This window comes from Coptis chinensis, chromosome 7 (genome assembly GCF_015680905.1).
Source record: "Coptis chinensis isolate HL-2020 chromosome 7, ASM1568090v1, whole genome shotgun sequence".
In the NCBI taxonomy this organism is placed as follows: domain Eukaryota; kingdom Viridiplantae; phylum Streptophyta; class Magnoliopsida; order Ranunculales; family Ranunculaceae; genus Coptis; species Coptis chinensis.
Genome location: NC_141462.1, coordinates 73,328,319 through 73,395,906, shown reverse-complemented (window position 1 = coordinate 73,395,906; position 67,588 = coordinate 73,328,319). Strand labels below are relative to the sequence as shown.

The 67,588-nt window shown below is 39.7% G+C and overlaps 2 protein-coding genes and 1 long non-coding RNA gene across 43 annotated transcripts; 2 read left to right on the top strand and 1 right to left on the bottom strand.

Annotated features, from left to right (window-relative positions):
- The first annotated feature begins 8,328 nt into the window (after positions 1–8,328).
- LOC147488775 (serine carboxypeptidase 1-like) lies at positions 8,329–28,760 on the top strand. 41 transcript variants are annotated; one of them, XM_086571496.1, is made up of 12 exons: positions 8,545–8,951; positions 15,018–15,544; positions 17,023–17,078; positions 17,793–17,850; positions 19,064–19,123; positions 19,231–19,279; positions 20,954–21,169; positions 21,272–21,336; positions 21,905–21,952; positions 27,645–27,679; positions 27,854–27,959; positions 28,060–28,760. In XM_086571496.1, exons 2-7 carry the CDS (start codon positions 15,457–15,459, stop codon positions 20,994–20,996), a joined length of 354 nt encoding a protein of 117 aa, XP_086427622.1. In that variant the 5' UTR covers positions 8,545–8,951; positions 15,018–15,456; the 3' UTR covers positions 20,997–21,169; positions 21,272–21,336; positions 21,905–21,952; positions 27,645–27,679; positions 27,854–27,959; positions 28,060–28,760. The 41 variants fall into 41 exon arrangements, 36 of the variants coding, with proteins under 36 accessions (XP_086427610.1, XP_086427609.1, XP_086427613.1 ...); XM_086571494.1 differs by having other exon boundaries at positions 21,771–21,952; XM_086571505.1 differs by adding an exon at positions 20,531–20,638 and having other exon boundaries at positions 8,548–8,951; positions 19,231–19,342; positions 21,771–21,952; positions 27,645–27,959.
- A 5,019-nt stretch (positions 28,761–33,779) lies between these two features.
- LOC147488774 (uncharacterized) lies at positions 33,780–34,194 on the bottom strand. Its single transcript, XR_015201615.1, has 3 exons — positions 34,063–34,194; positions 33,930–33,982; positions 33,780–33,841 (listed from the first exon to the last, which is right to left on the bottom strand). It is a non-coding gene; the product is annotated as an uncharacterized LOC147488774 (long non-coding RNA).
- An 8,790-nt stretch (positions 34,195–42,984) lies between these two features.
- On the top strand, positions 42,985–44,116 carry LOC147488773 (uncharacterized). Its single transcript, XM_086574483.1, has 5 exons — positions 42,985–43,078; positions 43,208–43,227; positions 43,320–43,479; positions 43,695–43,904; positions 43,995–44,116. The coding sequence occupies exons 1-5, from the start codon at positions 42,985–42,987 to the stop codon at positions 44,114–44,116; spliced, it is 606 nt and encodes a 201-aa protein (XP_086430609.1).
- Positions 44,117–67,588: the final 23,472 nt, after the last annotated feature.

Here is a 67,588-nt window from a genome sequence, read left to right as displayed (position 1 = left end):
AATACACCTCTCAGAACAGCTAACATTCTTACCATTCACTCAGTTTGCAGGAACGGTTTCTGGAATCTCGACGTTGCAAAGAACCATGTCAGTATAGAAACCGAAGAAGTTTGTTCCGCTGACAACATCTTCACTGAAAATGCATTAGGCAATGTATTTAATCCTATGGAAGGCCTTTGTTTAATTCAACAAGGACTGATGACATTATACAAACGTCAAAACATTATCATCACCAGTCTCCTTGAATTTCATGACCTGCGGACAATGCAGGAAGAGGAACAAGCACAATTCTTGCACAGTCACAACCTGTTCTCGGCAAATCACACTCTCATAATGGAGAACCACGCCAAGATTTACCAGACATAGAGTGAAATTATACAACGAGCTGTTGCCAGAATTGACGGCATCGAACATCTTATAAATGGATTCCTTTCACAAAAGGATCCTCGCCGTTACTTGGGCCCATGACACAATTTAAATGTTGCAATTTTATGTTTTTTGTCATTTTTTTTAGTTTTTTTTTTTTAAATATAGTGCAATTTCCCTATGGTAATTTGTTTTTTTTTTAAATTATTCTCATCATATTCTAATATTTGTTTATCTTTGTCTAACAGGTAGCATCTTTCTTCACACATCTTCTACAATGGAAGCTCCAAAGATGATTCCAGGACAATCTTTCCATTCATTGTTGAATTCTCCTACTTATGGACATCTTTTCAGAGACTACATCACTCGAGTCGGTTGGAACTCTCTTATTCTACACCCGGAGTAGACATACTCCCCAGGTTTGGCAACTTATTTTTACGATCATATGGAAGATCTACCTGCTATACAGGGTTTCCCTTTGAATGGATTTACAATCTGTATTGGTAACACCCGACACTCTTTTTACGAGCCAACAGTTGCTATGGCTCTAGACCTTCCTCCTTTTCAGCCAGACATCCCCATCCAATACATGGTAGAAAACAACTTTAACGACTATTCTTGGGAAAAATTTGCCCGTTATGGCGATGGCCTTGCCCAGGTTAGGGAACGTGTCGTAGCTGGCCGATGGCCAGACTTTACTATTCCACTTGCCAGTATGACCATGAATGTTGGAACTGCCATGTTATTTATTCTTCTAAACATCATGGGGGATTGGCATTTTTCCACTGCATCAAAGTCAGCTTGTAAGACGTTCCATGCACTAGCCCAGCAACATACCGCCTTCGACATCACAAACCTAGTAATTGAGAACCTAAAGAAGGCTCGGTCTTTTCGGCAGCACTATATCACCTTGCCAGTCACATCATACAGGATAGTGAGGGCATACTTCCCACAGTTTGCGGCCACCTTTCAGGACTGGGTAAAGGTCGACTCTATGTGTCCAACTAACAAGATCATTCGTTCCTTGCGATTTTGGACACGGCGACGCCCTGCAAGGTATCTAAAGAAAGTACGTTCCTTCCCTAATGATGATAAAATGATAGCTCATCTAGACACCGCAAAAGAAGCGAAGTGTTTTAAGTCCGGAAAGCTATGATAGATTGGCGTGATGCAAAGGAATGACATTTCTACAGGGACGAGGCAAGGATGGACTATCCCCCAGTTCAAGGTTGGGGCAATGTGAGTTGATGCATGTACATATTTGTTTTATGTTTTGATGTGAGATAAATAAATAACCTAATAGTGTGCCAATCTAACAGTGTGCTTTCACTTTTATGATGTATAATATATAGTGTGTTACAATAAATTTCTGTAGAAGATGTCAGCTATATTTTTGCTCAAGCCTCTCAGGTATACTCTTTCTTCCTCTTAACACTGAGAAAACAGTTTCCAACTGTTTGGGGGTGGTGAGAACCTTTCGCAAAAATTAAGCATGCATAGTTGTATATAGTTTACTTTATGTCTAAATAAACGTATTTAGTGACAAATTCTCGTTTCCTTTTCTATGATGAAAAATATTTAGAAATCTCACCCTAGCATCAGAACTAGGACTTGTTCTTAGAAACTTAATTTACTACGTATGCAATAGTTTTTACATCTTTTCATGAGCATTCATGCACTGACTATCATTAAATGTACACAGCAGTAAGTTTCTAGGACCTACGGTTAGACAACTTAGTTTCCATATCCTGTAAGAATCTAACTAAAAAGTCTCAAAATGTGTGATATGTGAGTAATGACACAGAGGAGTAGTTCTTCTGAATAGAGAAGTTCACATGTCTACTTACTTGATCACTACCCAAATCCTAGGTGAAAATTTAGGCCTTCTTTGGATCGATATAGCCAAAAATTCACACCTGTAAAAAAATTTACCGCTAGTCGCCCACTGAACCTTTCATTAACCCTTTCTATTTCACCAAAAATTCATTACCCATCTATTAACCATAAATAAATAAGCCTACCTAGATGATGAGTATGAGAAATAGGATGAAGTGCAGGAAAATGAAGAGAAAAATCTTGTCACAAATCAAAATCAGTTACCTGTTTCAGAAAAAAAAGAAAAAGAAAAAGAAAAATAGAAATATGTTTCCAAAAATCAAAAGAAATATCAAATTTAGAATTCCCCCCAAAATCAAATCAAAAGGGAATACAAAAGCTTGAAAAAGCAAAGTATGGAAACCAATGTTAGAAGCAGGAAAGAAAAAGAATTCTATAGTATAAATATCTCAAAGACCTTATTCTCCCATACTTATCAATTGTTTTGAATTTTCTATTCTATTTTCTTCTACACTACCTCCTAAGCCCCATAACACCTAATAAAGACCTCTAGTTCAATTAGGAGTAAGATAGTGTGATAATAAATAGTAGTTGTGACTGCTCGACCTCGGCTCCTCTGATTGTCATTGAGTATGTGAGGAAACGTGTGCCCACTGCACACTGGAGATAGCAAAACTTGAGTGAAAAAATAAGAGAGAAATTGTATTTCGACACATACCTGTGAGAACCTACTTAAGGATGCTATCCAAAGGATCCAAAAATGGCCCTACTCATATATTTCATTATAAGATCACTGCATGCATGCTCATACGTAGATGTTTTGATTATTGTATGTATATTAACTTGAATTTCGAAAGAATTAAATCCTTGTTTTCCCCGCTAGTGAGATGTCTAGATACCTGAGATTGATTAAGGAAACAGGCCCTTGTTACTAAGTCGTTGTAGTATAAATGAAGTTTGTGAGTATCTTCTCAGGAAAACTCTCATGAGGCTATAACTCGTCCACTAGGGAATTCCTAGTGGTTCAAGGTCTTGTTGCATACGGTCAATGCAACCGCACTCTGCGAAATGAGATTTAGCTTAGGACAACACATTTTTGACCATTTATCATTTTAATATCTCTTCTTTGCTTGAGGACAAGCAAAATGCTGTTTGGGGGTGGTGTGATAAGCACTCAAAACTGTAATATTAAACCCCGAGAGACATAGCATTTTGATCAATTATGTGTTTAATAATCATGTAATAATTATAATTTCGTACTTTTGCAGGTTTCCGCAGTTAACATGAATAAAATGATAAAACATGCATCGAAGTACGAGAATATCAGAATATTTGAAGTTTCCTACTCAACCCCAGTGAAGCCCAACAAAGCCTGACTAGAGCCGAAGTTTCCAAAAGAACAAAACTAGTGCAGAACGGGTCCACATATAAAGAAGCAGCAAACTTTCGACGCTCACATCTGATAAATCTAAATGCCGACGTTGGCTAGTGAACTGCCAGAGCGACCAGGGCAACGAGCCCTACGCAAAGACAGAAAATTGTAAAACCGCCAAAATCAACGCCGCCATTGGACACACTAAGTAGACCCACTCGGCGGGCCCAAAAGGCATGACGAGTCAGCATAGGCAGGTGGCAAGAGATGGTCACAAATTTGTGCCACCTTGCAATGTGAGAAGACACGTACTTGTTCAAAGATTGAAATGGAATTGAGCAAAGGGACAAAAACAAAACATAAAAGGACGAAACATTAAATGAAGTTTTGTTTCGTAAACAAAACTTTGGATAAAAGGAATTCACATGCAGACTTTTGAACGTCTCAATTTGAGAAACGGCCAAAACTCAATTAATCCTTCTCCATCCATCCAGCCTATATATATGAGGGGGTCTTCGATATCTTCCTTCAGCATTTTCATGCTTTAGCCTCCACTTAGCAGTTAGTTAGTTTTCATTTCAGCACTTAAATTCTATCCCTTTTATTCCAGTAGCTTAATACTGTAAGTCATTTTTCTTCTTAATAAAAGTCATTTCTTTTCAATTTTAATTCCTGTCCTGCATTTATTTATTTAATGTGTACAACAAGTTTAATTATTCCTTCAATGACCATGAGCTAATCCCCATCCTCAGGGGGAGGGTTATGCTGCTCGTGTGAGAATCCGGATTGACTCTTAAATATTCTAGAATCACTACTTAGGAATTAGGTGTAGATTAGACATCTGGTCCCAAAATGACTGAGACTATACAAATTTGGAGTGCTGATGCTCCAAAACAGTTTCGCGAGAGACCTAAAATGTCTCGCGCGCGACTCTCTGGTGTCAGACAGCTCTCCAATTTGTCCAGCTGATGTAGAATCGAGCCAAGAGCTGAAATGATATTCCAGAGATGAAATATTAGTTCAACTTCTTATGCTACGATCAGAGATGTGCGCATTTTGCTAGGGATCAATACTCGACGTCGTCTCGGGTTTGTCTATGAACTTGAGACGACTTAGAGTTATAGTGATGTGGCAATATAAACTATTAAAAAATGATTCTTGCATGAGTATGATTAATCATCTCCCTGTTTCTCTATCTTTGTTTATTCACATCGAAATCATCGTTAGTAATTTACATTATTTACATTACAGTTAATTTAATTAAACCAACTAAAAAACCTAAAATTCTACTCACTAAAAGTTGTAATTCCAGTTGTGAACCTTGCCGAGCCTGAAGGTTTGGACAATCCCTTACTTGACCTATCCTACCAAACCCACGTGAGTAAGGTAACTTGACTAAACGAACGACTATACGGACTTTGGACTTTAGTCTTCGGACTGTGGACTTTGGACTTAAGAATAAAACCCAAAGAAACATATAAATTTAACGTTTTATCAACTATCACTTAATACTTCAAAGATAGAGGTTCAGCATTGGGTTGCTGAGTGTAAGCGGGTGCAGGACGTTGCTAAACAAGCTCAGATAGAGTATAACGACCTGGTCGACTTGGTGGAGAGTGGTGATGTCTACGTTCTGGTGGATGATTTCATGGAGATGGAACGTAAGTACAAGACCCTCAAGAGATCGGTAGAAAATGGAGCTGCAACAGTAACTGTTGAAAGTACTGTTGCAGTTACTGTTGCAAATGCTAGTAGATGATCTGATCTACCAACCGATCTGGATGATGCTCCTGCTGCTTAGCCAACTGAAGATGCTGCCACAGAAGTGGGGAATGCAAGTGGTAATCCAGTTAGTGGCCTTGTTGGTGAAGAGGGTTGTCCACTGGATCCCTTGAATGTGGATAATCTTCCCCGTGTCAACTGATTTTTGGTCCTCTTGTAATTTGTTGAACTATATTTCCTTTTTCTGTTACTACTGATACATTTATTTTTGATGGAGATGCTGAGGTTGTTTTCTCAGGATAACCTGGGGGCCTCTAGCATCTAACCAAGTTTGTAAGAATTAAAAATATTTAAATTACTTACTTGATTTTGATTTGATTTTATCTTTGAATTTTGTATGAATGTAATTGCTTCCATTGATGATTGCTTTGTTATTTGACGACCTGTGCTGCACAGTAGTAGATGCTTGTAGGTCGTCTGATTTTTGTAAGATCGTCTGATGCTTGTAGGTCGTAAGTGTTTTTGTACAACCTGGTAGATGCGCGTAGTTGGCACCTAGGTTTCCTTGTGCCCTTAGGTATGTGTATTGGTTGAGTTGTTCCTTTTTAGGGAAACTCCTTATTGACTTTTGACAGATAATTAGCCTTTGAGTGGCAATTATAGTTGAGCTAAACTTAACCCTTTCAGAGGCCTTAAGTTGACTTAGGGTCTTTTTAGGGGTCCCTAGGTTGTATTTGACTGATAATTGACCTTTGAGTGGCAATTACAGTTGAATCAAGCTTAACCCTGGTGTTGGTGTTAAGTTGATTTGTGGTCTTTTTGGGGGACCGTAGATTGAATTTGACTGATAATTAATCTCTGCGTGGTAATTATAGTTGAGTTGTGCTCTACCCTAGCATTAGTGTAGGTCGACTTATTTTGATACCCCAGATCGGGCAGCGCGTGCAAGATGCTTGGTATCCATATAATACAAAGATAACATGTATACGCGAAATGCTGATGAAATTTTATTCAATTGGTTGATACAACTGGAGACATATTATAGGTAGAAACGCTTGAGTAAAGCTGTATTCCAAGGTCGTGGAAGCATATCACTGAGCTGGGTTTTGATCTAGTAAGCTCCATTTCCAATGACTTTGTGAACTATGTATGATCCCTCCCAAGTTGGATCAAGCTTGGCTGGTGCTAAGATTCTTTTGAGGACTAGGTCACCAGCTTGGAAAGATCCTGGAACGACCTTCTTGTTGTAAGATCATTTGATCATTTGGTAGTACCGAGCTAGGGATATTACAGTTGTTTCCCTTCGCTTCTCTAGGAGATTGACTTCTTTGGCTAAGATATTATCATTTTCCCCTGATTCGACAATGTCAGATCGTGTGGTTGTGATTGTAAGTTCTGATGGTATGAGTGCTTCTGTTCTGAAGCAAAGTGTGAAAGGAGACTCGTTGGTACTAGCTCTGCTGTTATTCTGTATGCCCACAAAATGTTCTCGAGTTGTTCTGGCCATTGGCTTTTCTTGCTTTCCAACTTCTTTTGGAGATTTTCCTTGATTGATTTGTTTGTGGCCTCTGCTTGGCCATTGCTTTATGCATATCTAGGTGTATAAAATGCTTGAGTGATGCGCCACTTTTGTAGGAATGCCTTGACTTGTGTGCTAGGAAATTGGGTTTCATTGTCCATGACCAGGGTGTGGGGTAGACCAAATCTTTTGATGATATTGGTCCATATAAAGTTGATGACATGGACCTCCTTGACTTGGACAAGTGAGATTGCTTCAACCTATTTGATGAAGTAATCTGTGGCTGCTAGGACGTATTTGAGTCATTTTTTTCTTTTGCGGGATGAATGGTCCCATGATGTCTAGCCCCCACATATGGAAAAGCCATGGGCTGGCTATGTTGATCAACTCCCGTTCTGGACTTAGGTGGTTGTGGCAAAATGTTTGACATTGGTGGCATTTGAGAACATACCTCTTTGCCTCGATGTGCATACCTAGCCAATAATACCCTTGGGCGATTACTTTAGGAACCAGCGATCTTGCTCCTACATGGTTGCCACACTTACCTTTGTGAATTTCGTCAAAGATGAGCTGGCCTTTATGTGGAGTTATGCATCTTAGGTGAGGTCCTCCTGCGGATTTACAAAACAATCGTCCATTGATCACGGTGTATCTGGGAGCTCGAAATTGTATGGCACAAGCACTCTTTGCCTCTGCTGGAAGCTCCCCATGGAAGATAAATTTCATAAATGGGCCTATCAAAGATTGAGTGATCTCTTCTTTGGATGAGGGCTGGAAGTCTGTGAGGCTGTTGACATTTTTTTGCTGGTAGGCTGGCCTATCCAGGATGTCAATGTAGACTGTACTGGGGCATGCCTCTTGTATTTTCGAGGCTAAGAAAGCCAAGCTGTCTGCATGTCTGTATCCTCCCGAGGAATGTGCTCCAAGGAGAATGTTTTAAATGAGCTGATGAGGTCATTGACGACCTAAGTGTACTTGGCAAGGTTTGCTCAATTTGTGACATACTCTTTGGTGATCTGCTTGACGATCAGTTATGAGTCACTATGAGCTTTGAGCTTTTGGACTTGTAGTTGTTGTGCCATGCGGAGGCCTGTGATCAATGCTTCATATTCCGCTTTGTTGTTAGATGTTGCAAAATCAATCTTGATTGACTTTTGTAGCTAGGTTCCTTCTGGTGAAGTTAACACAGCCCCCACTCCACTACCGTTGTTGTTGCAAGCACCATCTACGTAGAGGTGCCATATGTATGGGGTGGTTGGCTGATGTAGTGAAGTAATGGGCTCGGGTTCCCAGTTGACATCTTCGACAGGGAAGTCAATAAGGAAATCAGCAACGACCAGACCTTTGTGAGACGTTCTGGGAACAAATTCGATGTGATGTTCTCCGAGTTCTTCAGCCCATTTGGTCATGCGGGCTGTTTTGTTGTTGGAACTTAGGACCTGCTTAATAGGTACATTTGTTATGACTTTGATGCTATGAGCTTGGAAGTAAGGTCAAAACTTTCGAGCGGAGTACAACAAAGACAACATTGTTTTCTCTATTGCAGAGTAATACTTTTCTGCTTCTGCCAATGTCTTGCTGGTGAAGTAGACTGACTTTTTTATTCCCTCACTTTCTTGAAAGAGGACCGAGCTGATGGCAAAGTCGGTAGTTGCAAGGTAAATCCCAGTGTCTCTCATTCATTTGGTTTGGACAGGATGGGCTGAGTTGATAGGTAAGCTTTTAGGTCGTTAAAAGCTTTGTGGCATTCGTCTGTCCATGTGAATGTTGCGCCTTTCTTGAGTATTTGCAAGAATGGTCTGCACTTGTCAAGTGCACGTGAGATGAATCTGTTGAGGGTTGAAACCATGCCAAATAACTTGTGGATTTGTTATATAGATTATATACGTCATTTCTTTTTAGTATAATTATATAGAAGATGTGTGTGGTGGTTGATTTTATTTTTCATTTTTGTAAATTGGTTGTATTATGCCTTTATGGATCTCATGACTTTTTGGAATGGTGTGTCATGTTTAGCGATATGGATGCAGAGATGCAGTCATTAACATTCCAGCGACTAGCTCAAGATATTTAATCGGTGCACTGAACCTGACTACAAGAAGTGATTGGCAGCCTTGGTTTGATGATACAGAACAGGTAATTTCTACTGAAGTAAAAGGTTGGAATTTGTAGAGTTTTATTCATGCTCAAGTTATATACCGTTTGAAATAGCGAAAATGTTGGTGCTTTTATCCATATCTTTTCCAATTGTTATCCCTTCTCACTTGACACCTCTGCTCCTCTTTTCTTTCTTCCTCAAAGATTGAACTGATATATCTCCCTTGTAAGAGTACGTCACTAAGGCTCATAGTATAGGAGGCAATGGTCTGGAGTTCTACAATCAAATTATTCATGTTCCGGGAACATACTCCTTCCACTGCACCATGTGGACTACTGCGTCAAGCACCATGTAGAAATATATAATTACTTGAGTAAACTAGTTCAGCTTGCCAGATGATGAAGTTTCATTAATAACTACCCAGATTAAAATGCCCATATGCGGGGAACTGTTTGATATTGCTGAATGTACCTTAGCTGTTGTGGTGTGGTCATAGACCCTTTAAAAACCGTGTCCTAGGAATCCCATGGTCTGTTGTGAATTTCCCATGTAGGAACTTAAATCCTTCCTTCCGGTTGGTTTACTAGGGGAATCTGAAATGCGTAGGCAAGAATTTTTTGTATTCGTTGGATGTTTGAGAGCATGGATGGTGACTGGTGATTGGTGAAGTTACTGAAGTCATGTTACACAATTTTAGGGAGCATGAACTTGTTGGGTTACACATAGCAATTATACAGTTGCAAGCCAAATATACTGCAGTAAACTGAGAAGGACCCTTTTAGTGCATAATCTAGAATATTCAGTTCCTAATCATGATTTTTAACGTCAGGGCTAACCAGTGGCGACACATGATTTTTCGCCTGAGGGTGCAAACTGGCAAAGTAAGTATGAGTATGACGCAATTGATTTTACGCACGCTTCATTACATACTGTAATAATGATTCTTTTCCCGAGATTAAATAACATTTTCATTTTTGGGTAATGAGGGTCCTAATAAGATGGAAGAAGTAGTTTCCCAAGAAATGAAAAATAAAGAAAAATGAAGAGGAAAAGGTAAAAAGTGTATAACAAGACAACATATGAAATGTGTTTTGAAAGAAGTCCTGGAAATAATAACCTCAAAGAGTCAATCTATTTGGGATGTAAAATGGGTTATGGGCCTGCTACTCAACTGGATTATACAAGTAGCATTCATCTCATGCACAATTTGGTGTGTTGGGGAAAAAACGAGGGGAGGGGGATATGCATTTGATGATTGGGGGATTGTTTAATGAATTAACAGACTTCATGCAGAAGGGATACCTGATAAGTGATAAAGTGTTGGAAATAGCGCCAGGGCTTCCTTTCTCCATACGTGATACATTTATCTATATGAGTGGCGATGATTACTTTTGCGGGACTTTCCATAGTTTTCTTAATTTTCATCTGAATAAACTTGACAGTAAGTTTTTTGCATACTTTTTTCTTTTATGGATAGTCACTCTTCGACTATAAATTAAGTGTTTTGGATTTTTTTTTTTTTTGATCAAGCAGAAATTGAGGTTGTAATAACTCGTGCGATTTTAGGGTCTCCGTATATATAGCTTATCCAGGCTTAAAAAGTTAGCTTTTATATTCTTATCCTGTAGTTGGGATAGAAGTTTAGAAAGTCCCAGAAGCCAATATACTTCAAGAGTTGAAACTAAACAGTCTGATGCAAAAATGTGATGACATTAGTTTATTATTTGTTAATGCTTTTATTTATTTTAGTAGTTGGTCCACATGTCAGTCCATTGGTTTGCTTTGTTGTCATGCAAACCTTAGGTTATAAAAAAAGGGATTGTAATAGATTAGAGGTAGGTTGTTTTCAGATTAATGAAAAGTGTTAACGCTGAGGCTTTTAGGGTTTTATCCCTGGTTTCCTTATTTGTAATTTAGGGTTTTATCTATTCTGTCGATTAGATCACATCACAGTCTCTTGACAGAGGAGGATGCATGCCTTTATTCAGACGTAGTCCAGTTAATAACTTGGATTTTGTGTTAGCTGTCGTTTCATGTTTGGCATAGAAAGAAAGAGAAGAATGTCAAGGGGAGGAGTCCTTCATCCTTTGTTCAGTATTATTCTGTTCTGTCCATTATTGCCCTAAAAGCCAATTACATGATTATGTGACCTAAATCTGGACTCTGCATTTCATAGGTTTTTAGTTATTATCTTGGTCAAGCAGTAAGAAATGGAGGCTCTAGTAACACCCTATACAACAGTGAATTAAACATCTCGGATGATAGCCTCCCAAGAAAATGCAAAGGACCAGAAGAGTATCTCCTTGAACTCCTTCCACCGCTTACACCAAAGGAAAATCAATCCTTTGGTGTCATTGTTCCAGTGATAGATGCATCTGCAAAAGAGAAAGTAGAGTATTGTACTTGCTAAGCATGTTCATCTTCACCTAGTCCAAGTTAGTTTGACCATCTACATTTCTATGCTTCGGCTTCCTTGGATTATAGAAGTAACTCCACCTTTGATACACTGATACCCAAAAATGCCGGTGCTGTTCCACTCAAAGATTACAGACCTATTAGGTTGGTGGGAGGTATTTATAAGGTAATCACAAAGGTTCTGGTGTCTAGGCTACGAGCTGTCATACCGTCAAGTGTATCTTGCCATGAAAGTGCTTTTGTAAGACGGAGGCAGATTTTAGATGGTCTGCTTATCACCAATAAATGTTTGGATACTGGTTAAAGTTGAAGCAAAATGGTATGCTATGTACAGTTGATATTACAAAGGCTTACAATCATGTTAATTGGTTTTTTTGGACTACTTGCTCAAAAGGATGGTATTTGGTAAGAAATTTAGAGTTTGGATTACCACCTGTATTACCAGAGCATCTTCCTTTGTCATATGGTCAACAGTTCGCCTGTGGGTTTCTTCAGGAGCGAACACGGTTTAAGGCAAGGATACCCCATTTGTCCTTTTTAGTTCAACATTATTACAGAAGCCTTAACTAGGATGGTGTCCAAGGTGATGGATTTGGAGTTCGTAAGAGGATTTAGACCTTCTCCAAGCGGGTCAGAAGTCCAATTCTGTAGTTTGCCCGATGATACTATCAGTATCACCAGAGCGCCTTTCTCTATCATATGGTTGGCGGTTCACCTGTGGGTTTCTTCAGGAGCGAACACGGTTTAAGGCAAGGAGACCCCATTTTTCCATTTTTGTTCAACATTTATTATGGAAGCCTTAACTAGGATGGTGTCCAAGGTAATGGATTTGGAGTTCGTTAGGAGATTTAGACCTTCTCCAAGCGGGTCTGAAGTCGTAATTCTGTAGTTTGCCCAATGATACAATATTTGTTTTGGATCCATCTATTTCACATATGATGGTGATCAAGTCATTGCTCCTTATTTTCAAGGCATGTTTAGGGCTCAAAGCCAACATGTCTAAGACCTCCATCTTCGAAGTCGGCATGGTTGAGAATATGACTTCTTTGGCACAAGTTATGGGATGTGTGATTGAAAAGTTACCTTGAAGGCACTTGGGTTTACCGCTCGAATCTTCCTACAAGAATAAGAAAGTCTGAGATCCAGTGATTGAAACAGTCGAAACGAGGTTGGAGGAGGAAACTTCCCTTGAAAGGTGCTAGGCTAATTCACACCCAAAGTGTCTTGACCAACCCACCTATTTACTACATGTCTCTCCTAACCATCCCGATTAGCGTCGCTCAGAGGATTGAGCAGAAATTAAGGAACATCCTATAGGTTTGAACCAAGGCCTAATATTTTGCTATCGGACGATATATCGATATATCAGTGAATATATATCCTTTTGTTGATTGATCAAAATCTTGTTTGTATGTCGATATATCAGAAAATATCACTGATATTTACTGATATAATAGGACATATCAGTCAAAGATTAGTCAAAGTCAACAAAGTCGACGATCTATATCGGATCCAAGTTGTGTCAATATATCCATCCGATATATATCCATATCGGATACCTTAAAAACCGTTATATATTACCGATATCGGTCGATATTTTCGGCCCTGGGTTGAACAAACGAGAAAAGGAAGTATCATCTTGTTGGTTGGGAAAGGGTGTGCAAACCAAAGGACGAAAGTGGTTTGGCTATACTAGAGTTGGTCACCTTGAACATGACCATGAACAAGGCTATCCTAGATTGTTGGTTATGGAGATATGACCATGAGGAAGATGCTTTGTGGAGGAGGGTGATTGACTCAAAGTACGGTACTGCCGAGTATGGTTGGTGGCTGAATCAGGTTGTTCAAGCGCATGGAGTTAGTCTTTAGAAAGGCATTTCTGCAGTTGTCTCGAATCTCAAGGAGGGTTATTGCTCTCCAGCTTGGTAATGGTGCCTCTATATGGTTCTGGTTAGACACTTGGTTAGGGGATATGCCTCTATGTGATCAATTTCCTCTTGTATATCGAGCTACAACAATGAGATATGCCCAGGTCTGTGAACTAGTTAGTAGAGATCAGAATGGGTTGTCCACTTGTCCTGGAACTTGCAAATTCAGAGGGCATGTAATGACTGGGAGATACAACAATATTCCAGTCTGTCCAATCTCCTCCTTAGCGTATCGCTTACGGATCACAAAGATACTTGGTGATAGAAATTTACCAAGGACGGTTTATTTTCAGTTAAAACATTTTACAGGTCTCTGGTGGTGCACAACAGAGATGAACATTATGCTGTGCAAGAGTTTCCCGCAAAGCTCTTTTGGAAAGTCCCAATTTCTCTCAATGTAAGCTTCTTCTGGTCAGTGTTGCTTGGGGGCACTCTCACAGCAGATGTTCTTATTCATAGAGTGATGTACGTTTTGCCAACTTGCTCTATGTGTGGTTATCTCGAGGAGACCTTAGCCCATTTAACTCGTCACTGCATTTTTGCTTTGGAAGTATGTCCATTCAAATGTGACCTGTGGGACCCTCTCTTTCCAAGACTTGCACAGGTTGATGCTGTCGAACAATGGCATATAAGGTGACCAAAAAAGAATGGTGATACGTTCAGTGGAATGTTGTGGAGACTTGTTGCGTGTGCGACTATTTGGGTGTTGTAGAGATTAATGAATGATTGGATTTTTCGTCATAAGGAAATTCTACCTGTTCGGGATGTCTTGGAGGTGAAATCATTCCTTTGGTATTGGTTCGCCATCTATTCAGAGAGAAAGGATTATAGGTTTAGGGATTTGGTACTCCATTGGGAGATTCTTATAACGAGGGATTAACTAGTTCTTGTGCCCTTTCTTGAGGCTGCACTGTTTCTTGTTATGTTGTGTTGTTATAGGTGAGGCTGTCACTCACTGTATAACATTTTTGTACTGTCTAGTCTTAACATATTTCAATAAAATACACTTGTAAAAAAAAAAAGAGAAAAAGAAAGAAAGTCCTTAGTGTTGGTTAGGAATTTAGGACTGCACATTTTTATGAATTTTTTACTATTTCCACTGACTGCAGAGTATGTTGTAGGAGCCGCATATATGTCATATTGGAGCAGTGTCCTTGCTAAGGACAAATTAGTTCACCTAGTCCAAGTCAGTTTTGCATCTATAGAAAGTCCTTGGGGCTTCTGCAGTACTAATGAGTGTTGACTGTATCATCTTTACCTCTTTGTTGAGCTTCTCTATATAGGGTTTGATTGCTGCATTCTTGGTTTGGAAGATTAAAATGTAATTTTCTTTATCCTTGCTACTTGTTTTCCAAGTAAGACTGCTTTTGCAAGAACTGCAAGTGACCTAAACATTATGCTTGAGACTGTCCAAATGTTGCTTCCTGGGTGAGTTGAACTTCCTCTGGATTTTCAAAAATTATTCGTATTTGTCCAACTATAAACTTTTATACAACAATAAGTTCTTTACCATGGGCAGTATTAAGTTGTTTTGTTTTGAGGGCCATCTTTGCTTCCACTAGTAGAGAAGAAATAACATTGTGATGGTTAGTTCAGCTCCTGGGGCTGGTTTGGGTTATGCGGCGTTGTTACTTCTCACCAATTTCAGAATCATTATGTAATACGTATTTATAAACCTGTATTCTATAATCTATCATTGTTGAATCTTTGAGGACTGTAACATCTTTTAGTGTTCCTAACAATTGTAAATTTTCTTGGCAGGCACATAGCTGCTGAGTGCAATGCAAAAACTATGTGTTGGATATGTTAGGAATCTGGGCACATTGCAAGCCAATGCAAAAATGAACCTATAGGTGGCAAGATAGGGCTGAGCTCGGTCTGCCACTCCACAATTCAAGACTCTGCAACAACTGCTGTTAGCCAGGTCACACTGCTGTTAAGTGCACCAATGAGAAAGCGTGCAACAGCTGTAGGAAAGCTGGCCATCTTATGCACATGCCCTAATGAACCTGTATCCATATCCATATGGCACAACAATGGCCCAAGTCTAGCATTGCATCAAAAACAGCTGCTGGTCCCTTCATATCCTTTGTTGTAGTTGTGGTTAGCCAGGGCACATCAGTCGTGATTGTTGCGGCATTGTCATCTGCCACAACTGTGTGGGAGGGGCTATCAAGCTTACGAGTGTCCGTAAGGACGGATGTTGGACCGTGGCCTTGATTTTGATAGTGGCTTTGGTTTGACCGTGGACTTGACTGTGGATTTAGGTTTGATCGTGGTCTCCAAAGGTATTAAATGATTACAGTTTGCTTATGATAATGGGAGCCCTATCATTTATTGAGTTGTGCATATTATCTGGGCTTATTGCTCTCTACGAAAGAGATTATTTGCTTTTAGATTGAGACTGGTTGGGTTTGCTGGATAGGAACTTATCTTTCTAGGCCCTTAAAAAGGTTGTTTTGTTATGCTTTATATGTTTACTACGCTTGCTTGTGAAAGAAAGCAGACGCAACAACCCCGTTTCAAGTTTTACCGGTTTATGACTGGGTTACTTTCATGTATGCTAAAGCCTATGAAAATGGAATTTAAGAAATGGATGACTAATGCACTGATTGCGGAGTTAGTGCCAACTGATCTCAGGATAGCAGAACAATTCTCTGCGATGAGAACTTCATTTCATAGGAGTTTGATTTACGAGGTCATTTTAGACTTCTGAGTTTTGTCAGTGGGCTTGACGTTTAGTACCTATCAAATATCAGTTTGCATTATAGTTTCACATGGGTGGGCCACCAGATTGGTAATGATCAGCTCAATCCTAGCCTAGATTCTGTGTTTGTCGCTACAAGACAGCAAAACAACAAAAGACCTTATCCAACAACTAAAGTCCAACATAATCATCATTCCACTTCCTCCTATATCAACTCAACATTCGTGATCGAACCACTTCATTCTTCTTCTTCTTTGTCAATGTCGAATGATTCCTTTAGAAGAAGCCCATCTTCTAACAGTAAGTATTGTTGAAGCTGAACTTAATTAGAGTGTAGCTTAGTTTTCAACCATAGCATGTGAACTTAATTAGAGTGTATTATTTGTTGGTTCTGCCCCACTATTTATTTCTACTGCTCATCATATTTTTATCATGCAAACTTTTTCTAAGGTTGTTGTGTTTATACAAGAAGAGATTGTTATGCACTTTACACTTTTGATTTGTAGTTCAATTATACTAACTTTGCAGTTACAAGATCTTTAGTTTGGTGACTTTGGTCTAATGAAGATTTTGCATGTTGGAAAAAGTGGTCTTGATAAATTGTGAATTTAGTGAACATGGATGGGTTATTTGTCAAAAAATAAAAATAGAATAAAAATAAACTGAAAATAAACTAAAGATGAAATTGTGATGGCGTGGTTGACGAGTTGGGTACTTTAAGTTTTTTCCATAAAAAAAATGAATGTGGCTTTTTTCTAAACCAAGGAAGAGATGATGTTGTTTTGAATGATTCACAATGTTGGTTAGAAGGATATAAACGGGTCTAGTTTTGGTATTGATTGTGAATTTTCACATATGTGTCTTCCTGCTTTCATGGACCAGTAATATACATAAACACTTTTCAACCTGATTGCAAAACTCAAAATCACAGATTTGTTCTGAGGAAGAACTATTTACACATCTTTGTTTAAGTAATAATATGCTTTTTTCCCCCTTCTGTTATTGAGTTGATGATATTTCAGTTTTTCTCTCCGATAAATTAATTAATTTTTTTTGTAGGTACGATTAGTTATAATGATCTATCCTCTGACACTGGAGTTCTTCTTTCTTGTGAGGTTTGAAACGAAACTATCTTTGTTGTGTTTCAGCTTTGTCTCTCAAAAGATGTTACTTTACAGCTAAATAAACACCTGTGTCTGTGTTTTCAACAATATTTCCTACTAACGAGGCATTGCTAAATGAATTTATTCCTATTATCACACAATAAGAATTAATCAATATAAAATGGAGCAATCATTTTCATGCATTACAGAACATTGTGTAGTCCTTTTCTAAGTGTTAAGTAACTGGAACTAAATTGAGCTGACAAGATGGAATTCATGACGTTGCCTTAGCAGACAATTAAGAACACTCTTTTAGTGCGACCGATGTGAGTTTTCCACGACACCCACGGTCTGCAGCAGGTTTATTTATCTGCATATGGCGCTACCTGAGGAAGTTCTTACAGTGATCTCAGTTGGTACCAATTTCCCAAACAAAAAGGATTTAGCTTGGATGGTTGTCTCAGTTCTAGAATAGTACTTCTTGCATTTTCTGTCATAATAGAATCTCCAGGTTTTATGCCCCTTTGTTTCTCCAAGTTTTACTGTGTTGTTATAAGTAAGTTTGTGTGTTGGACTGTTAATGAACTCTTGTGCTGCTTATTAAGCATGAGAGCAACATGTTTGACTTATTGTTTAAGTCATATTCATCTTATACTGGCTTGCTTGGTATTCTGCATATAGTACCTATCTGTACCTGAGCTTGTACATGCTCTATTTCTGATATAGGAGTGTCGGGTAGTTGGATATTCAAGTGGCGTACCTGGTGTGGCGAGATCCCCTTCAGGTTTGTCTTTACCAGTAATACTGTAGGTGCAAGCTAATATGAATGTATTTGTCTTTTAATGCCTTTCTTTCTGAAAAAAAAAATGTTTATTTATGTATGCACAGAAACAATATTATCTTTTAGGATTCTACATTTCAACAAAAATGCCAACACTATTTGGTTTGTTATAGCTTGGTGGACCATTTGATTAGCATCTGTTTTCTAATACACTTTTCTTATATGTTCTCAATGGTATGAGTCCTTGCCAATAAATACTCCTAGTTTTGAGCACAGAGTTTATTAAGTGTACTCTACCTGCATAGGGTAGAAACTTGGAATTTCATACCTGTATTTTAGCAGATACATTTTCTATAAGAGGTTGGCAATGAACAAGAAATATTCTAGTAGCTAACAGAGGCAGACCCGAAGGCTCGACAATAGGTATTCCCAAGATAGCAGTGAATTCACCATTTAATCATCTGCAAAGCAAAGCAGAGATGAGTCACTACTCAGTAGTGGAAAGGGACACTTTTGGATTAACATACGACATATTTCTTAAGTAGTAAGCAACCAAAAACCTCCATCACCATCACAATTTATAGGGGTACCTATCTCAACCCCTTGATATATTTGAAGTTATCATCAGAGTATATACCACCAACTCACATCACCCGTTTCAGACGAAATGAATGGCAATTGTAATTTTGTGGATATTGTGTCTAAATCTTGTTCACTTGTTATTACTTAAAATTAGAGTTATTCAGGTCAGTGCGTAGTCAGAACTGAGAATTTACCAGAATATTTTAAGAATAATACTGGAAATTCTGGATCTAAGTTGATCAATGATCATCTTTTAGGGATAGAAGAGTGTTCATATTAGAAATTAGATCGAATTCCTACTTTGTGAGCATCTAAATTCGAAATCGGGTAGATTGAATAGACTCTCTATGTATGGATGTAAATGGTGGAGATGGGTGTGATCTCGGTATAATTGTTTTTTGACTTTTTTCTATTTTCTTATTACACTTTATTATCAAAAAAGTATAAACTGAATAACTGACCTTCAAAATAGCATATCTGAGAAAGACTATATGATCTGTCTCTGGAGAAGAATATGTACATATATATCAAGCAAAGTATGCGGTCTTTTGGTTTTAACAATTCTTTTGGCATTTGCTTTTTTGGTTTTGTAGTGGCATATAGGATTTTTTTAATTTCTTAGAATATCCTGCAGGGTGGTTTTCCTACTCAAACACCACTGCTGACTATTTTTTAACTGGGAACTTAAGGACAGGTGGGTTCAACCTTTCACTTTCACTTTCACTTGCACTTGACAATATGTTATGCATGTCCCATATGCAATTTTATTTATTATTGTTTTCATGCTTTACAAATTTGCAGCTCAGGACTCACATACTTTCTTAATCAAGTGGTTCCAAAGGTTTTCGCAGTAAGCTATTGCCTCACCAACTAGCTAATCAGACGCGGGATATTTATATTGCATGTAATTTTTGTAAGTTTTTTTTTTGCATGAAGCAATGTGGGTTACATGAACCCCTATCACTTATTATTATTTTTTGGAAATTATGTTCTGTTGTACAAAGTCCCACTAGCATCCTCAAGGATATTCAATATTCTTGGGAGAGGGTTACAGATTACCATACACGTATTAGAATAACGTCCTTTAGTTATGTGCAACAACCACTAGATTTGATGTGTGTGTGCACATAAATCTGTTGCATATCAATGGAAAGGAGAGATCCAAGTGAGCCAGTGAGACTTATCTTTTACGTACTGATCTGTCTCTCGCAGTGTCCAAAAGTTAGTTAGTAGTGCACTAGTCTCTATGATGTTTATCTGACGTGTGTATGGAGAAATTATAACCCATTTCATCAACATGAACAGTGAGCCAACTAACGAAAGAGTACCTCTGACTTTGTTATTTGCTCCACATTAACTTAGTCCACCCTTTCTTCTCATTTCTGGAATTCTGGTCTGCCTTACAGCATAAGCTAAATTTGAGGACCAACTCTTTATTAGGGTGAGGAGTCTATACAACTGCATCATCCTCTTCCAAATTGGTAATATTAGTTTTTTTTTTCACCTGTTCAAACATCGCCATTACTTGAGGGTTCTTCGTTCAAAGGCAGCTCCATTGATACCATCTCTTCACTAAAGACTTTCTCGTCTAGAATACCCCTTCATCCCATCTGTCATGCAAAAAGTTTGTTTCCCTTCCATCTCCAACAATATGTGTTGTGAAGCCCTTGGCCATTTCCCTTGTGCTTAGTATCTCTTTCTGCACCCAAGAGCAACCAGGTAGGATATCTGTAGACCAAAATAAGCTCCTCGCCATTAAGTGTCTGCCTACCCTGTCAATCCAAAGAGTTTTGTAGAATGTTCCTCCGAAGTCAATTACCTTAGCTGACCCTTGCTCTTAGTCATATATACTCACTCCATGCAATTTACTAACTAATTGATAGCAGCACTGTGGATGAACAGAGAAGGAACCTTCTACATGTTTCAGATAAGGGGATTCCCTTTCTCACCCCATTAATCCCCTTGAAGAACCTTTTGGAGAAACATTAATTAATGTGGTGTGGTGTTTGCTTTCTTATAATTTGTAATATGATCAAATTATAAATGTGTGGTGTTTATTTATGGGTCTCATTGTTTTTACGAATGGGTACGTCATGTTTAGTGGTGACGTGGACACAGTCATCCTGTAACTAGCACACGATAATCAATTAACGCACTGAACCTGACTATAAGGAGTGATTGTCAGCCTTGGTTTGATGACATGCAACAGGTTAGTTCTAAGGAATTAAATGGCTCCAATTTATAATTTTTTTATCTTCAACTTATGCTGTTTGAAACAGCCAAAATGTTGGGACTTTTATGTTTATATCTCCCTCCTTTATTTGTCCCTCCTCGACCAGACCTCTCTTTAGTATCATCCCAAGATTCCCAAGTATCTAGGTAATTGATCTAGTTTTAAGGAATGATCCCCTTCACAAGAGTACGTCTTTAAGGCACTCATAGTGTAAGACGCAATGTTATTATTGAATTCTACAACCATAGTTCATGCCTGTTCCTGAAATACTCCTTCCATCGCACCATGTAGGTTCTTGCTTCAAATGCCATATGGAATTACTGGACTAAGCTAGTTCAGACTGCTTTCCCATGGACCAGTAATCCGTATAAACACTTTCCAACCTGGTTTGAAAACTCAAATTGACAGATTCATCATGATGAAGAACGATTCATACATCTATCATAGTTCTAGTGGTATATATTTCTTAATAATCGTCGGCTAACACTGCTGCAAGATAGTTGCCAAGTAATGTTATGCTTATTAACTCTGTTATTAAGTTGATGATATTTGATTTAGTTTTTCTCTCTGATTAATTCAGTACACCCTTTTATTGCTTTTGTTTTACAGGAACGGTTGGTTATAACGATCTATCCTCTCACACTGAGGTTTTACTTTCTTGTGAGTTTAGAAAGGTAATTATCTTTACTCTCTCTCCGTCTCTTATGGAGATGTTACTTTAATACTCAATAAACGTATGTGTCCCTGATCAACATAATTTCGTACTATGAAGGTGTTGTTAAACTAATTCATGCATAATGCCACACAAATTAAAAAGAATTGAAAAATGAACAATTGAGCAATCAAGTTCATCCATTAGAAGCATTGTGTAATCTTTTTATGTTAGTGTTAACTAGCCTGATCATAATTGAAGCTGGCTAAAAGGAATTCAAACATCTCCTTAGCTTACGTTTGAGGACAGCCTTCTACTGCTAGTTATATAAAAGAGTGTCTCTTATGTAAGACCTTATATATTTCCGATTGGTTTACTAGGGGAATCTGAAGTCCCTCTCTAGATGTTTCGGAACATGAATGGTGATAGAGTGAATTCATGTTTTGGATTTTTCAGGGATCATCGACCTGTCGGATTTCATATAACAATTCGACGCCTGCAGGTTGAATATCCTATGGTAACCTGATAGGGACCCATTTGATGCATAATCTAGAACATTCAGATCCTCATCATGATAGTTGTAATGTCAGGGCTTACTAATGTTGGAGCCAAGATTTTTGACGGGGCAATCCGGAAAAGTACGTACCAAGGAATCATTGTCACCAACTCTTTATTACATGCTGTAAAAGTTTATTTTTCTCGAGATTATATGTTTGTCATTAATAACATTTCTTTTTTGGGTCATGAAAGTCCTAATAAGATATTAAGGTGGCAAGAGTTCTCCTCCCCCCCACCCACCCAACACACCCACCACCACACGAAACCAAAAAATAAATAAAAATAAAAATTGTATAACAAGACTAGATATGAAATGGGTTTTGTGGCTATGGAAACTGTAGAAAGAGAGACAGTAAAAGTTAGGTCTCAAAGGGAGACCCATCCTCTATTTATAATAACAGAGTTACAGTGTACATAGGTTGGGCCCAAGTATAGGCCCAATAGGACTAATATTACAATACTCCCCCTCAAGCTGGTGCGAAGATATCCAATAGACCTAGCTTGCCAATGGAAGAGCGAAGATCAGCAGGTCCCACTAGTTTGGTAAGAGTATCAGCAATCTGTGCCTTAGTCCTAACAAAGGACGGGGAGACAATCCCAGCACGAACTTTCTCTCGCAGAAAATGCACATCAATCTCTATGTGCTTAGTCCGCCATGTAGATCTGAACCGGTTAAATGGATGGCGGCTTGATTGTCACAAATGAAAGACGGATGATCCGTGATCAGGCAAAACCAAGCTCTCCCAAAATAGATCGCAACCACATAATCTCACAAGTGCCGAAGCAAAGCTGCGATACGATATCGCCTTCCAGATGATCCGGAGACAACAGATCGCTTCCGGCTTTTCCATGAGATAAGTTGATTCCCACGAAAAAGTAACATGTAGTGGAACGATCGTCAATAGAACCTCCATAATCGAATCGATTGTAAGATTCTAAGGGACCCCTGTGGCCGGTGCATAGAAGAGACCTAAAGCGGGGCAAGACTTTTGTATGCTCGTAATATGCTCCATCGCATCCATATGAGATTGACGTGGATCATGCATGAACCGACTAACTCGCTCACAAAGATAGGCAATGTCCGGTCTAGTATTAACTAGATAAATAAGGCGCCCAACAAAGTACCGATAAAAGGTGATGGATCCGACAATAATGGTCCATCGCCTACAACTAACCGGCCGTTAGGCACCATAGAGTAGAAACCGGTCGACAACCCAAAGATCCCCTATCGGTCGGAAGATCTAGAACATACTTTCGTTGAGATAAAGAGATTCCCTGGGACTACGGCAATCTCAATGCCAAGAAAGTAACGTAGAGGACCCAAGTTTTAACCTCAAAAGACTTCCCGCGGATTCCTTAATTTGTACAATGCGATCGATGATCGTCTCGTAATAATAATGTCGCCCACATATACAAGCGGATAAGTGCGGCCCCGAGTTCCGCCGAACAAACAATGTATGGTCCGAAGTGGCACGGTAAATTCATATCAGAAGCACAACCTTGACCCATCGACCCGGGCTCGTGGTGACCGCTTAAGCCCATATAAGGACTTCTTACTGAGTCGACAAACTTTCCTAGCATACTCCCCTCACCACGAAAAGCCCGGTGGGGATCCATGTAAATCGTCTCGGCCCGGATCTCCGCGGAAGGAAGGCATTCTTCACATCAGTGATGAAGAGGCCAATCATAAGAGGCGACCCGAGGGAAATAAGAAGTCGAACAGATTTTAACTTGGCTACACGGAGCAAAGCGTCGCACCAAAGTCATGTCCAGTGCACATTATGTAAATCCCTTTAGCAACCAAACGGGCCTTATATCGTTCAACCGTACCATCCGCCAAGTACTTCATCTGTAAAACCCATTTGCATCCAACCGTATGGTAGTCTTGGGAGGTAAAGCAACCATTTCCCAAGTCCGATTCTCGCTTCTTTGGTGGCTCGCATCATCTCCGGATAATGGCGGCTACCCAATAATGGATCCGACAGAGCCTCGAACCGATCGCGGTATCCGAATGGAGGAAACCCAAGTCGATATGTCCGATAGGAAGCGATATACCCCGATAAGAGACAAACCGCTAATAGGATGGTTAGTGGGAAAACCGTATTTGTCCGGGGATGCCCGGGTCCTGGAAGGAAATCGAGGGGGCTCAACAACAGGAGAATCAACAGGAGCAATCATAGGGGAGTCAACAGTAGGAGCAATCACAGTAGGTAGATCACTAGAAGGTGAAGGAATGTTACCCCGAGGCGGTACCGGGGCATGAGCATGAAGCGTAAGGAGAAGTGCGACGAGTATACACCTGTAAAGGTTTAGTAGGAGGGACCACCAGAGGAGTATTAAAGATAGGAATAGGATAAACAGCGGAAGATGCCTCCTTTGGGGAAGACAAAGGTTCCTGCACAGATGTATAAGGACCAAAATATGCACTATGCTCGACAAATGTGACATCCAAGGTATGATTGAGGCGACGACTAGGTGGATGATAACAACGATACCTCTTGGACATAGGGGAATACCCTAGAAAGACACACCGAATGGATTTATCATCCAATTTGGTTCGCGTAGGACTTTTATCATGAACATAGCAAACACAGCCAAACACCCGGGGAATAATGGGAAACAGAACACGACTGGGGTATACAACTTGAAGAGGGGCCTTACCATTAAGAACTCTACTGGGTGTGCGGTTTTGAAGGTAAGTAAGAACCGCGATAATGCGATAGGATCGAGGAACATGCATACCTTGCAACAAACACCAAACTACATCCATAAGACTCGATTTTTCGCGTTCAAGAAGAACACCATTTTGCTCGGTGTATAAGGACAGTCGATTCTTTGAAGGATACCCTATTGGTTAAGACGGGCGACAAATTCGTTGGAAACATACTCCTTCGCATTATCAGACCGAAGTCCGCGAACCACGATATTAAACTGAGTTTTAATGAGTTGGAGAAACTGAGTGAAAACAGGGAGAACTTCAGATTTCTTGCGAAGTAAATAGATCCAAGTACACCGAGTATGGTCATCTATAAAAGGTCACGTAGTACCTATGGCCAGAGAGGGTAGTCACAGGAGAAGGGCCCCAAACATCCGTATGAATCACATCAAACATACAAGGAGATCTAGAAATGCGAGGAATATAAGAATTACGCACATGTTTAGACAAAGAACAAGTATCACAATGAAAAAGAGTATTTTTGCATGCTTTTATTAATTCAGGAAATAAAGTACATAGATACTTGAAGTTGACATGGCCCAACCGAGCATGCCAACTTTCAAAAGACTCGTGAGAAAACAAATAACGGCCGACACAGGAGCAACACACTAGCATGCAAACTCGATATTGGTGGAACAGGTACTGGGACAAGGGGGGATCTCCAAAGTAGTATAGTCAAGATGCTTTCATAGCCCCCGCCAAAAATCTGCCTCGCACTCGGGTTCCAAGTTAACAAGAATGGGGTAAGAAAACAACGTAAGCGATTGATAATCTTTAGCAAGACGACTAACGGATAACGGGCTAAGTGCTAAGTGAGGAACATGTAAGACCGACTCTAAAGAGATAGCGGGGATAATCGAACAAGACTTTACGGGTAATAGTGGTGTATGAGCCATCCGCAGCGCGGACATGATGTGAAAAGGGTGTGTGCTATCGACAATAATCTAGACTCACGGTCATATGATCATTTGCCCGGAATCAAAGACCCAACCGGATGGAGGCGGGAACGAATATGGAACGCAAGGTGTACCGTGGCGTGAGCCATGGCAAAAGTACTAGATGTCCCCCACGTAGACATAGCATGCATAAGCCGATCAATCAACTGTCTTTGGGTAAAAGTCCCTTAATCCCTAAACTCCCCCGAATGATGACTACCGGAAATATCGGCCAATAGCCGCAATACGAGGCTTGTCGCCTCCTAAGCCCCCTCGACCCCCTCTTGGGACGAAGCTCACGGATGCAACCGATAGCAACTATCAATAAGGTGGCCACGCCTTGCAATGATCACAAAAGCGCCCACGAAAGTGTTCCCGAATGGAACAAGAAACGAAAGCCACCGTAAGACCCCGGGTCGAAGTAAGTAGCAACAAACGCCATCCGATCGGTGAAGACGGTGCATCGAAACCACCGGAGAATAAGTAATCCGAACACGATTTCATGTTTCTCAATAATGGCATACGCTCACCAAGAGATGGAAGAGGTGCGATTGAGAACTTGAGTCGCGAATGGCTTCAAAATCGAGTGAAGACCACCAAAGGAACCGATGAACTCTGTTTCTCCTCACGCTCAAGAGCGGCCATAATAGTAGGTGTCATATCGCGAATTTGGATAGGGAAGTGTAAGTAGAAAGCTCCTCCCGACTTCTTCAAGTACCCAAAGTAAGCTAAGACAGAAAAAGAGCCCCCCCGTGTAGCGACCAAACTCACGGTAGAGCTCATAAATTGAACCTCATTGTTCGTAGTAGCATACATTTCGAGAGAGCAGCCCACAAACCATCAACGGTTTCATAAAAGGTAAACATCTCATAGATATCGGGCTCCATAGAGTTGAACAACCAACTTAGAATCACACAGTTGGTTATGGACCAACTATTGTAGGTAGGGTCTATATTAATTGGACAAATCATCTTGTTGGGAACAAGCCAATCCATCTTCCCTTTGGCCCCCAAAAATAAGTTTAACGTAACAAGCCCAAGAGTGGAAATTCCGCCCATTAAGAAAGCAAAGAGTAATTTTCTTCAAGAAGAGAAATTATTCAACAAAGGAGACACCATCCGTACCTTTAGAGTCGTTATCCGTCATGATAAGAGATATAGTGCAAAGAATAGTACCTTGATGTGAGAAAAAAAGTTAGAATCGCCGGAAACCTGCCGGAAAAATGTGATAAACGCTGGAAACCTACCGAAAACTGTGATAAACGCCGGAAACCTACGGAAAACAAGTGGGAGGCAAAGACAAGATAATTTCGGATGGATGAGCAGCTCAATGGCATGTGTCGCCCAATATCGTCGCTACCGAGCCGAGGGAAGAAGGAAGGGGGTGGCGGCTAGGGTGGTGGCTAAGGGTGGTGACTAGGGTTTGATCTCCTTACTTCTCTCTTCCTGTTTGCTCTGATACCATGTAGAAAGAGAGACAGTAAAAGTTAGGTCTCAAAGAGAGACCCATCCTCTATTTATAATAACAGAGTTACAGTGTACATAGGTTGGGCTAATATTACAATAGAAACCAACCCCCCCACACACACACACACACACACCCACCACCACCACCACACGAAACCAAAAAATAAATAAAAATAAAAATTGTATAACAAGACTAGATATGAAATGGGTTTTGTGGCTATGGAAATAATTACCTCAGAGATTAATTTCATTTTGGATGTAAAATGGGTTGACTTATGAGCCAGCTACTCACTCTTGAGTATACAATAGGATATTCATCTTATGTATGATTCGGTGTCAGATGTAGCAAAGGTCACTCTCACTCCCTATGCCAGTGGGTCTAACCATCTAAGTTAGAGAACCTGAATGCATCTCTGCACAAGTGTACAATTCCCTGATTTTCTTGTTATACTTGACAACCAACTTCCCTGGTCTTGTATGTGATACCTGTCAGTGCTGTCATCTTGCTCCTGTACTTCTCATGACATTTCTGTTTGCTCCTCCATCTCATATTACTAATTGATTCTACCCTTATGTTTCATCAAACTAGATGTTGTTTAAGAATGATGCATTTTACTCATAGGAATTGTATGTTTGCTCACATATCTATTTGCAGGGTGTCCAATTGGCATGCTCGAATTTCTGAAGAAGGTGAATGTAGACTGCAAATGTCGTCTCTGGATGACATCTAGTGCTGGCGAGTCCTTGAAAAGTGCTGCAGATTTTTTGCATTCTTACTTTTCCAGTAGCAATTGGTACACAAAAACTGTTGCTACAAGGAAATTCTGGAACTTGTACTTTTTTCTAATATTTTGTTTGTTGCAGGATAATTACTACAATAAAAGAAGAAAGGGTAGAAGTTCTGAATAAAAAAATCAATTAAGTTTTGATGGTATGGTAGGAAGGGAAGATGAAGGGGCTAATACTATAGGTGTGTAACGAGCAGTCCTCTTTAAATGCACTCTCCCTTCCCCCATAAGTGTAATATAATGCACTTTTAGCTATGGCATGTTGACAAACAATTTGGGCAGGAACTGGTTCAAGTATTTACCTATACATCTTGAAGAAAAGACTAAAGAGAAGTGCAACTTGTTAAGGTGGTGATGAGATGGGGCCGAGAAAGTTGGTCTCCTTCCTTAGTGCCCAAGGAAATTGAGTCTGCAAGAAGTCACAAGAGACAGGGAAGGAGATGGAGCATATGAACCTTAAAACTGGAAATTATGTATTTTGCAGGCTCACAGTGGAAGCAGAATCTTGGTGACATGGGCAAACTACAACCAGATGGTACTGAACGCCCTGAAGAATGAAGACAAGAAGGTGGTCATTGGCCACTGAATCCAACCAACCAAGGGAAGGCTGTTGTGGCGGTGAGGTCCAGTATGTAGCTTCGTTTTACATTCGCAAAATAAGTGCCCTATCCTGGTCTGTTTCATCTACAAGTCAATGAGAAACTGCAAGTGTTTGGATAGACATGTCCTGAGATCGCAAGATAAATAAATTAGATAGTTATGAAAGACCTGTGTAAGTTGAGGTTAAAAATTCTGTCCCTTGTTTTCATTGTAGAATGAATTTTAGTTGGGTTTGTATCTCAACAGAAAAAAAGGCATGTTTAGCTGGATCTAAGCTGCTGTGTACTTACTCGTGCACTATGCACTATTAACGATGTTGGTATTATGTCTTGGAAAACAAAAGAGTTATGAGAAGTTGAAGTTATTAATTGTTTCAGTAGCTACATAGTTTGGCCTGTTGTCCTGGTGACGTAAAGGATGGAATGGGAACTTCTGTCACTAGCGCATCTGTGTATGGGAGGAGAAACTTCTCTCCCTGGATGATGTATATGGTCGTATGGACCCTGCTTCGAGTGGCATATTGGCATATTGCTTTGGTAACATCCTTGCTTTGAATTATTACTGCCTGACTTAGCTACTTGCCCATCACAAAGCAACTATGATTACCAATTTTCAGCAAGGATAAAATTTGCATGCTGCAGTAGTGCAGTCTTTCACCCTGTTTCAGCTGTTGAAACTTGGACTGCCACAAAGAAACTCCTGCATTCTCCAATCATTGCTCAAGTTCTCCCCACTTATAGCTTTCTTCTCATCCTTCCTTGTATTTGTTCTATTATTCATGCACAAATAGGTTTATTTAGTTTATAGTTTTGAAATCTGAACAAGTGAAATGGTATCCGTGTATTGGTGAGTTATAATGGTATATTGGATTTCCAATTTTGTGTGTGCACTCGTCCAAGCCTTTCAAGAGTGCGCGTGCACATACGAATGTGAAAAATCATTCGTGTTTGTTAAGTGTTGGACGGAGGATAACTCATTGCCCAAAGCTTAGCCGAAGAAAATAATTCATCAGGGCCTTGTTGGAAACTAAGCAAAGCCCAGGGCCAAATATGACGGGCCATGCCAGACAAGTGGGCTGCCTCTCACATTCCAAATTTTGAACAAGAAGCTCTTGTTGACTTTGGACGACCGCTCAATTGAGGGACGTGATTGGCTCAGTGCCGGCTGGCTCTGAGTTTCTAGTGGCCCGAAACAAACTCTTAAAATGTGGCCCTATATATATATAAGTATATATAAGCTCGCACATGATATCTCTCCTCAACACATGCTTTTGTTTTCTTAACCTGACATTCTCATAGTCTCCTAAAAAAACGCACATTCCATATATTAGTTAGACCTCCCTAGATTTGTCACTTTCTCCTTCGTGTATTTTGTATTTATTTGGGCCTCCTCAAATATCAAAACAAACATATAAACAAATTTCTAAAAAAACCCTTCCACCCTTTCATACGAATCGTAATAAAACAAAATTCCTAAAACCTACAAAACCAAAAACTCCACTTCTTCTATCAAACTCACTCTCAAACCTAGCAAACAAACTTTCTTAAAATACGAGCATACTTTTTATGAGGCCTTCTTAGTTCTCGAAAAACTTGAAAAGAATCGTGAAGTAGAATACAAGCAACCAAAAAACCAACAAAGGTTTTGACAATCCCTTTCTCCAACTACTTCATCTCTAGATAGTAGGCGTGCTTTATTCGCCGGATCATACAACCAAGCAGGCTGAACTAGCCCAGCTTAGGTAGTCAATGCCAGCAATTCCAGATCAAAGTAGCCGACCTTACCCGGTACAGCAGCCGTAGATCAAGCATTGATAGCTACAAGTCGTAGTAGCTTGAAGTAGCTTACAGTGAGAGGGCAAAAAGTTCAGTGCTTATAGTTCCAGTCGTAATGTGTGTACAAGAGTGGTGAATGCAATTCAGAATCTCCTATTTGAAAGCAAGGTGCGGTGCCTGAAGTTTTGTATTAAGGAAGAGCTGATAGGCCTTAGTGCCTTATAGCGATTGCCTCTCCGAATCTTTACTTAGGGCTTGCCTCCACTCCAATCGTAGTGCACCGGAGAAATCAGCCTAATTAGTGTTACCTGCGCTAATCTAAGACCAACCTTGCACAGTAGGCTTAATAATAATAAGATAAGTAGGCCAGGCCAACCTTTCGCGTAGTGTGTCAACCGCCCTCAATGCTGGATCAAGGAATATTTAGTAAAGGGCGGACAACTCCTAGCCCGATTCACCAATCCCAGCTCTCACTTTAAAAGAAAGCCACCTATCGAATCAAACTTAAGGCGGAACAGGTACTAGAGATAAAAGAGCCACTAAACGATTACTACCATAAGTTTGAACCTTGACTCCGAGCTAACAGAGAAGCTTTTGCCCTTACGTACCTAAGCGGGTGATGCCTTCTTTTGCTTTCGAGCGAGTGGTTGCACTTTCCACGTATTCCTCTTCCCTGCGCTAACCATGGAAGGAAATTAGGTTGAACCAAGTGGCGCATCGGATGCTGCCTCCATCGAACCCACGGGGAAGCCCCTTGCAAGCTACGACTAACAGACAGAAGAAAAGAAACAAGAAATCTCCCACTAAGCCCCGTATTCAATCCCTATCGAATTAGATTCCTCGCCTACTAGTTGATTAATTGACTAAGGGAATTCACAAGTCTGCTCGCTGACTTAATTCAATAGTTCGACCAACCAACTTTAGGTAGGCTATAGAAGAAAGGGCTGACCATTGAGATGCTTGACATCATGGAAACATATAATGTACTGATGATTGCTAAAAACAGGAAGGAAATGAAATGTCGATGATTTGTAGCACCCGCACAATTTCCAATCTGAAGAGTGTAAGAACCGTTATTTTTAGAACGAATATTTCTACAAACCGCGAGAACCACGCGCAGCGGAATTAATGGGTTCTCACAATTTTGGATTAGAGAACATACTTTTTAGAATCAGCTAAAATGTAATCTCTGAGAATCAAAACTTTATCAAATCCAAAATTAACCCCTTGATCTTCTGTTGTATTCTTTTAGAACAGATTGGACGTTGTGTGGGCAACGATCTACCAATCCCCTTATTTCTCACAAAGCACGCTAGATCTAATTTTTGGATCTATCTTTCCTTACCTCTTTTTCTAATACAGTGAATAGTGAATTTCGGCTAGAGAGAGAGTATTCTATTTATAGGCTACAATAGGGACCGTGAGGAGAAATTAGGGTTGGGCCTCCTGATGGGCTTGGGCTTCCCATGTTCGCCTAGAACACACGACCCAAGTCCGTCAACAAATGACTTATTCCACTAAAGGCCATTGTTGCACTACCGCCCTAATCCCAAATTACGTGTCAGCGTTTATAGGCTCCATATTATATGCTCGTTGATCTCCCGTGTTTAAAATATCGAATGTCCGTTGATTAAGTCAAGTTACTGACAACTACATTAATTAACTTCTTATGTCCTTGAGTAGTACCACTCAACCTCATTATCATGTCGGAATAAATCCACCTGCAGGGTTTACATGACAATCTTTTTGAGCTCCTCAAGGGGACATCATCAACCCGACTTCTTGCGGGACACGAATTCCTTCTATAATCAACAGCACACCTTACATAAAATGTCATTACCCAATCCATCGAGTTTGTTGATTCACAAATAAATCTCACTCATTGATGATTTAAAGTAATGTATAATGCACGTAAGTGCCCGTTATTATATCCGGATTAGGAGGACAAACATCCATAATAACAGAGGTGTTTGTTCTCTTACATAGTCAGTATAAAGAGAAACAACTTCAATTGGTCCTGCTCAATACACACAAAATGTACTAGTGTAATCCTATAGTCAAGATAGACTAATACCAGATTATACTACAACCGTACTAATGGTTTGTCCAAATCCATCTAGGTTGTGAACGATTACTTATACTTTATAAGGTACTGATAATATAATTTTCTGTGTGTTCACACCATATCATCTACAACATAAAGTATTAGACACATGCATATAACTAATAACATATATAATATGCATAACATTTGCCTATATGATTCTCATTCAAAATATAAAGAATTAAAGTTAATACAAAAGTAATGCTTTTAGTATATAACCCTATCAAAGAGAAATTAAAATTATTTTAAAATAAATTTAAATAAAATGGAATAGGCAAACTGTAGGCGTGCATAAAAGTTCATTTTTTTTCACTAAATCGTGCATAAAAGTTCATGAAAGCATTAAGTTTACTTGCCAACCATCTATCTTAGGCCCTTGGAAGCTAATGAACAAGATGTGCAAAGTTTTATCTGCCTGAGACTTCTCTTGATGTAGTAACTTGGCTGCGGCCTAAGCAAATCTAAAAATGACCTTTTGAACAGATAACTAAAGTAAAGTTGGGAGCATTTGCAGCAAGGTCAAAACTTCTGATTTCATGAGTTGTCAGGTTAAGTACGTTTCAGAACTTGACATAAATAGTCAACAGGAACATACTTATGTGGCAGTCATACGGTATAACAGAAGGTCTAGTTGATACACAAGAATCACGAGTCTGATAAATAATGACTTGCTAAGTGTAGTTTCTAGAATCCCTATGCTATGGCACAACAAAGTAAGTAATATTCCCATCTTTACTAAATGAAACTTTACAGTTGCGCAAAAGAAGAATGCTCTCATGCAAATAATGCATAGTTGGTCAGGGTGAGGGTGTACTAATTTAATACATCCATGAAATTAGTATTGTATTAGAACGATTTTCACAAAAAATTATTAATGATTAGATCCACTCAAATATCAAAACATTTGTTTTCTTAACCGGGCATTCTCATAGGCTCCAAAAAAAACGCCCATTCCATATAGTAGTTAGACCTCCCTAGATTTGTTACTTTCTCCTTCGTGTATTTTGTATTTATTTGGGCCTCCTCAAATATCAAAACACACGTGCAAACAAATTTCTAAAAAAACCCTTTCATGCTTTCATACGAATCCTAATAAAACAAAATTCCTAAAACCTACTAAACCAAAAACTCGACTTCTTATATCAAACTCACTCTCAAACCTAGCAAACAAACTTTCTTAAAACTCTCAAACCTAGCAGCCGAGTTAGATTTTGAAAGCTATCAGCATTCAGAAAAATAATTTATCAGCCACCATCCTATTCATGTAAGTTTTTCTTTAACACATTGTCAAGCTAGGTAATAGGGAATACACTTTGGTAATATATTGATAGCTACTTTTCAGTCTCTCATACCACTAATTAATTGATGTTATGCCATATAGCAATTTTAATATGCACATATATATTATAGTTGTATTATGAGGCCGTGAGGACACTAAACTACGAATAATGAAATCCTTTTCATTCAAATTTGGTGGTGATTTTATAGATGTACAATACAAAACAAGACAAATTCAAAGCATACCAGGGTCTCCAGAATGAGGCCTCCTTATAGGAAGGGTAGCAGGATAGTAACTGTAGTAATCCTGCAGTGGCATCAGGGGGAAAAAATGGAGTAAGAGACAACTGTCTTGGCAGTTCCATAAAACAAATCCCAGAAGACGGTATACCCACCCATGGCTCAGCATAATCTTTCTTTTTCTTCTCATGTAATAAATACCGACCATCTCGAGAGGGGGAACACCAAAGTTATATTCACTAACTTTATCTGATTAGATGGAATACAGTGAAAATAAAATTTGTCTACCATCAGAAACAAGACCTTCAATGTTGGATGCACTACTGCTGCTGCCCCTACCAAATGTCCTTATTGCCATTGATTCACCTGCCTGACCAAATGCCACTTGCACTGTTTCTGCTGCAAGTATAAAGAAAGCAAAATTGGAATTTTACAAATCAGGATGTGTATAACCATCTGACATAGTCTTCAAATATCAAAACACACATCCAAACAAATTTCTAATAGTGAGTTACCTTTTGTTCTAATTAAATACACTCACGTTTATTTACAAGAGCTACCTTTGTTCTAATTAAATCAGATTCTGAAAGCTTCATGTGTATTAAGATCTTCTACAAGTTTGATACATCTGTAGATTAAGATTCTTTAGCTTTTTGCACCCATTCCTAATGACAAGTGTTGCAAACAACTTTTGGCCCAATTTGTTGATGAAAACCATCTATAAAAAACGTATTACAGTATTATGATGTGTCAAATCCAAGAGAAGACTTCTTTGATAGAACAAAGATATCAACATAGTATCTAACTACTACTGACGTATTAACTAATTGCTTTGCTTTCATTACTGTATAGCTTCAATGGTATCAAAGGGAACATCAAAGCGTGCTTTAACCAGTGGTAGAGCATAATAAAATAGAGCAAAACCTAGAGCAGCAAGAAGGACAAGAATAAAATCAAAGGAAAATATATGTATTGATTCAATCTTAATACCTATATTCACTCTGTGGGGAACAATATGCAGTGTAAGGTATTTCAAGCACAAACATGCCTAGAATTTAACATGTTGTTGTCCCTTGCGTCTGTGAAAAACCTTGAAGTGCTGGATAAGCACATTGGATTAATCTTTAGGTATAGCTGTAATGCCAACATGCAGTCCAGCCCTGATTCCATAATTGAGGAATTTGTGTGGAACTTAATAAAACTGAGCTACATCCACAGATAGTACACTATGAAAAACTATTGAATGTAATGTGATCTAATGTTAATACTTCAAAGAATAACCTAATGAGTTACAGGATAGCAAGTAAAGGGTCAAATGAGCTTATTGAATGTGAATACCGTAATATTGTTTCCTTGCTAAAAAATGAGATCAACTCTAGCAGGCTCCTCTGTCAATGCACAAGGCCTTATTATTGTGTAAGGGATTCCACTATCACGGATCACATCCTCCCCCTATTTATGACACTGATAAGAAACCTGAAGGAACTAGAGCACTATCACAATGTACAAACAAAGGAAATGATACAGTCTTGGTTGGAAAAAAGGTAGAACACCTTAGCATAAGGAAAAAAAGGTGAGAAAATATGTCATTCATCAACTGTGCCTATGCATTTTATTTGTTTAAAAAATTATCTATCCCAAGATTAGTATTCAGAAGTATCATCTCAAAGTTCTTTAACTAACACATAAAGTGTCACAAACGCTTCTAATTATTTAGGCAAAATTTCACGAAGGGTGTCATTTGCAAAGTTATATAGAGTAATAGCATACAGTTCTGTTACATTCATGGTGATGTTGGAAAAGTGTTTCCATTTCACAAATTTCATGCTTTTGATTTAACTTCATGCTCTCTACCCTGCTTAAGTGATTCCTGATGGTTATTGTTCTAAATCTAATCTGCTGTGAAAATGAGTCCACCTGATATCAGTTCATATACTCTCTCCTCTTTGTTGAGTTATGTTATACACTAGCACAAATATTGCAGCAGGAAAACACTAATTGATTGATTTTGTAGGCACTTATCCAGTTTTAAGCAAAGCAGAGTGTAAACTTAATCGATCTAATCGAATGAGTTATTTAGCGGAAAAAAGGAAAAGGCCTCTTGGTGTTGGGTGTATGCAAAATCAAGAAAGAAATGAATTAATGAAAACAATTTCCGAGCAAAAAAAAGCTGACCTGAAGAAGAAGAAGAGGAAAAAATCCTTTGTTGTTGAGTTTAATGAGTATGTATCATTAGATGAAGATTATTATTCACAAATGAGGAGTAGTGAATCAGATGGTGATGAAGAAGACATATCAAATGAAACTGAACATAAAAGTAAGATTTTCAATATATTTTAATTTTGTATTATGATAAAAATTCCTAAACAAATTTATATGTTTCTGTTTAACACAGGAAATTGTCAAGAAGCCTGGAATTTTGGAGAGCCAAAGTCTCTGTGTTCGTTTTGTGGAGCAATACTTTGGTATGAAGAAAGGGTTGGTAGAACAAAGCAGACCAAGAAACCAAAGTTTGGAATATGCTGCCTCCATGGAAAAGTTTAACTTCCTATTTTGGCTGATGCACTTCCATTCCTAAACCAGCTACTAGATTCTGAAGGTGGTTCAATGTCTAAAAATTACAAAGAAAATATGAGGGCGTATAACACGATGTTTGCTTTTACATCAACTGGGGGAGTGGTTGATAAAAAAATAAACAATGGTGGGGGCCATATGTTTTTAAGATCAGAGGACAAAATCACCACAAACTTAGTTCCCTGCTACCAATTCCATGTACACCTCCTAAATTTGGGCAGTTATACATATATGATACAACCAATGAAGTACAATACCCTTTCAAAATATTTCAAAATATTAGATTCTTAGATATTAGGATATTAGATTTTTTTTTTATTGGCTAGGATATTAGATTTTTTCCATAGGTATGATTTTCTTCAATGAAAAATGGAGCAAATAATTAGCCATTTGAATTTTCTTAATAATTCTATTTTTACATGTTCTTTACGAGTTAATTTGGTTTTTTCCCTTTGTGCCAGGTCAGGCTCCTAAATTTGGGCAGTTATACATACATGATACAGGCAACGAAGTGCAAAACAGATTGAACTCTTTTAGTAAGAAGATTGAAAAGAAGAAACCGTTGGATCCAAACATTATAACAGGACTCATTAGCATGTTAAATGAAAACAACAAAATAGGTGAGACTTACAGAATGGCGAGGGATCGTTTTAAAGAATTTGAAACCGCTGATGTTAGTATAAGACTCATTAGCACAAGAGGAACTGATGGAAGGCTCTACAACTTACTAACTTCAAATGAGGTAGCTGCTCTCATTGTTGGTAATGGAGATGAATCTCAAGGTCACCATGACATTATTGTTGACAAGAAAGGATACGACTTAAAGAGAATTGATGAAACTTTTCCAAGTTTTATGTCAATGCAATACCCTATCTTATTTTCTGATGGAGTTGATGGATATGTGCCTGAAACCAAGTACAGAAATGGTAGTAAAGTGGGTAAAAGACAACATGTTACCATGAGAGAGTACTATGCATTTAGAATGCAAATGAGAGGAAATGAAGGGCTAACAATAGTCAAAAGTAAACGATTGAAGCTACAATTTTGGGTAGATGCATACACTGCTATTGAAGAGATGAGGCTTTCATGGGTTAGAAATAACCAACATACTATTCGTGCAGAATTGTACCAAGGTTTGGTTGATGCTGTTGTTTCTGGGGACACTAAACCTGCATCTGTTGGTAGGCGATTAGTTTTACCATCATCTTTTACAGGTAATTAAGTTCATTGAAATCCCCAAAACCCACTTACAACTTTTAAAAATGAATTTATAATGACAAATGATTAGTTTTACCATCATCTTTTACAGGTGGTCCAAGATATATTGTACAAAATTATCGGGATGCCATAGCCATTTCCAGATGGGCTGGAACTCCTGGCATTTTCACCACATTTACTTGCAACCCCAAGTGGCCTGAAATTCAAATGGCATTGGACAAGGTTTCTAAGGGACTACAACCTGATATTATTGCTCGAGTATTTGAAATAAAACTGCACAAGTTAATGACTGATTTGCAACGGCGTAAACATTTTGGTAAAGCTTGGGCAGGTCAGTCTTTATGTTTAAATGTTTTCACATAAGTTTTAAATGTCAAAGTAAAAAAATACTTAATTCATGTCTAGTTGTATTCTATTTTCGTGAAACACATCGCCTTACTACATTATAATAAATAAATAAAAACCTTCTTACACCTAATCCAGCATAACATAACAGATAGCTTTTGCAAAAAATTGATGATACATGTCTATTTTCCAGTGTATATGCTATTTAGGATATATTTTCAGCTTTATTAAAACATTCAAGTGAATGACAAAAAAAAAAAAAAAAAAAAGAACACTTACTGATGATTTCCAAAAGTAAACAATACACTTTGAAGAAACTATTTTGACCTTCTTCAATAACAATGTTTGCAGTCATCATCCTTAATGGTGTATGTCCTCTTCCTAGATATTGTAAATCATTAATCTCATACCCAAAAGGAAAAACAGAGCAAATGTGATAATGAAATAAATAGAAAAGTATCATATCATCTGTAGAAAAGAAATTTCTCACTACGAAGACTTATAAAAAAAATTATAAAAATAATCAAATTGTTCACCTTCAAATTAGCTACCTGTAGTTAAGTCATTTTTGGAAGTCAGCAATTACCCCAGTCATTTGTAAAGCGTGAGCAAGTGAAAGGTCTTTTTGAAGTAGAATGACTTTCTCATCTAAAATGTCTCTGTCCCGAAGTTTGTGTGCATGCTCTTCCAATTTGGATAGTAGTTCTGCCTCTTTTTTAGATGCCTTTGCTTTGATGCTCTCAATCTACATCCATTTAAAATGTCTTAGAAAGATGATTTAAGTATTGAACTTTTTATGCTGCTTTGTCTCTTTAGCTATAGAACCTACCTCTTCTTTTAGTCGAGTCTCAGCCAACACCAACTGTTGATCAAGTTCAACAACATGAGCTTGAACAACAAATTTCTCAGCTAGCTCAGCCTTGAGACTTTCCACAACACCCTTTAAAGTTTCCTCTAATTCCTTCTGCTCATTACTCTCTCCTTGGAGTTTGCTTATCATTTCTTGAAGTTCTTTTCTTTCAACTTGGTATGTATTGTTCAGGCTTTTGTTTTCCTCCATAATTGTAGATACCTGCAAAAATTCCTTATTTGAATCAGGCAGCTGAGAATAACAGATACATAAAAATAGTTGAGGTTTAGATAAATCATTTCAATACTAAAACTTGAGTATTAACAGTAAATGGATCACCTTGGGTTGATGCGCCACCAGTTCTTTATCAAGCATCTGATAAGCTAATTATCTTGAGCATAGATGAGCACCTTTCTATCTTTGACCCTACTTTTGAAAACTTAAACAGTAAATATGTCCTAACTCAAACACATTTAGTCAAGCTCCTGCACTATCCCGACTTAGCATAGAAAACAACATAAATAACCATATACTTAGCAAACACCCAAACTCTAGCAGTAGTTCAATCAATGCATCAATGTCTCCAATTAGCTTCACTTGGGAATATTGGGATAGGTTGCATGGCTGCACCACTAATATAATATGCTTACAAGTTACAACTAAGAAAGCAACATACGCCTTAAGTTAGTCTGCAAGAAAAAAGAAGACCAAAATTGAAGCTAAAAATACCTAGATAATGGAAATTCAGCATCTTGCCTTACCTTTGTCTCATATCCTTAAAAGGTATTTAAAGAGGTTTCAGTCAATATCGAAGTTAAGAAGCCATATCTACAGCAGGCATTTTATCTTGAAGCTTCGTGACCCGAGCCTGCAGAAATAGTCATAAGAACTAAAGCACCTTTCAAGCAATTATTTGCTAAAAGCTAGATGTCAAATAGACAAATCGTATTTGCAAGATGCAAAGTATGTGGGTGCATTCACCCTACAAGTGTATGACTTCATATTATAATCAATTCCCATAATCAGATTATCTATTATACAAACTATATTGTTGGATAGATGTCTTAAACAACAAATGCACTTGAACTGAATTTATTTACTGCAAAACAATTGACTATAACCTTGAATGATTTAGATCGATGAATAGATGGATCAATCTGCAAAGTTATTGTGTATGAATTTTCATCTGCAATGGCTTCCTCCAAGGCCAAGAAAGAATGACCTTCACATAGATAGGCCTGCAACAATTAAAATAGTATATAAATCTCTAGGACATGCCCCATGAGCTGTATATTCATTTAGGCAAATACAACAAAATCGGGTGGGACAGGACTGGCTGGGGCCTGGGAGCAATTAAAAGTATTGATATTGTTCATTTTGCTACAGGGTAGAAGGAGTTTCTGAACTACTCAAGAGATAGATGAGAAAGTATCTGGTGAATGTGTGTAGGAATACTAGCAAAAGCCTATGGCAGGGGTGTTTAGGAAGCATCCCATGGGTTCAAGAGGCCAATGCTCATGTGACGTATGGGTTGCTATTGCATCTAAAAAACTTTTATGTGTTAACTGTTTACATATTATTGAGAAGGTAGATGACCTATAGAATCCAGGCTTCTGTTGCACCTTGGCTGATTGCAGCCACATGTTAACTGTTGACCAAGCTAGACGATGATATGGGAGTTTCCCATTTTGCCTAGGACTTACTTTGCAGTCTCATACTCAAAATAGATGTTATACTAAAATCCATACTTTCCTAGAGTTTCCAAAAAGATAACTTTTTTGCATAATTGGTACTCTACAAAACATCTAAACAAAATATTAGTGTTTTCATTTGTTCTCCCTCTGTCTATCAAAACTTTGGCAGTTAATGCCCTGTTGGATTGAATAATTTTTTCTTATATGAAAAGCTTACCTTAAATTTTTATTGCCCTGTTGGATTGAATAATTCCCTCTATCTTTTTTGCAGCAATATACACAATAGAGTTTCAGAAAAGAGGATTACCTCATGCTCATATATTGCTTTTCTTGGATAATATGGTTCCAAGCCAAAGACTCCTGCTCAGATAAATAAGTTAATATCAGCCGAGCTTCCTGACATAGGAGATAAAGTTGCATATGCAGCAGTTATACATTTTATGATGCATGGACCTTGTGGAGATAAAAATCCAAGCTCGCCATGTATGTTGGAAAATAAATGTTCTAAACACTATCCGAAGGCTTTTTGGAGTGAGACTACAATTGATCACAATGACTTCACTATTTATAGGAGAAGAAACAACGGTCATAAAGTCACGGTTAAAGTGTTTGATAAGACTGAGGAACTGGACAATAGGTGGGTAATACCACATAATGTCGATTTGTGTGTTAAATTTCAAGTACACATAAATGTTGAGCATTGTAATAAGGCAAGGTCGATAAAGTATCTTTCCAAATATATTAACAAGGGCAAAGATAGAGACACCGCTTTTATTGTTGAGAATGTCGGAACAGACGTAGACACGGAGAAGCAAATTATTCGAGATGTGGACGAAGTTGGATGTTTTCTTGATTGTCGTTATCTTTCTGCTTCTGAAGCATGTTGGAGATTATTGAACTTTGAAATTCAATACAGAGACCCAAGCGTAGAGAGGTTGTCATTTCATCTTGAAAGAGAACAAATTGTCTACTACGGTGATAATGATTTACCAGAAGAAGTCATCAAACGCTAGAAAGCTTCAAAAACGAAATTTACAGAATGGTTTAAAGCCAATGCCATGTATCCATCTACTAGAGAACTTACTTATATGGATTTTCCCACTAAATGGGTTTGGCAAGTCAATGACAGAGTGTGGACTCCTAGACGGGGAAAGGGTAAAAGAAAGATCGGCTGTGTTTACTATTTTTTTTTATTGGTGACTGTGTTTACTATGCTCACCCTACATTAGGGGAGAGATTTACTTACGGATATTGCTTAATATTGTCAAAGGTCCTAGAAGTTTTGAAGAAATCAAAACAGTCAATGGAACTATTTATCCTACTTTCAAAGTAGCGTGTGAGGTAACTTATGAAATTTTCTTTTCGTATATCATTATTATATAGGTTCTGCAAAACTTAAAATCATTATTACAAATAAACTTAGGAAACACATACACACTTAGATTTGTTTTTTCCTGTTTTCTATTTTGAAATTAAATTATCAACATTGTATCATCCTAAGTCATAATACTATAATAATATTCTTGCTTTAAACGTAGTTTTAAACCACTCATGAAGTCAATATAAACAATGTTAAGACATGCCTCACTTCTGAAAGTACAATAATATGACAAGAACACGTTTCAAACTCTTAAAGTTAAATTTACAAACTCCTGAAGTTAATATATGCTGAATTTTAATTTTAAACTATACATATTTAATTATTCAATTAAATTTACCTGCCAGGCACTAGGTTTGCTCGATGATGACAAAGAGTGGGATGATGCACTAAAAGAAGCTAGCGGATGGTTATGTCCTAAAGCATTGCGTGAGTTGTTTGTGACGCTAATGTTAATGTGCGAGATATCATTTCCTGAAAAACTATGGGAAAAATATCACCAGGCACTAGGAGATGACATGTTATTTTAGTATAGAATAATCAATGGAAATCAGACATTGATTTTATCAGAGGAGAAAATAAAGAACTACACTCTATGCGAGATTGAAAAAATCATGCTCAGAAGAGGTAAAACTTTGGCAAAGGTCAATGACTTCCCATTTCTAAATATGAAAGACTAGATGCCAGCTGGTAATAGACTGATCGCAGGAGAACTTGACTATTATTGTCGTTCACTACGTGATGAATTCGTTAGAATGCATGAAGTCCTTAATACTGAGTAGCGTGAAGTATTCCAGTTAGTCACCCAAGCAGTATATTCACAGAATGGAGGTGTATTTTTTGTTTATGGCAGTGGAGGAACCGGAAAGACGTATCTGTACAAAACTATCATCTCAAAGCTAAGATCTGAAGGTAAAATTGTTCTTGCAGTTGCCTCTTCAGGAATAGCATCACTACTCCTACCAAGTGGGTGAACATCACATTCTAGGTTCAATATTGAAATTCCTACCAGTGAAGAGTCGAGATGCAAAATCTCAAGACATGAAAAACTTGCGAAGCTAATACAAAAAGAAGATCTTATTTTATGGGATGAAGCTCCAATGACTCATAGGCACGGATTTGAAGCTGTCGACAGAACTTTAAAAGACATAATGGATGAAGATAACAAATATTTTGGTGGCAAAACATTTTTAATGGGTGGAGACTTCAGACAGATTTTGCCAGTTCTTCCAAGGGGTAAAAGAGGTGACATTGTTGACGCTTCAATAAACAGGTACCATTTTGAATATATCAAACAATCTTAATTTTATCAAATAATTTGTTTAGTAATCTTGAGCAATTTTTAATTTTACTATCTTTAATTATATTTGACAGGTCTAAAATCTGGGGAGAATGTAAAGTTTTTCATCTGACGTAGAACACGAGATTAAAAAGTGACAATGTTGATCCATAAATAGCTAGCTCTATAGAAGATTTTGGCAAATAGGTTCTAGATCTAGGAGACGGAAAGTTGCCAGCAATTTCTATGGAGAACGATATTGAGCCAATATGGATACATATTCCAGATGATGTTCTTATTCCTGAATCAGAAGACTCAATTAAAGATATTGTTTCAAATATTTATCCAAATTTTGCAAACAATTATGGTTCTGTAAAGTACCTCAAGGAAAGAAACATCTTGGCCCCAAGAATGAAACAGTTGATGAAATCAACTCATATATTATTTCATCACTTCCAGGAGATTTATAGAGTTACTTGAGTGCAGACACACTTTGTCCCATATAAGGTTAGCACGTTAAAAAAAATAGTTATATAAATAATTGTTTTTCTTTTATTATCTTATTACTTCGTTGTTTTACAGGAAAGTCTGTTGAACAGGACGTTCTTTTTCCTATAGAATTTTTGAATACTCTTCAGTTTTATGGATTACCAAACCATAACATTAAGCTGAAACTTGGTGTTCATATAATGTTAATGCGGAATTTGAATCAGAGTGCGGGGCTTTGTAATGGAACTAGGTTGATTGTGACAAGGATGGGATCCAAATTTATTGAAGCAAAAATTATAACTGGTACGAAAATACGTGATCCAGTAAACATTCTTTTATTCAATTATATTTGGAACTTTACAATCATATAAGCAAATTAATTCATAATCACAGGTACAAACATAGGTGAGCCTGTCTATATTCCAAGAATTGTCCTATCTCCAACTGACACAAAGTGGCTGCGCCGTTTGCCATCAAGAGGAAACAATTCCCCATCAAAGTGTGTTACGCAATGACTGTAAACAAAGAGCCAGGGACAAACTTTCAACCATGCTGGTGTTAATTTACCTCGTCCAATTTTCACACATGGGCAATTATATGTTGCTGTTTCGATAATGACATCTAGACATGGGCTAAATTTTCTAATCAAAAGGGAAGATGATGAGCCAAAAGGATATACATAGAACATTGTGTATAAAGAAGTTTTTCAAGCAATCTGAGGAAGGTATTGTATTTATAATTTAACTTCTGTACATGAAAATACTTTATGGTGTTTTTTAACTTTTTAATAACTTATCCTTACTATGCTTTTGGTCTTCTTTAATACAGGAGAACCTTTTGGGGGATATTAGGTAGTTCATTTATTCAGAGAAGGTTGACTACAACTTCTTTGTTGCTTTAAGTGTTGTAGCCTTTTTACTTGGTTTTCTATATGAATTCTGAATCTACCATTATGAAGTTAACGATTTTGGCGTTTTCATTTTTTGCGGTCAACTTATTCTTTCACTTTTATATGCTTAACATGATAACCTTATGTTAAGCACTCATTGTGTCCATCTGAATATCAAGCAATATTTTTGTGACAACTTCCCTGTATTAGCCTATTTTAGGACGACCGAGGTGGCATGCTCGCGGGCCGAAAGTAAGATAAGGGAGCGGAGGCGCGAAGCGCCAGATCATGTCCGCGGCACCCTAAAGGGGGACAGGCCATACAAGAGCAGAAGGAAAAGGGCAGTCAGAGTCAAAGAGGAGGCAACTTAGTAGAGAAGAGACGGGGGTACAGCAGCAAGGCCGCGGAACCCTAAAGGACAGGTGCCCCAGTGTGGAACAGAGGATAAGGGGCGATCAACGGATGAGAAAAGAGGAGGAGGGATATAAGTAGGAAGAGTATGAGTAGATGAAAGAGGAGAAAAAGAAAAGAAAAAAAAGAGAGAGGAGTGATAGGATTAGGACATAGGACATTTAGGCTAGAACTTGTGTTCATACATTTGGCACCGTCTTTGGGGACGAAATAGGTCCACAATTTGGGAAGTTGTAAAGCATGGCCCCAGCTAAGAGAGGAAGAGGTAGAGGATGAGGGAGAGGAAGGCTGGCGAGGGAGGAGGCCGTACAGAACGAGACAACTAGTGTGGAAAACATAGAGGTGGGGGAAGAGGAAGTCGAAGATTCGGTGGCTGAGACAACTAGGTTGCTCCAGGAGGAAGTAGGTATACTTAGAGAAGAAAATGAGGAATTGAGGAGAGAAAGGGAAGGCACTCAGGAAAAGGCGGAAACTGTCGTACCTGCGGGTAGTGAAATGGGAGCGCAGAGTGAGGACCTTTGTCAGGAAACCGGAGGGAACCATGCATGAGGCATTACTATGGGAATGGTGCAGGCGATGATCGAAAGAGATAGAGAGGTTAACCGCGCTATGGAAAAGGAGAAACACGGGGTGGCCAAGAAGGTGGTGGACAGCCTAAATCAGAATCCCCTTGCTGACTCAGTTTGGAATTCAGAGGTACCCAAGAGGTTTACACAGCCACAGTTCGAAAGGTATGACGGAAAAGGAGATCCTGCGAACCATTTGCATCACTTCCGGCAGCAGATGCCGCTATAGCAAGAGGCGAAGTATGATGGCCTCTGTTGCATAATGTTTCCTGCCAGTCTGAAAGGGGGAGCATCTGACTGGTACTATCGGTTGGCATCACGGAGCATTTAAAGGTTCGAGGAGTTGGAGCAAGCTTTTGTGGGTCACTTCATCCATCAGAAGAAGAGGGTAGTGGATGTAGCGGATCTCTTTAATGTTAAGCAGAAGTCTGCAGAGACACTTAGAGATTTCCTATGCTGATTCATGGAGGAGACGTTGAGGGTGGAAAGTTTAGATGAGCGCACCGCGGTCATAGCATTCTAGTATGGGCTGAAACAGGGGACCCGGGTGCATGAGTCAGTGTCTAAAATTGAGGTTACCACCCTGCACGCTTTGTACTTGAAGGTAGAAAGATACATCAGATATGAGGACATTTTGCGGAGAAACAGTAAGGAACATAAGAAACCTAAAAGGTCAATACATGTAGTGGCCGCGGAGGTACAGAGAGACAAGGACAGGGCCGCGGCTAGAGATAGAGGAAATTACAGAGGGGAGGCACAGAGAGCAGAAAGGGGCTGGAAACAAGTCCGAAGGGAATACAGGGAGAGAAAGCCTTACCGCGAAGTGGACGTAACTCCGTTGAACAAGCCGTTAGAGGAAATCCTGCCACTGATCAAGGGACAATGGCATTACGAGGAACCCACGAGTTCACCCAAGGAGATAGAGGGAAAGCCATTTTGTGCGTACCACCAGGTCAGAAACCATGCTACCAATGAGTGTTTTGCTTTACAGTGGTTGGTAGAGAGGATGATTAGGAGAGGATTGCTAAATGAACATGTCAAGGAAGTTCAGTCGATCGAAAGGGTTCCGGTTGCAGGCAGAATCTTGGGCACTATAAATGTCATATTCAGCGGAGAATCGCTGGGAAGGAACGCCCACATGGATAAGGTGAGGAAGACAGTCAGTCTGTGGCAGATAAACGAAGTGGTGAGTAGCCCGCGACTGGTCCCAGGGGGTAGCAAAGGCAATGACAGGATAGAGTTCACTCCAAAGGATCTGGAGTCAGTGAGTTCGCCACACGAAGATGCGCTGGTAATTACCATAGCGATGGGGAATTACATGGTGAATAAGGTACTGATAGATTGCAAAAGTTCAGTGGATTTGCTGTTTCGAGGCATGATGGAAGAAATGGGCATAGAAAGGGAGCAGATGAAGCCTCTGTGGACTAACTTGTTCGGGTTCAATGGCAGTATGAATGAGCCATTGGGGGAACTAGTACTGCTAGTGATCGCGGGGTCGGTGACGGTTTTCACCAAGTTCATGATAGTGGACACTAACTCGCAATACAATGCAATCCTGGGGAGAAAGTGGATTCATGAGATGAAGGCAATCCCCTCTACTTATTACCAGGTGATCCATTTTTCGACGAATGGGGGAATGTACGAGATAAAGGGTGATCAGGTCGCGGCTCAGAACCTCCACCAGGTAACCGCGAGGGATCTTATATGCGTACCTGGTGGCGAGGCACCAGAGATAGGGGACAAGCGATCATAGCAATTACAGACCGCGGCCGAAGAAAAGAGGCCGCTCATCAAGGACAAGACAATGGATAAGATTGAGGTTGTGAACATCGGAGTGGCCGAGGAGGAGAAGTTTGTGAATGTGGGGGCAAGCTTGTCAGAGGATTGGAAAGCAAGACTGATTGCCTTGTTGGCTGAAAACAGCGATGTATTCGCATGGACGATCGAGGATCTGGTGGGTTTAGACCCGGAGTTCGCGTGTCACAGATTGCATATGCAGGAAGGGGCCTGCCCGGTCCAGCAGAAAATAAAGGGTATGAAACCACAGTATGCACAAGGTGTTTGAGAGGAGGTAAAGAAGCTTAAGGATGCGGGTATCATCTGCGAATGCAAGTTTACTGAATGGCTGTCAAATGTGGTAGTGGTGCCTAAAAAGAATGGGAAAGTAAGAATGTGCATGGATTTCACTGACGTCAACAAGGAATGTCCGAAGGATTGTTACCCGATGCCGCGGATAGATGAATTGGTGGATCGTACTGCAGAGTATAAGTTCTTCTCATTCATGGACGCGTCGATGGGCTACAACCAAGTGATGATGCACGGCCCGGGTCAAGAGAAGACGACATTCATAGTGGAATGAGGAACTTACTATTACACCAGGATGCCTTTCGGTTTGAAGAATGCGGGGGCAACATTCCAAAGAGTAGGGGAGAAGATGTTCGAGAGTAAGATCAGAAAGCGGATGGAAATTTATATAGATGACATAGTGGAGAAGAGTATGACCGAGGACGAGCATTTGGCGGGGCTGAAGGAAACATTTTCTATATTATGAAGGCACATACTGATGTTGAATCTAGAAAAGTGCACGTTTGGGGTGACATCTGGGAAATTCCTGGGGTACATAGTCACGTACCGCGGAATAGAAGTCAACCCAGACCAAATAAGGGCATTGTTGGAAATGCCCTCTCCGTAGAACGTAAAGGAGGTTCAACGGTTGGCCGACAGGGTCGCGTCATTCAATAGGTTCATCTCTAAGTCCTCAGATAAATGCCGACCCTTGTACTTGCTATTGAGAAGGACAACCGACTTTCAGTGGACTAAGGCATGTGAAAAGGCTTTCCAGGAATTGAAAGAATATTTGGGCAGGGCCCCGATCCTCGCCGCAGCGCAGGCGTGGTGGGGAGAAGTTGTACTTATACAGGGGTGTCGAGGGTATTAATGAGTTCGGTGTTGATCGGGGATAGTGAAGCGAGGCAGAAAAGACCAAAAGATACTTCAAAGTAAAACGATGTTGGACGCCAAAATGAGATATAGTAAGATTGAGAAGTATGCCTTGGCTCTGGTATTCTCGACACTCAAGCTGAAACCCTATTTTGATGCTCATTCAGTGGTAGTGGTGACCAACCTGCCACTCAAGCAGGCATTGAAGGCAGAGAAGTCAGGGAGAATGTTGAAATGGGCTGTGCTACTAAGCTCGTATGACATTGAGTATTAAATCAAAACCACAGAGAAGGCCCAGGCAATGGTGGAGTTTCTGGCCAATTTCCCGGCCGAGGACCCCACATGGGGGGAGGAGATGGTCATGGAACAGGAGGCAACCTCGAACCAAGACCCACTGGACCCGTGGGACATGCAAAACAGATGGAGGGTCTTCGCAGATGGGTCTGCTACTGACACTGGTAATGGGATTAGGGTGGTGCTGGTCACCCCCAAGAATACTCGCCTGGAACTGTCAGTGAAGCTGGGGTTCGCTGCTTCGAACAATGAGTCGGAATATGAGGCAGTGATTGCAGGGTTGGACTTGGCCAGAGACCTGGGCGTGCGGGAGCTGAGAGTATATTTCGATTCGAACTTGGTGGTAAGTCAGGTCAATGGGGGGGTTCGCGGCTCGATGTCCTAGAATGGCTAAGTAGTTAGAGGTGTTGCAGCGAAGGGCTGGCCATTTTGAGAAAATCAGTCTCATTCATCTGAGTCGGGGAGAGAACAGGCATGTCGACGCCCTGGCATATGTTGTAGCGGTGCTACCAGGAATAGAGGGTAGATCCATTAAAGTCCGGGTGCTAAGTAAACCAAGCATTGCAGAAAACCAGGGGGTGTCGTCAGCCACGGAGCAAGAGCCCGGATGGGTGGAGTCCATAAAAAATTATCTCACGGGGATATAAATAGAAGACAAGGGGGAAAGAAGGAAAATGGAACAGAGGCCGCGGAGATACATTCTGCTAGATGGTGAATTATATCGGCGCAGTGTTAGTGGACCGCTCCTGAAATGCTTGGGACCGTGGAAAGTGCAAGAGGTATTGGGTGAGGTTCATGAAGGAGATTGTGGGAGCCACTCGGCGGGAAGGACAACTGCTCATCGGCTGCTATCACAGGGGTACTTTTGGCCTCACATGAAGAGGGACGCTACTGAGTATGCCAAGAGATGCTAGAAATGCCGGATCTTTGCGCCACTGATACACGCTCCTGCAGAACCTCTGCACAAAGTTCTCAGCCCATGGCCGTTTGCTATGTGGGGCGCTGGATGTCGTCGGACCTTTGCCTATGGCCAGCGGGAAAAGGAAATTTTTGCTAGCCGCAACCAATTACTTTACGAAATGGGTTGAGGGGGTGGCTCTGCAGTAGGTGAAAGAGGAACAGGTGAGAAAATTCTTGTGGGAGAATATAATATGCAGATTTGGGTTGCCGCATACCATCATCGCGGACAACAGAACTCAGTTCATGGGGGGAAAGGTGAGAGCCTTCCTCCAAGCCTTCAAAGTGAAGCAAGGCTTTTCTACCCCTTATAACCCAGAGGGGAATGGTCAGGCAGAATCCTCCAACAAAGTAATCATGGATAATTTAAAGAAGAAGCTGGAGGAGCGCAAAGGGTGCTGGGCGGATGAGTTGAACCATGTACTGTGGGCGTATCGCACTACGCCACGGACATCTACAGGAGAATCCCCGTTCGCGATAGCCTATGGAGTGGAGGCAGTGGTCCTGGTGGAAATGATGGCTCCAACGACTAGGACCAAGGCAGTGGAGACGGGTTAATGAGAAATTGTTGGTCGAAGAGCTGAACCTCACGGAGGAGAGAAGAGACACCGCTCGCATCAAACTGGAAGAGTGCCATATGAGGCTGCAGAGACAGTACAACAAACGTGTGAAACCATGGAGGTTCATGGTTGGTGACCGAGTACTTCGGAGGGTGACCCCATCCACCAAGGAGGAGACCAATGGGAAGCTGGGTCCCAACTGGGAGGGACCTTATACCGTGGTGGAGGCTGGAACATCCGGAACCTATAGACTACAGACAGCACTAGGGGAGGACACCAAGTGGCCGTGGAATATCTGGATGTTGACGAAATTCCATGGGTGATTTTGTCACTAGTTTGTCTTTGTCTTGTTCAAGTTTAAAAAAAAAAAGCTTCATGTGCGCTTTGTAATGATATTTTGAATCGGCTAATATGTCAATGAAAGCAGTAGCAATATTCATCCATCTAATGTATGTAAATTTATTCATGATTTAGGCCAAAGGCAGCGGATAGGGGGCTCCAAGTTAAAAGCAAACTGATGGCCCACTGAGTGGCTCGGGCATGCTCAGTGGCCCTCAACCTCTCCACGGTCAACTTGGGGGAACGCTGAGTGGCCTGGGCATACTCAGCGGCCCTCAACATCCCCAAAGTCAACTTGGGGGCACGCTGAGTTGCCAGGGCATATTCAGTGGCCCTCAACATCTCCAAAGTCAACTTGGGGGCACAGTGAGTGGCTCGGGCATACTCAGCGGCCCTCAACATCTCTGAAGTCAACTTGGACGTTGAGTGGCCCGGGCATACTCAGCGGCCCTCAACATCTCTGAAGCCAACTTGGGGGCACGCTGAGTGGCCCGGGCATACTCGGCGGCCCTCAACATCTCCAAAGTCAACTAGGGGGCACGCTAAGTGGCCCGGGCATACTCAGCAGTCCTCAACCTCTCCAAAGATAACTTGGGGGCACGTTGAGTGGCCCGGGAATGCTCAGCGGCCTTCAACGTCCCCAAAGTCAACGTGAGGGCACGCTGAGTAGCTCGGGCATACTCAGTGGCCTTCAGCATCTCCAAAGTCAACTTGGGGGCTCGCTGAGTGGCCCGGGCGTACTCAGTAGCCCCCAACATCTCCACGGTCACCTTGGCGGCACGCTGAGTAGCCCAGGCATACTCAGCGGCCCTCAACATCTCCAAGCTCAATTTGGGGGCACTCCGAGTGGATTAGGCACACTCAGCGCCTCCAACACCTAGGGGGAGCGTTGGATAAAAGGCTAGGTCAAGCAAGCTGCAATACAACGCAAAGGAGTCAACAAGTGCAGAAATAAAGGCGTTCAGTACGTAAAAAGAGACATGTCTATCACCCAGTTAATTGGGGGCAAAGTGTTGTGCTAAAGGCGCATTCATCTGCGGCTTGCTAGGACTACCCAGAAATCCAAGCCCGCAAGTTGCAACAAAAAAGAAATCGAGTTCATAGAAGTACATGACCAGATAAACAAACATTTAAAAGCTGAATACAGGCAAGCGTCACTTAGGGTCCTCCGAGGCATCCACCGGCAGTCGATCTTCCTCCGCTTCCTCAGTGACTTCATCCACATCTATAGGGGAGGATGACACGCTAGGCTGGATAGCGGCCTCAGGGTCCAAAGCAGGAGTGGCGACCACGGATTCGGGAGGGGCAGTAGCAGGTGGTTGGTCAGGAAGCAGATGCCCAGCGGCGGTGAGGGCTTCTAGCTGCTGCCTCAGCTCCCTAGAGATCTTTTTGGAGGCCAAGGTTTTGAAATGTTTGGCGATATCCTTCAATGATTGTTCTAGGTCCCTTTTAGCTGTGGCCCTATCCGACTCCCTCTGTCACTCCAACTGGGAAGTGATGCCGGCCGCATAGTCTTGATGCGCCTGTTCTGCACGCTGGAGCTCCTTGTGGTGTTTGATGGCTAAAAGGTGGGCATCATCTCTCTCGGCTTCCATTTTAGCATATTTGGCCTTCCATCCCTCGGGCCCGTGGATTTCTGCCTTCACCGTCTCAAGGGCATCCAAGTTGTTGGTAAGACTGCAGATAACATAACCCACATCAAGGCTCATCTGAAAAAAGGGATGAAATTAAGAAGAGCTTAAGTAGTAGAGAATAATAAAGGAGAAAAGGGGGGGGGGGGCATACCCTCTCCTAGCCAGTATAAATCGCAGCTCGGTGGGAGGCAAACCAGCCGGAGTCCCCGTAAGCCTGGTCCCACGGGAGATAGGAGCTGAAGAATAGAGAGGCAGCTACCGCAAGATTGTCTAGCGCGGAGTCCCTTGTTGTGATGTTGTGCTCCCTAGCCTTGAATTGAGGGTGCCAGAGTTCGACTGGTGATAAGTGCTCAAAAAGTGCAATTTAACCCTTGATTATGCCTCTTGTTTAGCCATCTTAGTGGACTAATAGTGTTTGTAAGTTATGTTATATGATTCAACAAATGAAAAAGAAAGTTTTGTAGAATATTAGAGAAAAAGGGGTAAAACGGAGCATTAAGGATCACATGGGAAGCCCGTGGATAATCATGGAGAAGGCCAAGGAATTAGAGCTATTAAATATGCGACTTGGACCTATTTTAAAGCCTATTTGGAAGCCCAAGGCCAAAGGATTCGTTGCTTGGACCAAAGCCCGAAAAAGAGGACAGAAGGATAGAACAGAAAAGACAAAATAGACTTACGCGTCTGGGACGCATGGATCGAGTGTCCAGACACATTGATCGCGCCTGAGATGCATGAATAGTGCGTCCAGACGCATGGATCGACACTGTAGCCAATTTCTTCTCAATTTTGGAGACAAAGTTGGACTCTGAAAGAAGTCTATTTGTATTAGGAAACAAATGACGGTTTGGAATGCTTCTAGAGCTTATTGTAACCTCTATAAATATAGGACCTAAGTGCCTTATGTAATTTGCCAATTTACTTATATTCTTGTCTCCAGAACTTGAGGCAGAGAGAGATTAATAATAAAAGATCGGTTTTAACTAGCTGAGTCTTAATAAATTAGTCTTTTTAGTCTTATGTTCTTCGACTCTTCTTCTTCTCGTTCTTCGTGTTCTTCCTTCTTTATGGAAGACTAATCTTCTCCTTCAAGGGAGAAGATAAAGCCGGTGCTTAGGGTTTGTTGATTCTTTTTGTTCATGGTGTTCTTCAATCAGGTTAGTTCTTTATGTTTTTAGTTATTAGTTCCATTGCCCAGACCAGGGGATGGAAGTATAGATTAAGGTTTTTATTTATTGCAAATGAATATAATGCTAGAATAAGGTTTTATTTATTGTAATTGAATATTATACTATTCTTCTCTACTTTTTTTTTCTAGTTGTATAGTTTTTTAGAGTAAGGAAAGTATTCCTTGTGTTTGCCTTAGATGGTGATTCATTGAATAGTTGCCCAAACTCACATAAAAGGAAAGAAGATACTAGTAACATGAACATAGGAACAACCTTAAGTAAAGTAATTTGTTAATGATGTTTCGTCCAAGAGGGCATCAGCACTCGCTCGATTGCTTAATTATAGTCTACTTGTGAGAACAACCATGAAGCAAAAGGTCATTGAATCAAAAGTATTGGTGGATTCTAATCTCTTGAATTCCCTCTCTTATAAATTCTCAATAGTTTAGTTTAGTTTAGTTTAGTTTAGCATTAGAATCTACAATGTCTATAATAATAGTTTTTAATCCCTCAAACCCCCTTTCCAGTCCTGTCCTTCATATAACATACACTTAAAAGTGGAACGATACCCTACTCATCCTTTACTTATTGAGGGATAATTAGGTTTTGATACGATTCTATTTTGTTCAACGACCATCATCTATCTACATCATCCATATATCATCTCATAAACACAAAAAGAGGCAAGGTCAAATGGTGCCACTGCCGTTTTAAGTTGTTTATGTTTAACGTTTTCTTTCAAGATTAGAATTTTGGATCTTGAGGTAATTTTAGCCACATCATCCATCCTTTTGAGAAAGAAAGAAGCTTGAAGGACATCTCGAAGACAAGATCTACCATCCAGGTTAGTCGAATCTTCATTCTTTTTATTTCATTCTTCGTATAGTTGCATCGTAGTTTAGTTTTATTGTTTTCTTAGTATAGTTGCATTATAGTTTAGTTTTATTGCTTTCTAGTATAATTGCATTTAGGACCTTTTCAACAATTGAAGTTGTAAGCCAACATAGTGAAACATCAAACTCTAATGCTTATTGTCTGAATTTTGACAAACGGACTATCGTCTGTGGGCCATGGTACTTAAGCAATCCAAGTGATTCACCATAACCCTAGAAGAGACAGCTTTAGACAACGGGCGAGATACTAGCTGCAAAGCCCAACCCAGTTGAAGGAAAGTAGTTTTGCATATTAGTATAGTTTAGAATAGTTGCATACTAGTTTAATTGCATTCAAGCATAGTAGGATAGTTTTCATCATCTTCGCATAGCAAGAATACTAGACAGGATTGATACAATGGCCGCACGCAATGATGGAGGTGTTGTGGACACCAATAATCCTAAAGCTATCCGACCCATGCAAGTACAACAGAGGAAGAAGTTGAGTGATTTCTATTTGCTAATCATTGGAGACCCACCAAGAAGTATTGTTTTTCCAAAGACAGAAGCTAACCAGTTTGAACTTAGAGTATCAGTAATCTCTATGCTTCCAAAGTTCAATGGTTCAGACAATGTTCAGCCATATGTTCACATGAAACAATTTCTATCAATCCTCAGAACTTTCAAGAACCAGAATATCAAAGATGAGAGTATCAAGTTGATTCTTTTTCCACTCTCACTCGAAGGTAAAGCTTCCGAATGGTTAACTGCACAGCCGATCAATTCAATAGAAAATTGGGAGAAGTTGAGAACAAAGTTTATGAACAAGTTCTACCCACCCCAGAAGACAGATGCCTTGCAGCAAGCCATCAACAATTTCAAAGGGAAGGTGACTGAAGAATATCATCGAAGCTGGGAGAAATTCAATAATCTGCTAGTCTCATGTCCACATCATGGATAGGACAAGAGCACACTGGCTCATTTTTTCTATCGAGGACTCTCGATGATGAATAAGCAGATGATACAGTCAATGCACAAAGGCAAGTTTACATTAATGGATGGAGAGGAAGCTTACAACTTTCTCGAGAATTTAGCTGAAGAAACACAACAATGGACTACTAGCAATGAGGATGTAGCTAGAATGGAGGGGGAGCCAAAGTAATTTGGTTACCAAGCACATGAACAATCAGATCAAGAACTGAAGTTTACATTGGCCAGCCTGGCCACCAGCATTGAAACTCTGAGTAAGAAATTTAACCAGTTCTCTATGAATCCCTCCAAGATCAACAAGTCTCAAGCTAAATCTCTCCCAGTCATGCAAGCTAGCCGATACTGTGAACTCTGTTCGGACACTTCTCATGCATCTCTAGAATGTCATGGTTACTATCAACATGCATCAGTTGGAGAGTACAATGTGAACTCATTTCAAAGGCCCAACCAAAGTGGTAATAACTTTCAAGGTAATTATTGGAGACCGAACGCTGGACCCCCAGGTTCTCAAGATCAAAGTTATATTCCACAGACAAGTCAAGTTTCACAGTTGGTTCCTCAACAACAATTTTACTCTTAGCAGAATTCCAAACAAGTGAAGAGTTAGTGCCTGATCCTAGGAGAAATTATGCTGCACCTGCCAACCTGGAGAATGCAATTACTTTGCTATCACAGAAAAATCAGAAGTTTGAAAGTATTCTAGAACTTCTTGCACAGTCTCAGCTCAATCTCCAACAATCTCAGGCAAGTCAATGTTCTAGAATGGAGTCTCTCGAGGCCAAGGTCGACCAACTCACTACTGCTTTGTCTGTAAAGACACAAGCCATGCAACCTAGCTTATTGGAACCAATATCGAAAAGTGAAGATGTATGCCACATTGGGACAACTTCTAGTACTGATCATCTCCATGATCATGTTAGCTCAGTTACTACTCTCAGATCAGGATCGAAGATAGACAACAAGGTTGACTTACCTTCTCATGATGACATTGCTACAGAGCAATCAGTCAAGATTTCAAATGAATTTCGAAAGGAAGTGGGAGAAATCCTTTCAACTCCTATTTGTCAAGATAACCAAGACAAGATATGCAAGAATGACAAAGAGAAAGAAGAGCAGACACATGCTGATGTGTTTGTACCAAAGGCACATTTTCCTATGTTTTTTGTTCAAAGCAAAAAGGACAAGCAATTTTTAGAGATAAAGGAGGCATTTGAGAAAGATAACATCAATATCCCATTTCTCAAAGTGATCAAGCAGTTGCCATCATATGCCAAATTCTTGAAAGATGCATGCAACATAAAAAGAAGTACTCATGTTCCGAAGCGAGAGTTTCTAGCTGGACAAACAACATCTATTATCCATCAGCAAGCTCCAGTCAAGCTTAAAGATCCAGGAAGTCCTACAATATCATGCAAGATAGGAGAAAAATTCACGGGTAATGCTCTTTTAGACCTTGGTGCTAGTGTTAATCTCTTGCCATATCATGTGTACCAAGCATTGGGCCTGGAGAACCTAAAGCCTACACAAGTCAAATTAAAGTTAGCTGACCGCTCTACCAAGATTCCCAGATGCATAGTTGAGGATGTTCTTGTTCAAGTAGCCGATTTCTACTATCCAGTGTATTTCATTGTGATAGACACCCAGGAGGCCTTTGATAAAATTCCAATTATTCTAGGCCGACCTTTCCTCGCTACCGCAAAAGCTTTGATAAATTGTCATAACAGTGAAATGAAGATCAACTTTGGTAAGATGTCCATGGACATAAATATCTTTCACCTATTACATAAGGATTGTGATGACACCGAAAGTGGAGAGGTGTACTTCCTTGATAGCATGATACAAGAATCCTTCCCATTCGAAGATACAATTGAGAGTGCTCAATCTACAGAAAACTGTGATGAACTTGAGAGCCCCACCACAGAGGCGTTGCTAGCCATATTCTTGGAATCTCTGCAGAAAATTTAGGATTTAAGTGAGCAGAATGGAAAATTGACAGAGAAAGTATCATATCTTGAGAAGATGAACTCTATATTTCAGGATGAACAACAGACTTCGGCCCAGAAAAATCAGTTGCTAGAGAATCAACTTAAAGAAGTTTTGGAAAAACAACAGAATCTAGAAACTGAAATAAGTCTTCTGAAGCAGAAAGTGGACCATATTGATAAGAAGCATTACACTGTTGAAGCCTCTTCTACACCATCATTGTCTGAACGAGAGAAGTATGTGAACCAGTCTACCGCCCACCTTGAGCGCAGTCAGCCAGACATCCATTATCATCACTGTGGTGGTAAAAGGCACATCAGATACTATTGTCCTGTTAAAAAGAAAGATTTTCGTCAATCTTCTACACAGAGGAACCACAAGGCCTATCACACAATCATCAGACCTGAAATAGTTCAAGGTAGAGAAGCAACTGCACCAGCAATCTTTTCGGCATATCAAGGAGTATTTTTGACAACCCACAAGGTGATGATATATAGTCTTAGGGATCTGACTTAAAAAGACCTAACAAAAAAAAAATCTTGGAAAAAGGAAATGTTTTTATTTTTGGGATTAATTTTGATATTCGGCATCAATGGTAACATCTTCCCTTTTTCTCATTCATTTCATTTACTTAATTTCTATACATTGAGGACAATGTATATGTTAAGTTGGGGGAGGGTGTACTTGAGAAGTACTTGAGAAATGAATTTTGAAAATTAGTTTTCAAAAACAAAAATATTTTTGTTTCTATATCAGTAGCATGAGAAAAATGAATTTTAATGATGAGTCTGGGATATAGATTCTATACTACTTAGTGTTGAGTTTGATAGATAGTTGATATTATTGATTTCATTACCGCTTAGACTATTTATTATGCTCGGACATAGTTCTTGTTGATAAAATTCTTTATCAAGGCACCACTATAGTACTTGGTCAGTTTTGTGTACTTTTGCTAGAAGAGAGATTTAAACCCCTAGTAAACTGGAAGTAGAATTTTTAGACTTAGCCCGTGAGACTTGAGCTTTATACCCATTCTTTGGAGAGTTCTTACAAAAAATCCGAGTCTTAGTGACTCAACATCTTTCAGTTCTTTATGTCGTTGTAATATAGTCTCATTATTCGTTGATTTGGTTAATCACGAAGTGACATCAACTGGGGAGATAACCATTAGGTCTTGTAGTCTATTTGAAACAGAGTATCATACTGATAAGTTAAGTAGTGAACCCATTAAGCCTTTATCCCACTTAGTAGGACCATCATTCTAAACCCTTTTGAGCCTTACAATAAGCTATTTTCTTTCATAAAACCCTTTACCCTTTACCCAACTCCAGACAAGGAGTATAGCCAAAAACCTTTATCAGCCATACCTATATGTTTCTGAGAATACGAGGGGAACAAGGAAGAAGAAAGAGCACAAAAGGAAGATTACAAAGAAATATTAGAGAGATACAATGAAGACCATCATTCTATTCTAAGTGAAAGAAGCTAGTGGAAAACAAGCATATCCAGTACTAATTAAGGATATACCACTGAGCTAAATAAAAAAAAAATTAAAAAAAAAAAAAAAAAAAAAAAAAAGAAGAAGAAGAAGAAGAAGAAGAAGAATGGATGGAAAAGCTAAGACAAAGGAAGAATTTTCTCTGCAATACAGAATTGGAAGAAATCTTCCAAAGACTGAGGCAAAACTCTTAGTGTTTTTCAGAAACAACATTTGAATCCTTTTTACCTTTCTTTCATAAACCAATACCCAAGCCAAGTTACAACCCATGACTTATCATTACAGTATGGTACGAAGTCTAGAATAGGTGAGAGGATGCTAAAGTGAAGGACCCGACACTTCATATGTGATTGACATTCTTTCCATGAGACTACTTTTATTCAGAAGTCTGTTTTTCAAGGTAGTATATGGGATGTTCGTATGCATTATTCTTTTCCCCACATATATGAGGTAAAATAGTATACCATCTTCTGAGAGATTCTTTTCTGAGAGTAAGACCGATGAGGGTTGAAAGTCGAGATTATCTATCTATGGTAAACTAGGGATTCCGTTTCTTGGATAGGAGAGTATAGGAGATTGACTAAGTACACACATAAGCCTTGATTGAGAATTTTGTCAATTTTTACTATCTCCCATCATAATTTATGAGTCTTTGCACCAATGTAGTTAGCAATGGAAACTGTCTATTGGAGTAAGCACTAAGTGGATAAGGAATTTCTCTCTCTGAAAAATACTATCATTCTTGAACATGCTATTGATTGATTTTGTGGGTATATCACCTGAAAACCCTCACGAGACTATAACTCGTCATTTTTGGGGAACTTAAAGGTTTAAAGCCTTGTTGCATATGGTAAATACAATCGCAATGCCTGCGAAAGTGAGTTAGGATTTTATTTTTGTTATTAGGATATGATTTTGATCACTTATCTATTTTTTTTATCTTATTTGCTAAGAGACTAGCAAAAGGCTAGTTGGGAGTTGTGATAAGTGCTCAAAAAGTGCAATTTAACCCTCGATTATGCCTCTTGTTTAGCTATCTTAGTGGACTAATAGTGTTTGTAAGTTATGTTTTATGATTCTACAGGTGAAAAAGAGAGTTTTGTAGAATATTAGAGAAAAAGGGGTAAAATGGAGCAATTCGGAGCATTAAGGATCACATGGGAAGCCCGTGGACAATCATGGAGAAGGCCAAGGAATTAAAGCTATTAAAGATGCGACTTGGACCTATTTTAAAGCCTATTTGGAAGCCCAAGGCCAAAGGATTCGTTGCTTGGACCAAAGCCCGAAAAAGATGATAGAAGGATAGAACAGAAGAGACAAAATAGACTTATACATCTGGGACGCATGGATCGGCGCCCAGACGATCGATCGATGTCTCGAGACGCATGAATAGTGCATCCGCACGCGATGGATCGACATCAGAGCCAATTTCTTCTCCAGTTTTGGAGACGAAGTTGGACTCTGAAAGAAGTCTATTTGTATTAGGAAACAAATGACGGTTTGGAATGCTTCTAGAGCTCATTGTAACCTCTATAAATAGAGGACCTAAGTGCCTCATGTAATTTGCCAATTCACTTATATTCTTGTCTCCAAAACTTGAGGTAGAGAGAGATTAATAATAAAAGATCGGTTTTAACTAGCTTAGTCTTAATAAATTAGTCTTTCTAGTCTTATGCTCTTCGACTCTTTTTCTTCTCGTTCTTCGTGTTCTTCCTTCTTTATGGAAGGCTAATGTTCTCCTTTAAGGGAGAAGATGAAGCCGATGCTTAGGGTTTGTTGATTCTTTTGGTTCATGGTGTTCTTCAATCAGGTTAGTTCTTTATGTTTTTAGTTATTAGTTCCATTGCCCAGACCAGGGGATGGAAGTATAGATTAAGGTTTTTATTTATTGCAATTGAATAAAATGCTAAAATAGGGTTTTATTTATTGTAATTGAATATTATACTATTATTCTCTACTTTTCTTCTAGTTGTGTAGTTTTTTAGAGTAAGGGAAGTATTTCTTGTGTTTGCCTTAGATGGTGATTCATTGAATAGCTGCCCAAACTCACATAAAAGGAAAGAAGATACTAGTAACATGAACATAGGAACAACCTTAAGTAGAGTAATTTGTTAACGATGTTTCGTCCAAGAGGGCATCGGCACTCGCTCGATTGCCTAATTGTAGTCTGCTTGTGAGAACAACCATGAAGCAAAAGGTCATTGAATCAAAAGTATTGGTGGATTATAATCTCTTGAATTCCCTCTCTTATAAATTCTCAATAGTTTAGTTTAGTTTAGTTTAGCATTAGAATCTACAATATCTATAATAATAGTTTTTAATCCCTCAAACCCCCTTTCCAGTCCTGTCCTTCATATAACATACACTTAAAAGTGGAACGATATCCTACTCATCCTTTACTTATTGAGGGATAATTAGGTTTTGATACGCTTCTATTTTGTTCAATGACCATCACCTATCTACATCATCCATATATCATCTCATAAACACACAAAGAGGCAAGGTCAACTGGCCCCAGAGGCAGGGGACCAATGGGAGCAGCCTCTTTCCCAGGATGGCGGAGGGGAGCTACTGGCCTCGGGGACTCAAACCGAGAGGTAGCAGGCTTCGAGGTGGAAGCGGTTGTCTTGGCTTTCTTAGCAGGAGGACCTTTGGCCGTGGTGTTAGAGGGAGCCTCGCCCTCGGAGTCACTCTCCCAGAGCTTCAGTTTGGAGACATCCATGTTGGCAGTAGGAGCAAAGTCGTCCTCCCAATCAGCTATGGAAGAGTAGGAGCGGGGAACTGGAGTAGGAATGGGCACTGAGGAACCAGCAGGGGCCTTCCGAGTTTTGGCAGCCGTGGCCTTCTGGGTAAGGGCTTGACTGTGGGAGATTTTGGTGGTGAACCCAAAAGAACAATGGACCGGGCGCTTGCGTCGCCGGCTTTTAGGGGGAGAGAGTTTGGGTTTCCTCTCCTTGGGCGGCGAAGGACGGTACAAAGGACTGCGGTATTTCCCGATATCTTTAAGGGAAGGATCTAGCAGAAGCGAGTTGCCTTTGTCTAGGTCAATGCCGAGGACGTTACACTGGGCCTCGCCTAAGCCACGGAGTCTGTTGAGAATTTCAAATTTAATGTTAGCGTACACGTGGGATTGTTAGTCCGGGGATTAACCTGAAACGCAGAGAAACAAATTGGGTAAGAAGGGTATCACATTAAGGGCAAACTCAGTAGCTAACTAAACTTACCATGATCAATGAAATAGGAGTGTCTAAGGGACAGCTCAGGAGGGAGATCTATGGAAAGGAAATTCCCGGACACATACAGGGGGTAGTGGTGCCACACCTTGTTCGAGGTGGTGACCTGGATAACAAAGGACTTCTTCTGCGGGCGCACGCAGAACGATTGATATCCTACATTCCCCAGTTTAGTGCTATTTTTTATGAAGTAATGAGCCATGATATCATGCACGCAAATCCGCAGAGTATTCGTCCTGTTGTAATAGTTGGCGGCGTACATGATGCGCCAGAAGTTGCCAATGCCTTGGCACGGCGGGATGTTGAAGTGATTGCAAACTTCAACGTCCAGTAAGGATAGGGGGAAGCGGAGCCTGGCGGTGATTTGCCCCACAGTGGCTGATAAGAGCCCAAAACTGTAGTTTTAACCCTGTAACAGTCATACTTTTAGACCAATTATGTGAGTAATAATTAAGAGTTAACATTGATTACGTGTTTTTATGCATTTCAGGCTTCAAAGTCCATTATGTGCAGAAATGTGCCACTTTAGCGAGATAAAGGAGCAAAGGTCGGTTACTAAGGAGTTCCGTGATTAAAGGCCAAGATTCAAGAAGACAAAGCCTTTCTAAAGCCCGGTCAAAAGATGAAAAGTCAAAGTCCACGCGGGCAGAAACAGTGCACAAAGTCAACAGAACTTCCGAAGACCATATCTTTGGACTCAGACTTCGGAATTGGGCCTACCTTACGTCAAAACGACCGGCTCGGAAAGAGCTTTCCAATGGTCTAAGCCTTAACCTAATCAGAGGAGCAAAAGTGGATGAAAAGTCTGTTGAAGCCAACTGCAGTTGAAGAGGCCTTTTTGGACTGAAAGAATTAGGTTTTGGGCCTGATTCTCTGGCCCAAAACATGGCTCCAAGCCCATGCACGATTTTTAGATCTGAAAACATATAAAAACAAAAGCTTAGCTCTTTGTTAATGGTAGCTAGTTAGACCTAAAACTATAGATAATTATAGATCTAGTTTTCATGTAATAAAATTAAGTTTAGTTTAAATTCAATTCTTGTTTTAGATTAAACTCTTAGAATAATTATTCTTAATTAGTTGATTAATAAAATAGCTAGTTTGTCAATTTCGATTCTTGTCATTTACAATTGTGTAGATCTAATTTCCCTTATTACGTAGATAGCTAGACTTAGATTAGTTAGATTATTAATTTAGTATTTGAATCATTGTTTTATTATTCATTAGATTAATAAAATAGTGTTCTCCATAAGTTAGTTTCATTTCCATTAATTGTTTAGTTTCAATTCGTAGATTCAATTAATTGTCATTATTAGTTTAATTCAATTATTGCATTAGTAGTTTTGAATTGAGTTTAAACAAGCAGAGTTTCAATCTTTATATCATGTCTTGTTTGAATTCCTTTGGGAATGATAGCGTGATGATTCTCGGCTAAACCCCCATTATAGGGGGTTGAGAAGCTTTGATGAAAGCTTGATTCCGATTATCGTAGAGTCGTCGTAATTTCCTTTCCACTCTAGAAACGATTAGTTCACCATGAGAATGGGTGTAATCGTTCACATACTAGTTATGAATTGGTAGAAATGCCATGTGTAATTAGGGATTAGAGTAACCATATTGTTACTCGAAGCAGTTCATTCGATTCGGATTCTGACGATTCGTCGTTAGTAGGATTAAGTCGAAGTTAAGGTGGAATCAATCCCCTCTAACTCCTTATCATAGAATCAACGTAGCATTCCCATAGTTGTTCTAATAGTCGACTAGTTGCATCTTGTGGGTAGTTGCATCGTAGTCTAGTTGCCATTTCGTAAATCTCTCATTAGACTTAGAGTAGAATACTTATACGTAGAGAACATAGCATGTGGAAGGAGTAGGAGTGGAACGAATCATCTACTCCACTATATCTCATAGGATTGAGAGTAGAATCTTTGATAAAATATAGGCACATAAGTTAGTTTAGTTTACTTACGTTTTGAGTTTCATCGTTCATTTCGTAGGTAAACTATCAATTTTACCGTTTATCAAATGGCGCCGCTGCCATCTTAGTTTCACTTTCGCATTGTTTTCGTAGTATAAGTACTTTTCTTAAAGTCCCATTAAACCCACCCACCCTTGTTTGATTTATACTGTGGTTGTCCGTTTCAGCATTGAAAAGTTCCGCGAAAAAATACACGGAGTGCGACCCAAGCGCTTCAAAGCGAAAGCATTCTTCCATACGCTTGGAACCTTGAACGACCTTGGAATCTTATGCGACCAGCCTAAAACACTGTAACTTGGAGTTACACGGAGCGTGGATCAAGGCAGCTAAGCGAGAAATGGCGCCTAAGCTAAATTTTCCGGATTTCTATAGGTTTGTTTCGAACTTTGATTTTTAAGTTTTTCAGTGTTCTAACTTGTTATTTACACTGAACACGCGTAAACAAGACGCTATTCATAAGCAAAGCAAGGACGCTATCAGGTATTCCTTTCTTCCATACCTCGCATCTCCAGTTAGAGGTTTATACTAAAATATCAAGTCTGTTTGGAATGTTGTCGTGTTTAGACTTAGACTTGCATGAGATTAAGGTCTGGTCGGAGAAAAACAACGAACGTAATTAACCGTCAACGTCAACAAACAAATATATCGAGTATACCAATCACTACACCTCTAGCTACTATTCCACCAACCACACCTGACATAATGGCTGAAGAAAGAGAGACTCCTCTCTCCGACTTTTACAAAGCCTTGAGCGATAGCCCTAAATCTTGCATCATTCTAGCAGACCCAGTGGGGGATTTTCGAATTCCTCCAAACATATTTAATTTGTTACCCGTTTTTCATGGTTTAGACCATGAAAAACCTTATCAGCACATGCGTAGGATTGAACAAGTCCTAACAACATTCCACCATCCTACGGTTGGTGCGGAACAAATTAAACTAAGGGTATTCCCTTTCACCTTAGCCGATAAGGCGGCGTCTTGGTTAATTGCCCAAGCGCCTAATTCTGTGGACTCGTGGGCTAAACTTGTTCAGCTGTTTATGGAACATTTTTACCCACCCCTAAAGACGGATGAGATGCTCTCCAAGATTCATTTCTTTCGACAAAATCCTCATGAATCATTTTCAGAGGCTTGGAATCGTTTCACCGATCTGCTTATAGAGTGTCCACACCATAACCTAGCAAAAGACACGTTAGTTCGTGCCTTTTTCAAAGGACTTCAACATCACCATAAAGAAGTCCTCGACATAATGAATGGGGGTAGTTTTCTAAGTAAAGGAGCCTCGGAGGCTTATAAATTTTTAGAGGATCAAACTAAGCGAAATAACAACTGGGGGGGTAGTGACGATATCCACCGCTCCGCTAGTTCATCAAATACAGTTAAGGCCGCCGGTATGTTTGAAATTAAACACGATCCCAAGCTTAAAACTCTAATCGAATCACTCACTAAAAAGGTAGAGGCCATTTCTGTTCAACATAAGCCTATCCCCGTCATGAATGTAAATTCAAATCCATGTAGTTTCTATTGGAGCCCTGAGCATCCCGACTTCCACTATCCTATAGCCTATGAACAGGCTTGTTCCATTAATAGTGAACCGAACGCCCCTTGGAGACAAAATCCCAACTTCGGTTGGAGAAATAACCAACACGTCACACCTCCAAGGTACAATAATCAATATGTTAGGCCAACGCACAGTTTTAATCAAGTTCCACCACAACAAGGACAGGGTCAGGGTAATTTTAATAATTATAACAACCAAGTGCAACCTCGACAAGGTCAAGGTAGTTATAATAATTATAATGCTAATAGAGGTATCGTTCCGATAAATAATAATTATCAAAATCCACCCATAAATAATTCACGTGAAATAGTTCCAGTCACACCACCCATGACTACTACACCCACACAACCGGATCGTCTTGACACATTCATACAAGTGAGCCAAAAACTTTTCCAAACCATGGCTCAATCTAACCAACAAATTTCTACAATCCGTTAATAATTTAAGCCAACAGTTGGCCCAAGATAAAGCCCAACCCAAAGGTGTGTTTCCGTGTCACGCAATACCTAATCCTAAAATAACAAACACAGCCTTTGAGGTAACCGATAATACTAGTAATGAATATGAAAATGTAGGTGAGCTAAAGGCCATCACCACTCTCCTCGCAGAGCAGAGTGGTTGATAACAAAGTAACTATGCCTATAGTTACCCCCACCAATAGCCCCTACACCGCTATTTTACTAGATACCTAAATAGAAACTGAAGAGCCTACCATTGTAGAGGTACCGCCATAACACAACCTAAAAAAGAAAGCCATGGTTAAACATCCGGTGATACCATTGCTAAATATAGACGAAACCACAGTTTCCACAAAAATTAGTCGTATTAACTAGGGATACTAATTATGAGGAGATTAGGGACGTTTTCAAGAATCTAACTATAAACCTTCCCTTCCTCGAAGCTATTAAAAAGCTACCACACCATGCTAAGTTTTTTAAGGAGTTATGTACTACTAGGCGTAAGACCAATATACCGAAAGACGCCTTTTTAACAGAACAATTCCCAACTCTATCTGAACATAATGGAATTATTAAGTACAAGGACCCTGGTCGTCCTACTGTACAATGCACCTTAGGAGATTTTTATACGACGACCGCGTTATTAGATCTGGGGGCTAGTGTTAACTTACTCCCATTTTATTTGTATAGACAAATAGGTCTAGACGAGATGCAACCCACTAAAATGATGTTGCAATTAGCTGATTGGTCTATTAAGTATCCTAAGGGTGTGGTCGAAAATGTGCTGGTAAAAATTCAGGATTTCTACTATCCGGCTGATTTTGTAATCCTCGATACAGAAGTCATCTTAGGGCGTCCTTTCCTGGCAACTGTCAATGCGCTCATTAATTGCCGAGATGGTTCAATGTCCATGTCTTTTGGCCATCTTGTTGTTGAAGTAAATGTTTTTAAAACAAAGACACATTTACCCGATTCGTCTATGGATGGAGAGGTTAGCATGATCGAGAGCTTCGATCGAGATTATTTCAACAACACGTTCCCTGATAATCATATGCCCAAATTTCTTTTCTTTGGAAGTTCAGACTCCAACATTTTCATCCCTACACTAGTCGATACACATATTACGGATGAGGATGTCATAGATTACTTTCTCAAAGATATAGAGGACTATCATAGTAACGTGGATATGACCAATCTAGATGAGGAATTCGATGAGTTTCTTAGAGCAGGTGATGATTCACCCAATCAAGAACTACTTTGCACAATATCCAGCTCAACTCCCCTCCTTCCACCCTTTCAAAGGAATCTCGAGTTTGCACTCGATCCTTTTGTTTTTTCTGTGATTCATAATTTTTTAAATCCACCTAGTAAACAAATACTTTAGAAGAACCAAGCATTTGACACCTTCATTTTCAGACTTGAAACAGTCCCTACCTACACCATGAATGAGTTTTGTGCTAAACCCACATCCTCATTGTTTACATGCTTTCCTTCTACAACTTATCCATATCCACCATATTCTCCACAACCATTCACTTTTCCACACTTATTCACTAGAACACCCTCTCATTCAAAAATGAAAAAGAAGGTGCATGCTAGGTTACATTATAGGGTTATCCGACTTCGCTTTCATTTCACTAGGTTGCGTCATAG

Coding starts and splice junctions, on each gene's coding strand:
- LOC147488775 (XM_086571484.1), top strand. CDS start 15,457: ATGTTGGACCGTGGCCTTGATTTTGATAGTGGCTTTGGTTTGACCGTG. Junction 15,545..17,792: donor TTTGATCGTGGTCTCCAAAG/GTATTAAATGAT, acceptor TTTCTGATATAG/GAGTGTCGGGTAGTTGGATA. Junction 21,953..27,644: donor TGACGGGGCAATCCGGAAAA/GTACGTACCAAG, acceptor ATCTATTTGCAG/GGTGTCCAATTGGCATGCTC.
- LOC147488773 (XM_086574483.1), top strand. CDS start 42,985: ATGGATGAAGATAACAAATATTTTGGTGGCAAAACATTTTTAATGGGT. Junction 43,228..43,319: donor GTCTAAAATCTGGGGAGAAT/GTAAAGTTTTTC, acceptor TTTGGCAAATAG/GTTCTAGATCTAGGAGACGG. Junction 43,905..43,994: donor TGAAGCAAAAATTATAACTG/GTACGAAAATAC, acceptor TCATAATCACAG/GTACAAACATAGGTGAGCCT.